Below are 72,089 nucleotides of genomic sequence, written 5' to 3' on the forward strand. Positions count from 1 at the left end.
CCTAAAATTTGATTTCAAGTCTACTGCAAAGATTTGAAATGGTTTGGAGCAAGTGAGTAATATGACTAGATTGTTGTTATCCACTCTGACTGCTGTGTGGAGAATGGAAGGAAGCAGGGCCAGCAGGGCTGCCATGGAGACTTTTGCACACTGCGTATGCACCAGGATTCCTTCAGTTCAGTTCAGTTGCTCAATCGTGTCCGACTCTGCAACCCCGTGAATCACAGCACACCAGGCCTCCCTGTCCATCACCAACTCCCGGAGTTCACTCAGACTCATGTCCATCGAGTTGGTGATGCCATCCAGCCATCTCATCCTCTGTCGTCCCCTTCTCCTCCCACCCCCAATCCCTCCCAGATTCAGGGTCTTTTCCAATGAGTCAACTCTTCACATGAGGTGGCCAAAGTATTGGAATTTCAGCTTCGGCATCAGTCCTTCCAATGAACACCCAGGACTGATCTCCTTTAGGATGGACTGGTTGGATCTCCTTGCAGTCCAAGGGACTCTCAAGAGTCTTCTCCAACACCACAGTTCAAAAGCATCAATTCTTCGGCACTCAGCTTTCTTCACAGTCCAACTTTCACATCCATACATGACTACTGGAAAAACCATAGCCTTGACTAGATGGACCTTTGTTGGCAAAGTAATATCTCTGCTTTTCAATATGCTATCTAGGTTGGTCATAACTTTCCTTCCAAGGAGTAAGCGTCTTTTAATTTCATGGCTGCAGTCACCATCTGCAGTGATTTTGGAGCCCCCCAAAATAAAGTCTGACACTGTTTCCACTGTTTCCCCATCTATTTCCCATGAAATGATGGGACCAGATGCCATGATCTTCGTTTTCTGAATGTTGAGCTTTAAGCCAACTTTTTGACTCTCCACTTTCACTTTCATCAAGAGGCTTTTTAGTTCCTCTTCACTTTCTGCCATAAGGGTGGTGTCATCTGCATATCTGAGGTTATTGAGATTTCTGCCGGCAATCTTGATTCCAGCTTGTGTTTCTTCCAGTCCAGTGTTTCTCATGATGTACTCTGCATAGAAGTTAAATAAACAGGGTGACAATATACAGCCTTGCTGAACTCCTTTTCCTATTTGGAACCAGTCTGTTGTTCCATGTCCAGTTCTAACTGTTGCTTCCTGACCTGCATACAAATTTCTCAAGAGGCAGATCAGGTGGTCTGGTATTCCCATCTCTTTCAGAATTTTCCACAGTTTATGGTGATCCACACAGTCAAAGGCTTTGGCATAGTCAATAAAGCAGAAAGAGATGCTTTTCTGGAACTCTCTTGCTTTTTCCATGATCCAGGGGATGTTGGCAATTTGATCTCTGGTTTGTTTCTCTGCCTTTTCTAAAACCAGCTTGAACATCACGAAGTTCACAGTTCACATATTGCTGAAGCCTGGCTTGGAGAATTTTGAGCATTACTTTACTAGCATGTGAGATGAGTGCAATTGTGCGGTAGTTTGAGCATTCTTTGGCATTGCCTTTCTTTGGGATTGGAATGAAAACTGACCTCTTCCAGTCCTGTGGCCACTGCTGAGTTTTCCAAATGTGCTGGCATATTGACTGCAGCACTTTCACAGCATCATCTTTCAGGATTTGGAATAGCTCAACTGGAATTCCATCATCTCCACTAGCTTTGTTCATAGTGATGCTTCCTAAGGCCCACTTGACTTCACATTCCAGGATGTCTGGCTCTAGGTCAGTGATCATACCATCGTGATTATCTGGGTCGTGAAGCTCTTTTTTGTACAGTTCTTCTGTGTATTCTTGCCATCTCTTCTTAATATCTTCTGCTTCTGTTAGGTCCATACCATTTCTGTCCTTTATCGAGCCCATCTTTGCATGAAATGTTCCTTTGGTATCTCTGATTTTCTTGAAGAGATCCCTAGTCTTTCCCATTCTGTTGTTTTCCTTTATTTCTTTGCACTGATCGCTGAAGAAGGCTTCCTTATCTCTTCTTGCTATTCTTTGGAACTCTGCATTCAAATGTTTATATCTTTTCTTTTCTCCTTTGCTTTTCGCTTCTCTTCTTTTTACAGCTATTTGTAAGGCCTCCCCAGACAGCCACTTTGCTTTTTTGCATTTCTTTTCAATGGGGATGGTCTTGATCCCTATCTCCTGTACAATGTCATGAACCTCATTCCATAGTTCATCAGGCACTCTATCTATCAGATCTAGTCCCTTAAATCTATTTCTCACTTCCACTGTATAATCATAAGGGATTTGATTTAGGTCATACCTGAATGGTCTAGTGGTTTTCCCTACTTTCTTCAATTTAAGTCTGAATTTGGCAATAAGGAGTTCATGGTCTGAGCCACAGTCAGCTCCTGGTCTTGTTTTTGCTGACTGTATAGAGCTTCTCCATCTTTGGCTGCAAAGAATATAATCAATCTGATTTTGGTGTTGACCATCTGGTGAGGTCCATGTATAGAGTCTTCTCTTGTGTTGTTGGTAGGGAAGCCCAAGAATCTATTATCTGCTAAGTAATAGGCTTACAAAGATGAAAAAAACATTGCCTCTGCTCTTGAGGAGGTATATGTCTTATTGTTCAGTTGCTAAGTCCTGTCTGATTTCTTTGCGACCCCATGGACTGCACCATGCCAGGCTCCTCTGTCCTACAATATCTCCTGGAGTCTGCTCAAACTCATATCCATTGGGTCAGTGATGCCATCCAACCATCTCATCCTCTGTGGTCCCCTTCTCCTCCTGCCCTCAATCTTTCCCAGCATCAGGGTCTTTTCCAATGAGTCGGCTCTTTGCATCAGGTGGCCAAAGTATTAGAGGTTCAGCTTCAGCATCAGTCTTTCCAATGAATATTCAGGACTGATTTCCTTTGGGGTTGATTGGTTTGATCTCCTTGCAGTCCAAGAGACTCTCAAGAGTCTCCTCCAGCACCACAATTCAAAAGCATAGTCCGGGAGAAAAATATGAATAGCCATCTAAGAACACAGGGGATGTGCAAAGGATACATGGAAGTGTGGTTAATTTTGCAGAGAGTCATCTTAAAAACTAGAAATTCCCAATCGAAATTCGATCCTATCTAGTTATTTGAAGGTACATTTGGAGTTAATTTTGAATAAATGGATTCATAGAATGCTATTAAAACAGATCACTAAAAATACGTTCACTAAAATGCATATAAGTGGAGTTTTCTTTCTTAGCACGTTATAGTCATTAGATGACATTTAATTGTGTCATCAGTAAATCTACAAAATGCATCAATCCACAGCATAAATGAAAGCACCTGAAGGAAGGAAACCTATTTGCCTTACAAGAAATATTCCAGATCAGTGAATTCTCAGAGCACTTGTGGAGTCACTGTTACATGTCAGGCCTTGTGTTGGTCATATTTTCACACATTATCTCACTAGTCTTCAGAACAATGAGTCTAACAGTTTGTGACATTGATTTTCCCAAAGAGGCAACTATGGCTATGAGAGGTGAAGAAGAGGCTTTCCCAGGGCACAGCCAAGGCTATAAGAAACCTCTTCCTACCAAACCTAAACTACACTAGAGAAATATGTTATTTAAATAAACCCTGTGGCTACTCTTTTTAGGGAAAGAATAACTTACTATGTCATTGATCACCCCCTAAGTTCCCCATTTTGTAAAGTTTGAGTTTGGATACAGCAGGTTTCCTTTAAGAAACAGCCACCTATATTTTAGAGGCCTTTCAAGAAGTAAATTGTCAGTGTCAGACTTTATTTTTCTGGGCTCCAAAATCACTGCAGATGGTGACTGCAGCCATGAAATTAAAAGACGCTTACTCCTTGGAAGGAAAGTTATGACCAACCTAGATAGCATATTCAAAAGCAGAGACATTACTTTGCCAACAAAGGTCAGTCTAGTCAAGGCTATGGTTTTTTCAGTGGTCATGTATGGATGTGAGAGTTGGACTGTGAAGAAAGCTGAGCGCTGAAGAATTGATGCTTTTGAACTGTGGTGTTGGAGAAGACTCTTGAGAGTCCCTTGGACTGCAAGGAGATCCAACCAGTCCATTCTGAAGGAGATCAGTCCTGGGATTTCTTTGGAAGGAATGATGCTGAAGCTGAAACTCCAGTACTTTGGCCACCTCATGCAAAGAGTTGACTCACTGGAAGAGTCTGATGCTGGGAGGGATTGGGGGCAGGAGGAGAAGGGGACGACAGAGGATAAGATGCCTGGATGGCATCACTGACTCGATGGACATGAGTCTGAGTGAACTCCGGGAGTTGGTAATGGACAGGGAGGCCTGACGTGCTGTGATTCATGGGGTCGCAAAGAGTCAGACACGACTGAGCGACTGATGTGATCTGATCTGATCTGACTAAAGCTACATGATTAAACAACCCAACACAACTCTTATTCATGGAAAATGGTGGTGCCACCAGTGCACAAATTATACGTTTAGTAAACGTAGTGGAAATATTCTCCTGGTTTTCAAACTAACTATGATTTGTGGAATATTGACCTTTAAAAAAGTATTTATAGCCACCTCCTAAGTTATGTCTAAGCTTTAAAAGGGCACTGTTTTTATACCTCATGAATCAGAATATTCATGTAACATCATTAAATTTTCTAACCCTTTAAAATGCTTGTTAATAATAAGTTTTAAGGGCATGAGCTATTTTCCCTCCTTTAGGCAATCAAAGAACAGTCAAAAGTAAAGTTTATGGGGTTAATAGTGAACAGCATTCACAGAGATGAACACCAGTGTGGATATTTTCCATCTCAATGATGAAGAGTTTTTTAACTGGCTATCTCAGATTGTACCTATTCTATCCATGGAATATCGTAAAGAAACAAAAGCATTTTTGAAACTAGATCAGGAGAACAAAAATACATAACAGATCTAATCAGAACTGTCTGAGAATAGAGATCAACTTGCTTTCAACTTTTTCAGGAATTTAGTGCTTTTTTCATGTACTATGGAGACAATTTAGGGTTTTAAACAATTTAGGGTTTGTTTTCTTGTTTTCAGTACACTGACCTCCAATCATCACCAACATGCTGGTCTCCTCACATGTTCCCTATTCAACATATGAGCTTCTTAGCTGGGAACAAAGCAGATTTATGAGACAAATGTAGTTAATGTTTCAAGACCTATCACTGAGAGGGGCTGTACAATGCATTCACGTGGTCATGTGTTATTGCAAAATTTATAATAGTAAGGTATTTTTCTATTATTCTTCTTATAAATCTAACCCCCTCCCCAAATTATAAATGCTTTAGGCACCACAAAGCCTGGCTCCCTCTCTGGTCAGAAAACTGTAAATGATCATTCAAGCTGTACAAAAAAAAGTACCTTATGCCTCGAAGGCCTTTTCCAAGCCAGCTATACAGAGGTCAGGTCAAACCACAAAGGACCTTCTTTTTTTGTTTGCTTGTTTCTTTCTCATTTTTAAAACTGAAGTATAGTTGATTTACAATGTGCTAGTTTCAGATGTACAGCAAAGTGATTCGTATATATATATGTAATATTTATATTCACAAAAGACCTTTTTAATCAGAATTTTAAACCTGCAAGAGAACCTTGGAAAATAACACGTAGAAGATAAAGTCTATAATGGTTCCACATTTTCTTGAACCTTCTAATAGTCCCAATATATCTTGGATTTTAAAAGCCAATGATCATATGTATCTTTGACTTCCAAATATGTTGAATTCAACTTTTATTCTAGAAGAAAACAAACTAAGACTGAAAAACATATCCCTGTTATAGAGCACATCATTTACCAGCCCATGGACTGGGCTCTGTTCTCCAAGAGCAGGGTTCTTTCCTGTGACTTACTTCACAGTGCTTTGGCATGTCTGTGGTGCTGGGGTGGATATAAGTGAAAATAAGAAACTCCACAGCTGCTGAACTTCTGGTTTTGTCAACTTCTGTTTTGAAGCAAGTAATGCTCTTTCCCGAAAGGAACTTGAGTAGTTCATGACATGAATTCCAACTTTACATAAGCAACTGAAAGGAACACAAGCATTCTTTCTGCCTTGATTTTATTGCCCTTAAACAGGAAGAGGGCTCAGGGAGGCACCATCTGACATATATTTGGATATATTCTGAGGCAAATTGTTCCTGGAGTTTTCCCACTGGCCACCAGTTGTCATTTTTTATGATACATACTCAGACTTGCAAACTCATAATTATTATTTTCCAGCTACAAATATCAGATCCTTAATGAAGGATTTAGTACCTGGCACAGGAAATCAGTCCTGAATATTAATTGGAAGGACTGATGCTGAAGCTGAAACTCTAATACTTTGGCCATCTGATGCGAAGAACTGACTCATTTGAAAAGACCCTGATGCTGGGAAAGATTGAAGGCAGGAGGAAAAGGGGACAACAGAGGATGAGATGGTTGGATGGCATCACCGACTCAATGGACATGAGTTTGAGCAAGCTCTGGGAGTTGGTGATGGACAGGGAAGCCTAGGGTGCTGCAGTCCATGGGGTCACAAAGAGTCAACACAACTGAGCAACTGAACTGAACTGAACTGAACTGACAGTACATAGAAAATATTCAATGTTTGTTGAAAGAAATGAGAGTTTGATTGCTTGATGTGAGCTCTGACTATATATCTATCAATATACATTTTCTCTCTGCGTTCATATACACACACATGTCCCTCTCAGCTGTCTATAACTATAGCTCTTTAAATGCCAACTGGCCTGGGCCCTCAGGTTTCAAACATCCCAGTTCAGATCCCAAGTCCTAGAAAATTTCTGACTGAGTGGCCCTTGTCTGAGGCTTGGCCAAGATTCTTCCAGTTCTTGGCTACATCTTGTCTCTCATCTGTAATTTCTAAATACAAAATTTTAAAATACAAAATAAAGTCACAACACAAAAAGTATAAGTCATGAGCTCATCAGGCTTTAACAGAAATACTCTGAGCATGATACGTCATCAACATGTCCAATTTCACAGTACTGCCTGTAAAATCTTGTCTTTCAGTACATTTTTCCTACTCCTGAGGTGGTAGGAAAACATTTTTCAAGAGACAAGAGCAGAGGCAAAAAAAATGTCAGCCAGATATATATCCCACCAATCACATTGCAGTGAGCTAAACATAGGGATGGACCCAATCAACCTCTTCTTCCTCATGCGGTGAGCACTCCAGCCAGAGTCCATCCTGCAGCACTTCCCTCTCTTTCAATTTATCTCCCAGAGTTTAGCCAACTACACTCAATCCTTACAGCATTTCGATAGCATACAGTGCACAAACTATGTCATCACAATTCTAAGCTTTCAAATGTGTTCAGGAACAGCAGACTGTCTCTGGCTCTGGGCACCAAATGACAGTTCTCCCTGAATCCTGAACTAGGTACTGAATTTCTGTCATTAAGTATCTGATACTTACAACCAAAAAAATATGTGTGAGATATACAAAAAATCCACACTAACAGATGGTTAATGAGAAACTTCCTTCAGGAGAGAAAGGAATACCTTTTTAGTACTGTCTTCTATGTTTATTTATATATGCTTTAGAAAGCTTTAAGGTAATAGATATGTAATTTATAGTCAAATAAAAATTATGGTATATGCCATTTCTAAATGCAAGTGGGCTATTGGCGTCTAGAAAATATTTTTGTCCATCCAACAAAGGAACTGTGCTAAGCCCTGAGAATATAGTGGTGAAAAAGACATATTCCCTGCCCTCAGGGACTTAGCTCTTTAGGGTGATGGGCAGAGAAACAAGTCATGACAGTTTACCAGTACAGGCAGAGGAGTGAATGACCCCAGGGTACTATGTGAGCATAGAGAAGTACTTAATTCAGTCTCAAGTGGCCAGGAAGGGATAGCTAAACTGAGATACGAAAAGTGATTAAGAGTTACCAGGTAAAGGAGGGAGTGAGAGTGCCATAAATGATTTAATTCAAGGACATGAAAAACCCTGATACAAGAGAGGGCTGATGTACTGAGACATGAACTGGAGAAGCTAAGCAGTTTGGGCTTTACCCAGAGGGTAATGAAAAGCCATCTAATCTGCACTTACATAATATATATGCATATATATATAATATATATGCATTTATATATATATTATATATATTTAATATATAAAATAATATAAATATATAATTGTAATATATATTTAAAATATAATATAATTTATTTTTATATAATGATATAATATATAATAATATATAATTGATATAATATCTATAATCTGCATAATATAATCTAATCAGCATTTCAGGAATATAATTCTGTCTATATTACGTGACAGAGAAATGCAGAGGAGTCTAGAGAAGCAGAGTCATCAGCAAGGGGGTTAATGCAAGAGCTCAGCTGGGAAATGAAGATAAAATGTAACAGTGGCAGTGGGGGATCAAGTGAGGTATCTAGAGAAGTGTGAAAGGGCTTCCCTCATAGCCTAGTCGGTAAAGAATCTGCCTGCAATGCAGGAGACTGGGGTTCAATTCCTGGGTCGGGAAGATCCCCTGGAGAATGAAATGGTAACCCTCTCCAGTATTCTTGCCTGGAGAATCCCATGGACAGAGGAGCCTGGCAGGCTACAGTCCATGGGGTTGCAAGAGTTGGATATGACTTAGCGACAAAAGAGAAGGAAAACAACAGCTAGTGTTTATTTAGTGCCAGGATCTGTAGCATGCACTTCACTTGCATTATCTCACTTGATCCACACAACAACCCTGCAAGGTGGTTATTGCAAAGAAAATTGAAGCCCCAGAGATTAAGTAATGTATCCAAGATCTCTCAACAAGTAGCAGGTCCTGCCTCTTCAGGTAAAAACATCAGGACAAGTTGAATAGATAGACAGGGTGAAGGAAGGGTCAGAGTCACATCTGACCCAAGGTTCCCGGTGTGGTCACCTGGGAACACAGGAAGAGAAATTTGGGGAAACATAAGGGAGTTGGGTGATGCATTCAATTTTGTACCTGCTGAGTTGGGTGTCAGATTTTCAGGGTGAATTACCAAAATAGTTGAATATAGGGGCCTGAAACTCTATATGATAAAGCTACAGATTTGATGGAGGATTATCAGTCATGGGAGAAGGAGAGATTACCCCAAGGAAGTATGTAGAATGACAATGTTACGGGAGTCCTAACTCACTCTGCTCGCTGCATAACAGGCCAGTGCATCCGAGACAAGGTGTTGAGGCAAAGAAAATGACTTTATTTGGAAAGCAGCTGAATGAGAAGATGGCAGACCAGTGCCTCAAAACAACCATCTTATGGGGTCTGGATGCCAGGTTCTTTTATAGATCAGAGATGATGGGAGGTGAGGAAGCAAAGTAAAAAGGCCATTAATCTTGCAAATATCCTAGAATAGCAAGCCTCAGTCAGGGGATGAGTTAATTTCTTCCTTCCTGCCATCCACAGGTGGACAGGGTTCTGAACAAAGCCACTTTAACAGTCAGGCAGAGGGGCAGGGTGCTTTTAACCAAGCCATTATGTATGATTATAATAACAAAAGCAGCAAAAGGTAAGACAAAGAAACAGTTCCATTATGGAGTCAGAATTGGCTTCTCTCCTGAAAAGAAGAGGCCTAAACAGATTCCCAAGAAGCACAGACATTTATGGGGCAACCAGAAGACGAGGTCTATGCAAAAACAAGAAAGAAAAGAAGAGACAAAGGAAGAAACCCAGAGAGGGTGGTGTCATGGAAGCCAAGGGAAAGAGTATTTCCAGGAGGAAGCAGTCATGCCTCACTGATGCTACAGACAGATCAAGTAAGATGCAGATCAAACACATCCACATCCATGATCAACAGTGAGGCTGTCCGTAACCTTGATGAGCATCACCAGGAAGGGTGATAAAAAAGGAGACCAGAGGGGGAGATGCCTCTTTCAGGAAGTTTGGTGGTGAGTGGGGAGAAGTGCTAAGGTGTATATTGTCTCATTTGATCCTCAACCACCTTACGACATAGGCCCTAGTATTTTACAAATAAGAAAAACAAGGCAGAGAGAGGTTAAATAGCTTTTCCAGAATTACTAGTATTACAACTAGTATGTGACAGAGGCAGGACTTGAACCCAGGCAGTCTGGCTCCTGGGCCTGTGTGATGATCATCATAATAATGTTAGAGCTACTGTTTATTGAGCATTCTTCCTCTTTCAGACTTTGGGGTATGTATGCCACACATATTATGTCATTTCATCATGACAACAGCACTGTGACATAGATACTTATTATTTTCCTCCATTCTACACATAAGGAAAATGAGGCTCAGAATTATCTCCAATGACATGTTTTCTATAGGAAAACTAGCCCTGATTTTTCCATTCTAATTTATAGAAACTATTTCTGGAACATAACATCTAATTCAAGTACTTGGATATTTACACCTGCAATGTAGATATTTCTAATTTGCCTTCCAAGCAATGTTCTTTTAAGTGGCCGATTGGTAAAGTATGTTACCTGACTAAGAAGGCAAAAGAAAAGGAAATGGGCTTTAATGGTAGAACAATGGCTAACAATAATGTTATAGTTGTATAATACTTTAATGTTTAACAAAAAACTCTAACATATAATATTTTATTTGATCCTCCCCAAAGAAGAGCTTCCTGAATATGAAAGTTCTAAGACCCTAGAATACAATATCTAAGGGAAACCCCACCTCAGGAGGCTTGCTGTTGTTATTTTATCAGGTACAAACAGCTATTGTGTCTGTGAGGGTGAAAAACAGTTCCCTCTGGAGGCAGAGGGATGGTCTAGTTTAGAGTAGACTCGAAATCATTTAAAGTCTTTGAAATCGTATGAGAACATTGAATTCATCTCCATATTCTAAGGCAGAGATTCCTAATCTTCTGGGCACTAGCGTACCTGATTTTCAATCCCACCTACCTTGGTCCTAAAGGTATTATAGGGCCTATTTTTAAAAACAGTAATTAAAATCAATTTTATTTTGAAAATGGTAAAGTCATCTAAGATTACCAGAGCTATCTAGTGTGTCACAAGACAATGGTTGGGACTTGGGCTGAAACCTCAATCCTATACCTAAAAACATTACCATCTGAATGATGAATTATGAATAAAGGTAGATTAAAATGGGATAAAATTAACTGATTCAACATACATTTACCAAGTGCCTCCCTATGTACAAGTCATTGCGCTGAGTACTGAAGTCCTCAAAGATCACTGTGGGAGCTTCCCTGGTGGTCCAGTAGTTAGGACCTCATGTTTTCACTGCTGAGGGCCTGGGTTTGACCCCTGGTCAGGGAACTAGGATCACATAAGCCACGTGGCATGGTAAAAAAATAAAGTATTATTCCCAGCTTCGTCAAAAAAAAAAAAAAAGATGGTTGTGTTAGAGTACACTAACTCGTAGAGCTGTAACAAATAATTTCCAAATCTCAGTGACTTAACACACTAAAAGGGTATTTTTCTTTTGGGAGAAGTCCAGTTTACATGTTCCTGACATCTCTCCGGGACAGCTCTCCTTCCAATGGAGATTTAGGGATCCAGGCTCTTTGCACCTCCTGCTTTCACCATCCCCTGTGGCCTCCGACTCTTCCATTGGATCCTCAGCAACTGGTTGGCAACAAGGGAAGAGAGGATAAGCAGAGAAACCCATGGGATGTTTCCAGAGTCAGACCTGAAAGTGGCACCCAGTGCTTTCACCCACGTTACACAGACCAGCACTCAGCCACCTAGCCCTGACCTGATTTTCAGGGAAGCTAGAAAATGAATCTTCCTATATATCCAATTTAAAAAATGGATTTAGTGAATACCTAGCCACTCTCTACCTCAATCACATAATCCATTGTTTACCAAACTTCAATTATTCCCAAATCACCTTTGTGATTTTTGCTATATATATATCATCTGCATTATTATTTAACTAGTGTTTTTCTAGAAGTTGACTCACTTTTTTAATAGATACGTTTATTTTAAAAGGAAACTTGGTCACTACAGAGAATGGAAAAGTAGTCTCTTTCCATAAATAGAATGTAGCCACAAAAATTAATACAATCACAAAACACTCTTAATTTAGCTAAGGACCACTTCTTGCTAGAGGCACTGAACTGAGGTTTGCTTTGCTGTTGTTCAGTCACTAAAGAGTGTCTTACTCTTTGTGACCCCGTGGACTACAGCACCCTAGGCTTCCATGCCCTTCACTATCTCCCTGAGTTTGCTCAAACTCATGTCCATTGAGTCGGTGATGCTATCTAACCATCTCATCCTCTGTCACCCCCTTCCCCTCTTGCCCTCAATCTTTCCCAGCATCAGGGTCTTTCCAATGAGATGGCTCTTCACATCAGGTGGCCAAAGCATTGGAGTTTCAGCTTCAGCATCAGTCTTTCCAAAGAATAGTCAGGGTTGATTTCTTTTAGGATGGACTGGTTTGGTCTCCTTGCAGTCCAAGGGACTCTCAAAAGTCTTCTCCAGCACCACAGTTTGAAAGCATCAATTCATTGGTGCTCAGCTGTCTTTAAGGCCCAACTCTCACAACCCTACATAACTACTTGAAAAACCACAGCTTTGACTATACAGACCTTTGTCAGTAAAGTGGTGTCTCTGCTTTTTAATATGCTGTCTAGGTTTGTCATAGCGTTTCTTCCAAGGAGCAAGCATCTTAATTTCATAGGTGCAGTCACCATCCACAATGATTTTGGAGCCCAAGAAAATAAAGTCTGTCACTGTTTCCATTGCTTCCCTATTTGCCATGAAGTGATGGGACCAGATTCCATGATCTTAGTTTTTTGAATGCTGAGTTTTAAGCCAGTTTAAAACTTCTTTCACCTTCATCAATAGGCTCTTAATTTTTCTTTGCTTTCTACCATCAGAGTGGTATCATCTACATATCTGAGGTTGTTAATATTTCTCCCGGCAATCATGATTCCAGCTTGTGATTCATCCAGCCCTGCATTTCGCAAAATATACTCTGCATATAAATTAAATAAGCAGGGTGACAGTATACAACCTGGATGTACTCTTTCCCAATTTTGAACTAGTCCATTGTCCCATGCCTGGTTCTAACTGTTGCTTCTTGACCTGCATACAGGTTTCTCGAGAGACAGGTAACATGGTCTGGTATTCTCATCTCTTGAAGACTGTTCCACAGTTTGTTGTGATCCACAAAGTCAAAGGTTATAGCATAGTCAATAAAGCAGAAGTAGATGCTTTTCTGGAATTCCCTTGCTTTTTCTATGATCTAATGGATGTTGGCAATTTTTCCTCTGGTTCCTCTGCCTGTCTAAATACAGCTTGTTCATCTGAAAGTTCTCAGTTCGCATACTATAGAAGCCTAGTTTGAAGGATTTATTACCTTGCTAGCATGTGAAATGAGTGCAATTGTACGGTAATTTGAACATTCTTTGGCATTGCCTTTCTTTGGGATTGGAATGAAAACTGACATTTTAGAGTCCTGTGGCCACTGCTGAGTTTTCCAAGTTTGCTGGGATGTTGAGTGCAGCACTTTACCAGTTTCATCTTTTAGGATTTGAAATAGCTCAGCTGGAATTCCATCACCTCCACTAGCTTTGTTCATAGTAATGCTTCCTAAGGCCCACTTGACTTCACACTCCAGGATTTCTAGCTCTAGGTGAGTGCCCACAGCATTGTGGTTATCTGGGTCATTAAGACTTTTTCGTATAGTTCTTCTGTGTATTCTTGCCACCTTTTCCTAATCTCCTCTGCTTCTGTTAGGTCCTTGCCGTTTCTGTCCTTTATTGAGCCAATACTTGCATGAAACGTTCCTTTGGTATCTCTTTCTTGAAGAGATCTCTAGTCTTTCCCATTCTATTGTTTTCCTCTATTTCTTTGCACTGATCACTGAGGAAGGCTTTCTTCTCTCTCCTTGCTATTCTTTGGAACTCTGCATTCAAATGGGTATATCTTTCCTTTTCTCCTTTGCCTTTCGCTTCTCTTCTTTTCACAGCTGTTTGTAAGGCCTCCTCAGACAGCCATTTTGCCTCCTTATATTTATTTTTCTTGGGGATGGCTTTTGTTACTGTCTCCTGTACAAAATCATGAACCTCCATCCACAGTTCTTCAGGCACTCTGCTACTAGATCTAATCCCTTCAATCTATTTGTCACTTACACTGTATAATCATAAGGGATTTGATTTAGGTCATACCTGAATGGTCTAGTGATTTTCCCTACTTTCTTAAAATAAAGACTGAATTTTGCAATTAGGAGCTCATGGTCAGCTCCAGGTCTTGTTTCTGCTGACTGTACAGAGCTTCTCCATCTTTGGCTGCAAAGAATACAATCAATTTGATTTCAGTATTGACCATCTGGTGATGTCCATGTGTAGAGTCATCTCTTATGTTGTTGGAAGAGGGTGCTTGCTATGACCAGTGTGTTCTCTTGACAACTCTCTGTTAGCCTTTGCCCTGATTCATTTTGCACACCAAGACCAAACTTACCTGTTACTCCAGGTATCTCTTGACTTTCTACTTTTGCATTCCAATCCCCTGTGATGGAATGGCAACCCACTTCAGTATTCTTGCCTGGAAAACCCCATGGACAGAGGAGCCTGGCGGGCTACAGTTCATGGGGTCACAAAAAGTCAGACATGACTGAGCCACTATAATGAAAAGGACATTTTTTTTTCTGCTGTTAGTTCTTGTAGGTCTTCATAGACCCATTCAATTTCAGCTTCTTCAGCATTAGTGATTGGGGCATAGACTCGGATTACTGTGATATTCAATGGTTTGCCTGGAAATGAACAGAGATCATTCTGTTGTTTTTCTGCACTCAAGCACTGCATTTTGGACTCTTTTGTTCACTATGAGGGCTACTCCATTTCTTCTAAGGGATTCTTGCCCACAGTAATAGATATAATGGTCATCTGAATTAAATTCATCCATTTCTGTCAATTTTAGTTCACTGATTCCTAAAATGTCAGTGTTCACTCTTGCCATCTCCTGCTTGACCACATCCAATGTACTTTGATTCATGGACCTGAGATTCCAGGTTCCTATGCCAAAGCTTTTGACTGTGTGGATCATGATAAACTGTGGAAAATTCTGAAAGAGATGGGAATACCAGACTACCTGACCTGCCTCTTGAGAAACCTGTATGCAGGTCAGGAAGCAACAGTTAGAACTGGACATGGAAAAACAGACTGGTTCCAAATAGGAAAAGTAGTACATCAAGGCTGTATATTGTCACCCTGCTTATTTAACTTACATGCAGAGTACATCATGAGAATGCTGGGCTGGAAGAAGCACAAGCTGGAATCAAGATTGCCGTGAGAAATATCAATAACCTCAGATATGCAGATGACACCACCCTTAGGGCAGAAAGTGAAGAGGAACTAAAAAGCCTCTTGATGAAAGTGAAAGAGGAGAGTGCAAAAGTTGGCTTAAAGCTCAACATTCAGAAAAGGAAGATCATGGCATCTGGTCCCATCACTTCATGGGAAATAGATGGAGAAACAGTGGAAACAGTGTCAGACTTTATTTTGGGGGGGCTCCAAAATCACTACACATGGTGATTGCAGCCATGAAATTAAAAGACGTTTACTCCTTGGAAGGAAAGTTATGACCAACCTAGACAGCATATTGAAAAGCAGAGATATCACTTTGCCAACAAAGGTCCGTCTAGTCAAGGCTATGGTTTTTTCCTGTGGTCTTGTATGGATGTGAGAGTTGGACTGTGAAGAAAGCTGAGTGCCGAAGAATTGATGCTTTTGAACTGTGGTGTTGGAGAAGACTCTTAAGAGTCCCCTGGACTGCAAGGAGATCCAACCAGTCCATTCTAAAGGAGATCAGTCCTGAATATTCATTGGAAGGACTGATGCTAAAGCTGAAACTCCAATACTTTGGCCACCTCATGCAAAGAGTTGACTCATTGGAAAAGACTCTGATGCTGGGAGGGATTGGGGGTGGGAGGAGAAGGGGACGACAGAGGATGAGATGGCTGGATGGCATCAGTGACTCGATAGACATGAGTTTGGGGAAACTCTGGGAGTTGGTGATGGACAGGGAGGCCTGGCGTGCTGCGGTTCACGGGGTCTCAAAGAGTCGGACACGACTGAGTGACTGAACTGAACTGATGCAATATTGTTCTTTACAGCATCGGACTTTACTTTACCACCAGACATATCTATAACTGAGGGTCATTTCTGCTATCACCCAGCCTCTTCATTCTTTCTGGAGCTATTTCTCTACTCTCTCCCAGTAGCATGTTGGACACGTATTGACCTAGGTGGGGGTGCTCATCCCCCAGTGTCATTTTTGCCTTTCACACAGTTCATGTTGTTCTTGAGGCAAGAATACTGGAGTTGTCTGCCATTCCCTTCTCCACTGAACCACATTTTGTCAGAACTCACCACCATGACCCGTCTGTTTTGGGTGGCTCCACATGGCATGGCTCATAGCTTCATTGTGTTACACAAGGCTGTGATCCATGTGTTCATTTTGGTTAGCTTTCTGTGATTGAGGTTTGTGCTCTCTTTGTTAAAAAGGGAGTTTAGCAAATGTTCTAAAGGAATGTGTCAACTCCATAGAAACACTTAACTTAAACTTACTTATCAGAAGGATTGAAAGAGAATAGAAACACTAAATGACTAGAATTAGTGGATAATAGTCCTAACATTATGAATATTCTTTCTTGGGAACTTTTTAAAATTTCTTTTTAATAATTGTATACTTGGTAACACAAAAATTTTTGAAATTGGACTTTCTACAACAAGACAACTGAATCCTTAGGTGAAATAACTGTGGTCTCACAGTTAATAACTGGTATGGCTAGAAGCAGAACAAAGGCCTACTGATGTTAGATTCATAAATATTTTTATGAACTACGGAGATTATCACAATACATTTTATCTCTATTTGACTCAACTGAATTCTAAAATTGGTCACATTTATGGGAATGCCAGGCCTCTATGATCATAATGTGGCAGGGAAATCATGGTCAGTTTCTTTCTCTTTTTTTTTTTTTTTTTTGCCAGAAAGCATGCTTTATTTTTAACAGTATGTTTTCCAAAAAATATAATTTTTAAAATAATAAAAGACTTTTAAAGGTGTATAGCAAGTTTAATGGTTGGCTTCTACAGAAAAGAATTACCAAAAAATAAAAAGAAATAAAAGGAACTCAGAATAGTGTTGAAATTTCTAAAAAAAGAAAAGTAATTAGAAGGGGATTACTCATAGAATCTATTAAAATGCATTATAAGTCTGTCTATGATAATTAAGACAGTGTGGTACTGGCACATGTATTGACAGTCATGTTGATTAACTAAAACATAATCCAGAAATAGATGTAAACACATATGGGAATTTCATATTTGATAAAGTTATTATTTATATCAGTGGGAAAAATATAGATTCATTAGTAAAACCTATTTGGACAACTGCATAGCCATACGAAGAATAATTATCATAATTTCATATGTGTGCTTATATATGTGCTTGTAGATATATAGAATGTCTTTCAGAAAATACATAAGAAATTGATCACAGTGGTTGCTTCAAGAAAGGAATATCAAAATAAATAAATAAATAAAATGTTTTTAAAAAAGAAAGGGATACCAAGTGGTTGACACACCATATGCTTGTATTATTATTTAATAAATAATTTAAAAAACCCAATAAATATCATGCAATAACACTGATGACTTCACATGACTAAACATCCCCAGGCAACTTAGAATTTTTTTTTCTAGTATTCTAGTATTCTAACATTTTTCTAGTATTAGTAAAGTTTTGACAATATTTTCTGTTTTTATTGTCTCTTTTGTTTACATCTGGAGACTTTATGTCTATGACTCGATTCTGAGATCATTGAGTCTCCCAAAGCAGCCTCCTCTTCTTCCTACTTGACACTCTGAAACACCGACACCTGTTTCCAGGATCAGACAGTCCTTAGGCTAGGCCTAAATGCAAATTTTAATAACATAGGAATTTTATATAGCCCTCATCCTATATTTCTCTAAACTATAAATATTGCCCAGTGACCCCAAAAAAGTATGGTTCCAGCATTTTGGAGCATCAAGAAGGCAGATGAACATTTTCTGAAAAGGTATGAACATTTTTCTATTAAAATGTTGATTTTTCAATCTCTTGGCAAGTCTATCTCAGGATAGATAATCCCTCTTGTAAGTATGGTTGCTCTAAAACACCCCAAAGGGAACAGGGGTGAAAGGAAGGGAGGAGGCAAGAAATCATCTGAATATTCTCAACTTTAGCTCATTTAGCTTTTGTAAATTGCACATTACACACCCCTAATTTATCAAAATACAGTAGCTCAACCATTTCTCTTCTTTGCCCCTTTTATCACCACACTTTCCATACTGTATCAAAACCTAACTAAATAGCTGTTGCCCCAGTGAAACTAGGACTTCTCAAAAGCAGAGACTATATGATTCATCTCTGACTACGCAAGGCTTTAACACAGCGCCTAGAATATGGTAACTGTTCTATGAATAAATGAACAAATGGATGACTGAACAAGTGCAGGATTTCTCTTCAACTGAACTGAGTCATCATAATGTATTCACAATGTAAATTTTCTCTCATCTAAACAAAATAATGCTATTCACAGAGGTAGAAAATTAGGTGTTGAATTTGTAAGAAAGACATTTGCAAGTGTAATTGGACATTGATATTTACACTCTGGATTTCCTCTGATCTTGAGATCCTGATTCTGGGCTTACTCACCTTTGGTCCAAAGGGGAACAATTCCAGGAAGGCATTTGCTACCGCCCCAGCTGCTGAGCATACAATGAAGAACCTGGTGATTCTTTACTTTCAGCGTTCAGGGGATGAGAAAAGAGAGAGACAAAAGCCAACTGGGCAGAGGTAAATGAATGAATACTAACTAACTCTCTCCACCCCAGCCAGTAGCAAGTTACCAGCTGTGCCTTTAATTTAGCCCTTTGTCTTCCCTAGAAAGGCCAAGGCCATTGTGCTTGAAAAGAAGGCTCCTCTAGAAAGCCGTTCAAAAGCAGAAAAGGAAATTACAGGGAATAGAAGAGATGATATTTATTAAGGGAAAATAGTCTTCTCAAAATGAGATGAAGGGACACTATATGAGAAGGAAAAAATACTTGAGGAAAACTGGGTCATTTGACTGCATTTTTTTCTGTAGATTAAAAACCCAGCTCAAAAGACAACTGGGATATATTTGAAAGGTTAGGATCTTGTTCTCCTATTGATAAGATTTAATAATAACCATAGAGATAGCTTGGTGAAAGAGAAAACTAAACAAGGCCTGAAGGGACGCACCCCACAGAACCAAACCCCAAGAGGAGCTGTCATAGGGTGGTAAAAACCAATGTTCAGTTAAGGTTTCCATATTTTCCTCTGGGGAGGAAAAAAGAAATTATTAATTAGTACTGGTTTGCTATTTGTTTTGAAAAAGAAGCAGTTTAAACATGAGAGACAATACATATAAGGCACTTAGCACAGTGCTTGAAACACAGCATGTGCTCAGTAGAAGTTAGCCATTTGTATTAATATTATAATATACATACTATATATTATATATACATATATAGTGTATAATACACAACACAGTATAAGGGGAACTGACTCTGATTTCAGCTGCAGTTAAAGGAGTGACCACTGGGCTGGAAATAGGCTATTATACAATTATAGTCCTGGCTCAGCCACTGTCTGTGTGACCTTGAGCAAGTCACTTCCCCTCCTGGGGACTCAGTCTCCCCATGGGTAAAAAGGGCTAAGTAAGGCATAAGGTCCTTGCAAACTCCTGGATTCTATCCAAACACCCTGCCGCCGCCGCTGCTGCTAAGTCACTTCAAATGTAAAAGTCTTCGCCTTTACTTTCCCTCTTGGAAGCCCCAAAGGCTGTAGGAAGGGTTGCCTCAGCTTGTCTGCCTTCCCAGAGCAACCTGCACAGCATTCACCCTGCAATCCTTTTAACAAAGGAAGGAGCAACCTGGGACAGCAGACCTTGGGCTGCCATTCCTCCCACAAATCGGCTATCTCAGGAAGAACAGTCGCAGATCTGTCTGAATTCCGAACAATGGCAATGGAAACAGCATTCATTGACCCTGAAGAATCTGGCTGGTGGGCCTAAGATTTCCTTTCCCCATGGAAAATGGACCCACTGGGAAGGAGGTTTCCTGTGCATATAAAGCTCTAACATGTTAGCACAGAATGTTTTGGTCTAAATGTTGCTCTCTGAAGAATGAATATGGTTGAAGCAGGAAACACCCACTCATGTGCCTCCTGGAGGAGAAGAGGGACCCACAGGGCTCTGTCCCGGCTCTGATGCTAATTTACAGGGTCACCTTGGCTGTGTTGCTTAAGCTCTCTGTAACAGTGTTCTAATTGGTACATGGAAATGATAGCTCCTCTGCCAAACTCAGAAAGAGGTTGTGAGACTGAAATGAAATAACATATGTGAAACTACTTTGAAGAGCATAACGGTTACACAAATGTATTCTCTCTCCTCGTGTCTAGAATGCATGTGTATGGCTAATCCCATTAGGAAAGGAAGGGAGCTTCCCTGAATGTAATTACTCATTATTCTTGAACTAGCATTTGGTGCACAACATCATTACGTTCTCTTTATCATTGACAATCAGATGATCACAATTTCACATAAGCATTCACAGTCATTAAAAAAAGTTTTACTGCTCAAGGATTAAAGCAAGACCATTGCCATAGTGAGAAAACTCATTTAAATCTCTGTTTAAAGCTGCTTTAAAGTAATCATGAAAAGAAACAGGCGATCTTTATTTCACAAAAGCAGCTGTAACACCAGTCAAAGTCTCACCAGGTAGTTAATGCATAGTTTTAAGCAACTTGGGATACTCTGTCCTTTATGCAAAATTTCAGTTCAAGCCAAAGCTTTATTGAGGGTCTACTATATGCCAGACACTATGATGGTATGTGGGATCAAATGGTGATAAGAAACAACCCCTGTGCTCAGAGGGGAAAGTCTGCTAGACAGGATAGTTCTAAGGCATCATGTGATCCAAGCTAAAATGCTTGTTAAGTGACAGTGAGCATCAGAGACCTGGGAGAGGCAAGATTCACCGGGGCTCCCAATGAAGCAGGCTCTTGATTAGAGACAGACCAGGATGACGCTTTGCCTCTGGAACTGGCTCTCTGGTGGTGGGGGCGGTGGGTGCATGGAGCCATCTTACCTCTGCAGAAACTCCTGGGTCTGCAGTGGCAATATTTCAGAAAGCCAGCAGATAGGGGTGTTACTCTGTGAAAACAGACCATGCTACCGACACTGAAGACTTCGTTCCAGAGCAGAAAGTTGGGAATTTTCTCTACTGAAGCCTGGGAAAATGGAGTAGTGAGAATATCCGAAGATACAAGCCTTCTTATGAATAATGCATTCACTTTGGCCACCGAGTGTGAAGAACTGACTCGATGGAAAAGATCTTGATGCTGGGAAAGATTGAAGGCAGGAGGAGAAGCAGACGACAAAGGATGAGATGGTTCGATGGCATCACTGACATGAGTTTGGGTAAGCTTTGGGAGTTGGTGATGGACAGGGAAGCCTGGCGTGCTGCAGTCGGTGGAGTTGCAAAGAGTCAGACACAAATGAGTGAATTGAAAGCATTTTAAATAACAAACTTGGCACAGTGTATCTGATTCAGAAAATCGAGTCTCATTACAAGTAGTATTAGAAGTTGAAATAAGATATTGCTTCTTATTCATTCATCCAATAACTTTTTCGCCTTATCTATTGATTGTTTCTCTCTTTAATTTCATTAATTGCTCACAGTTTAGAATGAAAAGGGGGTTTTTAGGAACGATGGTGTGTTTTAGGAAATGTCAGAAGTCTTGTGTTGCTGGAGTAAAGTAATTAAGGGGAAAAATGGCACGTGGTGTATTTGGAGAGGGCCTTTTGGGTCTCATAAAGAGTTTGAGTTTTATTATAGATACAAAATGACTCAAATATCTTAATGATCCAGATAACATGATGGTATGCTCACTCACCTAGAGCCAGACATCCTGGAGTGTGAAGTCAAGTGGGCCCTAGGAAGCATTACTGCAAACAAAGCTAGTGGAGGTGATGGAATTCCCTGAGCTATTTCAAGACCTGTTAAAGTGCTTCACCTTAAAGTGATGCTTTTAAAATGCTGCACTCAATATGCCAGCAAATTTGGAAAATTCAGCAGTGACCACAGGACTGGAATAGGTCAGTTTTCCTTTCAATCCCAAAGAAAGGCAAGGCCAAAGAATGTTGAAATTACCATAGCACATTGCACTCATCTCACACACTAGCAAAGTAATGCTCAAAATTCTCCAAGCTAGGCTTCAACAGTACATGAACTGTGAACTTCCAGATGTTCAAGCTGGATTCAGAAAAGGCAGAGGAACCAGAGATCAAATTGCCAACATCCGTTGGATCATAGAAAATGCAAGAGAGTTCCAGAAAAACATCTATTTCTGCTTTATTGACTATGCCAAAGCCTTTGACTGTGTGGATCACAATAAACTATGGAAAATTCTGAAAGAGATGGGAATACCAGACCACCTGACCTGCCTCTTGAGAAACCCGTATGAAGGTCAAGAAGCAATAGTTAGAACTGGACATGGAACAATGGACTGGTTCCAAATTGGGAAAGGAGTATGTCAAGGCTGTATATTGTCATCCTGCTTATTTAACTTATATGCAGAGTACATCATGTGAAATGCCAGGCTGGCTGAAGCACAAGCTGGAATCAAGACTTCCAGGAGAAACATCAATAACCTCAGATACGCAGATGACACCACGCTTATGGCAGAAAGCAAAGAGGAACTAAAGAGCCTCTTGATGAAAGTGAAAGAGAAGAATGAAAAAATTGGCTTAAAGCTCAACATTCAGAAGACGAAGATCACGGCATCTGGTCCCATCACTTCATGGCAAATAGACAGGGAAACAAGGGAAACAGTGACAGATTTTATTTCCTTGGGCTCCAAAATCACTGCAGATGGTGACTGAAGCCATGAAATTAAAAGACATTTGCTCCTTGGAAGAAAAGCTATGACAAACCTAGACAGCCTATTAAAAAGCAGAGACATTACTTTGCCAACAAAAGTCTGTCTAGTCAAAGCTATGGTTTTTCCAGTGGTCATGTATGGATGTAAGAGTTGGACCATAAAGAAGGCTGAGCGCCAAAGAATTGATGCTTTTGAACTGTGGTGCTGGAGAAGACTCTTGAGACTCCCGTGGACAGCAAGGAGATCCAACCAGTCCATCCTAAAGGAAATCAGTCCTGAATATTCATTGGAAAGACTGGTGCTGAATCTGAATCTCCAATACTTTGGCCACCTTATGCGAAGAACTGACTCACTGGAAAAGACCCTGATACTGGGGAAGACTGAGGGCAGGAGGAGAAGGGGACGACAGAGGATGAGATGGTTGGATGGCATCACTGACTCGATGGACATGAGTTTGAGCAAGCTCTGGGAGTTGGTGATGGACAGGGAAGCCTGGCGTGCTGCAGTCCATGGGTTCGCAAAGAGTTGGACACGAGTGAGCAACTGAACTGACTGATTTTTGGTTGCCCTGGGTCTTCGCTGTTGCAGGTAGACTTTCTCTAGTTACAGTGAGTGGGGGCCACTGTTGGTTGCAGAGCCAGGCTTCAGTAGTTGCAGCACATGGGCTTGACAGCTGCATCGCTCCGGCTCAGTAGCGTAGCACGTCGGCTTAGTTGCCCCACTGCATGCGGGATCTTCCCAGAGCAGGAAATGAACCTGTGATTCCTGCATTGCCAGACAGACCCCGTCCACTGTACCACCAGAGAAGTCCTCTGGTTTAATATTTTAAAATTAAACTTTATTTTGGAATAATTTTAGATTCACAGGAAAGTTACAAAGATTGTACAAAGTTTCTATACTCTTCATCCAATATTCCCCATTGTTAACATCTTAAAATACCATGGTATATTTGTCAGAACTAATAAATTCACACTGGTACACAAATGTTAACTAACCCCAAGACTCTATTTGGATTTCACCAGTTTTCCCATTAATGTTCTTTTGCTATTCTAGGACCTAACCCAGGATACCACATTGCATGTAGTCAACATGTCTGCCCTGTTTTTCCTGGTCTGTGATAATTTCTCAGCCTTTCATTTTTCATGACCTTACCGATTTTGAAGACTACTGGTCAGTTCAGTTCAGTTCAGTTCAGTCGCTCAGTCATGTACGACTCTTTGTGACCCCATGAATTGCAGCACGCCAGGCCTCCCTGTCCACCACCAACTCCCAGAGTCCACCCAACCTATGTCCATTGAATCAGTGATGCCATCCAACCATCTCATCCTCTGTCATCCCCTTTTCAAGGTACTCTGTATTCTGTAGTACACCCCCCAGTCTGGATTTGTCTGATATTTTTCTCTTACGGCTAAGTGATAGGTGTTTGGAAAGATTGCCACAGAGATGATGTGCTCTGTTCATCCCATCATATTATAGCTTATGGTGAACTGTGTCGGATTTGTGACCTCCGAAGAAGATTTAGCTTTGGGACCAGGGACCAGGGTTGATCACTCAAGAGCTTTCATGCAGCAGAGTTTTATTAAAATAAGAAAAGGGACAGAGAAAGTTTCTGACACAGACATCAGAAGGGGGCCGGAGAGTGCCCTCCTCGCTGGTCTTATCAAGGCCTTATATGCTTTTACCAGACCCACTCCCACAACATACATCTTAAGACAACAAGATTAGTCAGAAGGTTCTTGTTAAGGAGAAACATGTCCTTGAGCAAGATATATTGTTATATTGACTAAGACAAAGCAATGTAGAAAAAAAAAAAAACATTTGTCCTTTTCTTCTTGAGAGCCTCAGACCCCTTTCTCCTTCTCGAGGGCTCTGGACCCCTTTCTCCTCCTCGGGGACCCTGGACTTCTTATCAACCTACCTAGGAATTGACTCTCTCAATATCAAGAGTACCTGATATCCACGTGATATTACTGTTAATATTAACCTTCATCACTTTGTTAAGGTGCTGTCTGCCGGGTTTCTCCAATATAAAGTTATTATTTTCCTTTTCCATACTTCGTCCTTTGGAAGCAAGTCACTAAGTCTAGCCCCTCCTCAAGGAGATGGGGAAAGGGAATCAAGCTTCACCTCCTGGATGAGGAAGCATCTACATATATTATTGAAATTCTTCTGTAAGGAACATGTGTTGATTGATTGATTTTCCAATCATTTATATCACTTGAGAGCCATGGGTATTTATTTTATACTTTGAGTTATCCAAATGCTAAACTATTTATTTTATTGTTGAAATTATTCCAGGTTTGACCGTTGGGACCTTTCTCAGGTGAGCTCCTATATTCCTTTGATTTACCCCCATCCATTTTTTTCCTTAAAAAAAAATATTTTCTTACTCTGCGGCACTGTCAGCTGCTCTATGCTCATCTTGCAGATTTCCTTTTCAGTCCTAGAATCAGCCATTTCTCCAAGAAGCCTGGTTCCTTTTATTGAAAAATAGTATTAGAAACCAAGATCTATGTACTGGATGTTCTGTTAGTAGGGTTTCATTGCTCCCAGGCCCTCTCAGCTGACATAGCTAGGAAATATATGATATATGTGTAGTAACCCACATATATACACATCAATAATTATTTATCTATCTGTATCTATAGTAAACCAAATATGACTTCATCCTGATATCTCCAACCCTATGGTTCAGTACCTGAGGGTTCACTGAAGCACATTTTAAAAAGATTGCTCTTAGACACAGATGTATAGAACAGTCTTTTGGACTCTGTGGGAGAGGGCGAGGGTGGGATGATTTGGGAGAATGGCACTGAAACATGTGTAATATCATATGGTAAACAAATAGCCAGTCCAGGTTCGATGCAGGATACAAGATTCTTGGGGCTGGTGCACTGGGATGACCCAGAGGGATGGGATGGGGAGGGAGGTGGGAGGGGGGTTTAGGATGGGGAACACGTGTACACCTGTGGTGGATGCATGTTGATGTATGGCAAAACCAATACAATATTGTAAAGTAATTAGCCTCGAATTAAAATAAATAAATTTAAATTAAAAAAAAAACCAACCATGCCAAATATCAGGGCCACACTCGCCGTCTGTGATGGCCCACACTCTGTCTGTGGAGTGTGCTTCTCTCCGAATCTGAATAAATCCACTTCTTATCTTTAAAAAAAAAAATAAATAAAAAGATTGCTCTTAAAATATTTTATAAAAGAACAACAATGGAAAATAATAACTCGAGCTGCTCCAAGAGTGGAGGCAGTGGGACCAGCTTGGACTGTTGCCATTGTCTAAGCAGGAGGAGATGTAGGCTTCAATTAGGACAGTGGCAAATGAGAAGGTGAGGAGTACACTGATTCCAGGCAGATGTTGAAGATATCCTGGCAGGGTGTGATGGTAGTTCAGATATGGAGTGAGGGTAGGGGAATTAGGGAAATCGCCTGGATTTGGGGGTCTGAGAAACTACATGCCTGAGTTGAGGAAGGCTGAGGGAAGAGCAGGTTTGCAGGGGAGAGAACAGAGATCAAAAGTTCTGCCTTTCCTTTGTGAAGTTTGAGATATCCTTTAGAATCCCAAGTGGAGATGTCAAATAAGCAGACATGCATTGGAGCATGGAGCTCAAAGCTGTGATCTGGGCTGCAGATATCAATTTGGGCATTATCAGCATTTAGACAGTAATTTAAGCCAGGGGCTGGATGGGAGAAACTAGGGAGAAAGTGAGGGTGATGACAGAGGACCAAAGAAAGGACCAGGGCTAAATCCCAAGACACCTGAGTTTAAACCAAGGAGAAGCCATCAAAGGCAATTTCACTTCTCTATTGCAGTTCAAGATTCACAGTGTTTCTCATCTGAGACATGCATTTCCTCACTGCTCAAGAGAGTCAACTGACAAGCAGGGGGATATCTATTTTTAGTATTTGTTACTTATTTATTTGGCTGTGCCAGGTCTTAGTTGCAGCATGCGGGATCTTTATAAAAAGCAGAACAGTGAGTGTGAAGACCCCAGAGGAGAAGGACCTTAGCATGGTGGAAGAACAGATTATAGTGGTCTGGGGAACATGGAAGGAGCCCTGAGTACTTGTGTTCTCTTCTTACTGGGCATACAGCCAGACTCCATCTCCCAGCCTCCTGTGCCATATATGAGGGCGTATGAATGAGTTCTGGCCAGTGGAACGTGAGCAGAGGTAAACTCCCCCCATTTCCAGGACTGGCCTATGAAACCCATGAAACCCTGCCACAGTGATTCTTTTTTTTCTTCTTTCACCTCCTTGCTGGCTGCAAAAGAACCAACAAACAATTACCAGTCCCTTGAAGACTTCAGAGGCACAAAATGGAAGGCATCTGGTCCATGAGTACATGGAGAGACGCCCAGAGTGAGAACTGGAGGGTGATCAGTTCTGCACTAGTACTTCCTACGTGAACACTGGGAACACAGTGTGGGCTGAGGGCAAAAGGAAAGAAAGGGCTGATTTTTCCTAAAACAACCTTTCCACCATCTATCCTATTCCCTACAGTCCACATTCCCCAGTGTATTCCATGAGGCCCCCTTTGACACATGTGAGTTTCTTCGTTTTGTAGGCTTGGTGATAGGGGTGGAGAAGACAGGTCCTGTGCTTCTTCTGGATCCCTCACAAGGCCTAGGAGAATGTTCAACACATTGCAGGTATTCAACACATGCTTGATTACCCACATCAAGCTCTTCTGAGACAGGGTCTCACTTGCTGCCCTTATAGGTGAAGGTGCCTATCTTGAAAGCCATTAAACCAGGTGTTGTGACGATGCGCGGGTTCCATCCCTGGGTCAGAAAGATCCCCTGCAGGAGGAAATGGCAACCCACTGCAGTATTCTTGCCAGGAAAATCCCATGGACAGAGGAGCCTGGCGGCTGCAGTCCATAAAATACAACTGAACAACTCAGCACACACACTGTGACCATGCAGCTTGCACAGAGAAGCCACAACAAATGTTCTTGCCATGGCACCGACTCCCTGCTGGGAGGAGGAGGCTGTATTTACCCAGCACGCTCTTTCTAGAAGCTTCAGAATAAGAGCCTCTGCCATTACTGAGACAACCAAAGCCTCCAGCTCACAGCAAACCTCAGAAAACAAGTATCACAGAACTCCCACTTCTGAGATGTCTTAAAAGCTGGCTGACTTGGCTCCCAGCTCTGCATCTGACACAGCACCTGTTCTCCTTAGCTGTGATCTGGTTTGAATTCCCCTTTCCATCATTCCAAATTGGGCATTTTGAGCCCTGAACCTCTGGGCAAAGTGGCAAGTTCCTGTCCAACCCTGGTTGCCGAGAACTCAGCCTCTCTTAACACACTCAGACATCTCAGCCGTGGAAACTAATCAGGCCTCAAACAGCTGAGCCACGGCTCAGGGAGCAGTGCAAATTTTGTCAAGAATCAACTCCATCCTGATAACTAAGGGATCAAGAAAATATTCAGAAGATATCAATGTAGGTTGGTTTGATTTCTGAGGCAAGTGGCCCTCATTCCAGAAACAGAGAGCCTCTGGAGTTGGCATTTATGAGGGCAAGAAGAGGAATGGGCTGGGGACACTCACTCCACCCTGCCATTAACCTGCCTCTCAGAGGGGCAGCAGCAGTGGCTGGGGCTTCACCTCTAAATCAGCATGTTTATCCCAGATGGTGCTGTCAGTGTGGGGAACGTGGGCTCTAGTAACCAACAATCGGGGTTGGCTTTTTTGCTCAGAAGACATTTCTCACTCTGGAGTTTGGGCCTGAGCCCAGAATGAAATTATTCCCATCTCCCAGACAGAGGAGCCAGTGGGCTACAGTCCATGGGGTCACAAAAGAGTCGGACACGACTGAAGCAACTTAGCACATCTACCTTTCTATCCCTTTCCCTGTGTTCTTCCATATGCTTTCTATGCTTGCCTACCATTTGGATTTTCCCCAGTCCTTTCACCGTTTTTTATTCACAACCACTATTCCCATAATGGGATACAGTTTGCATTTGTTAAGTTTCAACTCAAGTACTGTACTAAGTTTGAGGTAGATAGATAGATAGATACTCTTTTATAACAACCTTGCGAGCTAGTTATTATCACTCTTATTTTCAATATGAGGAAACTGAGGGTCAGATAAAAGCAAGGCCTGGCCTGGGGTCAAATCATAGAGCTGGGATTTATGTCCACTTCTGCTGCTGCTGCTGCTAAGTCGCTTCAGTCGTGTCCAACTCTGTGCGACCCCAAAAACGGCAGCCCACCAGGCTCCCACGTCCCTGGGATTCTCTAGGCAAGAACACTGGAGCGGGTTGCCATTTCCTTCTCCAATGCATGAAAGTGAAAAGTGAAAGTGAAGTCGCTCAGTCGTGTGTGACTCTTTGCGACCCCATGGACTGTAGCCTACCAGGCTCCCCCACCCATGGGATTTTCCAGGCAAGAGTACTGGAGTGGGGTGCCATTGCCTTCTAGTTGGCTTTAAAGCTCTTGTCCTTTGCAGTATGACTACATCATGTTCCCAAGGACATCGCACGCAGACAGTAGTGTTGTTGAAAGCTTCCCTGCTCCAATGCTTCCATCAATATCAAAAGGAGAGATTACTTCCACAATGCACCTGTGTGATCCTCTCCTGGGGAATGAAATAGCAAGTGCCTATTGAAAAGCTACTTTTTGCCAGTGTTCAGCTAAGACCAAGGCTCAGCAAAATGATTCCAGAATATTACTGTGCAGAGTCAATTGAGACTTCAGTTGCCAGAAAAATAGAAGGTACCCAGGAACAGGCTATTCAGAATAGCGTAGTGGACAAGTGCACAGGCCAGGCTCAGGAATCAGACTACCTGTTTTCATCATCTGCACCACTCAGCAGCTGTGGGAGGCTAAACAAGTTATTAAGTCCAGATGCTCACATCTGTAAAAGATATCTAATACCTATTGAGCCCCTCTATGTGCCAGGCATTGTTCTAAGTACTTTGCATATATTAAATCATTCACTATTCACATTAACTCTATAAAGTAGGTGACTTTTTATTACTTCTTTAATGGATAGGTTACATCTATCCACTTTATAGATGAGAAAATGGAGGCATAGAGAACTTAGGTAAATTGCCCAGATCTACTGGGCTGGATGACAGCACCACTGGGTTCAAAGTGGGGAGTCCTCTTCCAGACCTTGTACTCCTCAACATTACTGTCCTTAGGATAATAATACCTACCTCATAGGTATTATGGGTTTGGACAAGAGGTAAGCCTCAGTATTATGAAGATCCAAGCCATACAAATCATCCTAGCCATTCTGATAATGGTTCTCCACCTCCATCTGATCTAAGCATTGATCTTCCTGCTTTTCTGGTTGGGGTGGCAAAATGTATTGTATTTCCAATGCTAGCTTTCTCTCCAGAAAGAAGATGGAGCAAAAGGACTTAGGACAGTCTTACAGCAGCTTTATTTCTCCGCCAGAGTATGGAACACATTTGTAGGTAATTATTCGTATAATTCTGGAGAAGGAAATGGCAACATTTGTATAATTAATTATGTGTTTATTATCGTCTCTCCCCCTAAATCAGACTGCAAACTCCTTGAGGGCAAGAGCCATTTTCCACCACTATATCTCTAGGCCTGGCACAGAACCTAGCCTGAGGCATGAATGTTTGTAGAGTGGATGAGTGATTGATGCTGCTGCCCTAGGGCTATAGAAAACAATTAGGATTGCATTTCCTCTCTTAATGCTGGGAAAGGCCAGAGAAGGTGCAATTCCTAGGTACAGCCAAAAGGTGGCAGAGTCAGTCTGTAAACAATCACTTCCCAGCATCCAGAGGAGAAAATGACTCTGGCTGCTGGGTAGTTGTCAGAGATTGATAGATCATCTCTTTTGCCCCCACATTGTTTAGCACAGGGCACTGCATATTGTACATGCTCAAAAATACTTGCTGAAAGGAGACAATTCTCCTTTCAGCAAGGATTTTTATTCGTTTATCTTTCTTCAATTAGAGCTGCTTTTCAAGAAATATTTATTGAGTGCCTACTATGTAGTGAAGCTATAAGGATGAGTAAGGAAGATCAAGTTTCTGCCCTCTTAGAGTTTACATCTAGCAGAGAGGAGATGAGTAAAGAGACAAATAAATACAAAGTGCTATGGGGCAGAGCTGCCTGTCCTGATCCAGGATGGTCAGGAGAGCTCTTTGGAAGTATCATGAATCTGAATTTAAAGTATCATTAATTAAATTAAAGTTAATAAATAAAGTATCATTAAAGCTAAGAAGTAATTATATATTTATGCACCCATATGAGTACACATCCTTAAGAAAGAGACAATTCCTTGGTTATATAAATAGAGAGAATGTCAAACATATATAAGTTTAGGAAATTCCACCATTGGCCTTTTTCAAATTCACAACCTAAACTAAATGTAACTATTTTTAACAGAAGACATTTGTTGAAAAGAAATTACAAATACAGGTCAAATCCCAAGATGCACACGGACTTCCCTGAATTCTCATCTAGCATTTCTTATATGTGTCCAGGGCTTTTCACTTCATACAGTGTTGGCTTATCTGATTCACACTACAGATCTGTGAGGTAGGAAAAGCAAACATCACGAGCTGCGTTTTGGAGGGCTAGTGTTTTACAGGGTGAAATGGAAGTTCAGGGAAGTTACATGACTTGCTCAAATCCCACTGCTCTGAGAGGCAGAGCCGGACTATACCATGCTCCACTGACCCTCAGTCGCATGGTCTGTCTGTGTATTATAATGACGTGCTAGTGCAAAGACATAAAGTGGAAACTTCTGCAGGTACCTTACATTGGCATCAGACCTTCATTTCTGTGTCTTCTCCTTCATGTTCAGGGAGACTTTACATAAGAAAGAACTTAGGAATCTTCTAAATTTCTCCTATGATAACAGAGTTTAAAGCCCTCCTGGAGTAAACTTCAGAACTATATTTTCCAAGAAACTCGTCCCTAGACAGTCAAATTTATTTGCACGCAGTAGTAAATGGTAATTCTTTAAAAAAAGAATTTGGCAACATTTTTCTACATTTGCTTTACTTCTTCATGAATATCTGTATGTATTATGTTTTGCCTGAACCATGGTAAGATTGAATAGCAGCAATTAATAACCCTTTACCACCCCCAAACCTCAGCATATATCTACTAAAAATAAGGAATTTTTTCATGTAGCAACAATAAAATGATCAAATTCAAGACCTTTACCACTGATAAAATACCTAACATATATCCCAAATTATAATTTCAACAGTTCTTCCAATTAAGGCCTTTATAGCAATTAATTTTCCGATCCAGGCTCATACATTGCATTTAGTTGTCCTGTCCCTTTAACTTCCTGGAATAGTTCCTCATCCTTTCTTTATATTTCATCACATTGTCATTTTGAAGAGTACAAGTAAGTGGTATTGTAGAGTGGCTGTCAGTTGGGTTCTGTCTAATGTTTCCATATGACTGTATTCAAGTGATGCATTTTAATCAGGAAGACCACAGAAGTGATGCTGTGCCTTTCTCAGTGCATCACAGCAGGAAACACATGCTATCAGTTTGTCCCATTTTTTTGGTGGATGTTCACTTTAATTACTTCATTAAGGTGGTGTCTATCATATTTCTCCACCATAGTTATACCTTTCTTCCCTTTATAATTAATAAGTAATCTTTGGGGAAATAACTCATTCTCTTCAACAAACTTGCACCCAATGATTTTAGCTTCTTGCCTAAATCAATTATTACCATGTTAATTGCAAAACACTGATTTCAAACTCTATTATTCCCACTATATTTATTAGTGAGCATTTTATTGTGAAGAAGCATTTTTCCCTCTCTCCTTTTTTAATGTACTGATTCATTATTTTTTGCTTTTAGTTTTCAGTATCAGTTTGGACTTGTGGATTCTACTCTATTCAATATGTTAAATCTGTTACTTTCATGATTCATTTTGGTGGTAAAATTGTCCACAATTAGGTTGTAGATGCCCTTAAAGCCAGCCCCTATATCCTTTTGACATGTCCCATGAATGTTTCATCATTGTGTTACTGTTTTGCATAATGAGATGCTCCCAGTTTCCGTAGCCTTATGGAAACCAGCCATTTCACCAAAAGGCTCTGGTTCCTTTTATTGGTGAATGGTATTTAGAAACCAAGTACTTGGCACTAATTGTGCTTATTGCTACTGGGGTGTTACTACTTTTAGGTACTTTCAGTGAACACAGTTAGGGATGACTTCATACTGATACCTCTAAATCCAACCAACGCCACAGGGCTCTTACTCTTTTTCCCGCACTGCAAAGCTGTATCTTCCTTCTGCCAACAGTGACAGCCCTAGTTCTCAACATTAATATAATCACTCATTTGCTCAATCCTACACACACAAAATAGTTTGGGAATTGCTACACTGACATTACTACCATCAACAAACCCAAGAAAAGTTCAAAATGTGCTTAAGTTTTTTTTATCTTTAGACTGAGGGTATATGGTCAAAAGTTACTTGGATTATTTTTTTTTCTGTGTTGGTTATGTTATCAATTTGGGATCTGGTTAGTTCATTTGTATTCAATTTTAGTGTTTTTCTAATTCTTACTGATTTAATTTACTTTTTGAATGCATAAAATATTAACATGATTTAAAAAATCAAAACTATACCAAAAAGGTACACTCAGGTCTCTGAAAATGTTTTGATATTTCCATTTCTATTATGTGCACCTTCTTGTTGCAAGGACTGCTTACTTGAATCTCTTCCTTTTTTTCTTAATTAGACTTGCTGAAGGTTCAGGAGTTTTTGTTTGGTTGGTTAACTGGTTTGTTGGTCTTTTTAAAGAATTAGTCTTTGGTTTTATTAGTCAGATCACTTTTGTTTATTTTCCATTTTAGTAATGCTTGTATCTTTCTTAATTCCTTCCATCTACTTTCCTTGGGTATGTGTTACTGTTTTTCTCCAAGCATCTTGAGTTACTTATTCCATTAATTTTCAGGTTTTCTTCTTTTAAAAGCACTTTTCTTCTGTCCTCTTTAAGCCACCCATGAAAGATTTTAATATGGAGTTCCTCTGAAAAGTGAAAGTGTTAGTTGCTAAGTCGTGTCCAACTTTTTGGGACCCCATGGACTGTAGCCCACCAGGCTCCTCTGTCCACGGAATTCTCCAGGCAAGAATACTGGGGTGGGTTGCCATTCCCTTCTCCAAGGGATCTTCCTGACTCAGGGATCAAACCCGGGTCTCCCACACTGCAGACAAATTCCTTACTATATGAGCCACCAGGGAAGCCCTTGTAGTTCCTTTAGTTTCATTCAATTCCAAAAGTTGTTTATCTTCTGTTTTTCCCAAGTCTTCAAACTTTCTTTATCATCTAATTTTCAGTTCAGTTCAGTAGCTCAGTCGTGTCTGACTCCTTGCGACCCCATGAATCGCAGCACGCCACGCCTCCCTGTCCATCACCAACTCCTGGAGTTCACTCAGACTCACATCCAGCAAGTCACTGATGCCATCCAGCCATCTCATCCTCTGTCGTCCCCTTCTCTTCCTGCCCCCAATCCCTCCCAGCATCAGAGTCTTTTCCAATGAGTCAACTCTTCGCATGAGGTGGCCAAAGTACTGGAGTTTCAGCTTTAGCATCATTCCTTCCAAAGAAATCCCAGGGCTAATCTCCTTCAGAATGGACTGATTGGATCTCCTTGCAGTCCAAGGGACTCTCAAGAGTCTTCTCCAACACCACAGTTCAAAAGCATCAATTCTTCAGTGCTCAGACTTCTTCACACTCCAACTCTCAACATCCATACATGACCACTGGAAAAACCATGGTCTGACTAGATGGACCTTTGTTGGCAAAGTAATGTCTCTGCTTTTGAATATGCTATCTAGGTTGGTCATAACTTTCCTTCCAAGGAGTAAGCGTCTTTTAATTTCATGGCTGCAGTCACCATGTGTAGTGATTTTGGAGCCCAGAAAAATAAAGTCTGACACTGTTTCCCCATCTATTTCCCATGAAGTGATGGGACCAGATGCCATGATCTTCGTTTTCTGAATGTTGAGCTTTAAGCCAACTTTTTGACTCTCCTCTTTCACTTTCATCAAGAGGCTTTTTAGTTCCTCTTCACTTTCTGCCATAAGGGTGGTGTCATCTGCATATCTGGGGTTATTGAGATTTCTCCCGGCAATCTTGATTCCAGCTTGTGTTTCTTCCAGTTCAGCATTTCTCATGATGTACTCTGCATAGAAGTTAAATAAGCAGGATGACAATATACAGCCTTGACGTACTCCTTTTCCTATTTGGAACCAGTCTGTTGTTCTATGTCCAGTTCTAACTGTTGCTTCCTGACCTGCATACAGATTTCTCAAGAGGCAGGTCAGGTGGTCTGGTATTCCCATCTCTTGAAGAATTTTCCACAGTTTATTGTGATCCACACAAAGGCTTTGACATAGTCAATAAAGCAGAAATAGATGTTTTTCTGGAACTCTCTTGCTTTTTCCATGATTCAGCGGATGTGGGCAATTTGATCTCTGGTTCCTCTGCCTTTTCTAAAACCAGCTTGAACATCAGGAAGTTCATGGTTCATGTATTGCTGAAGCCTGGCTTGGAGAATTTTGAGCATTACTTTACTAGCATGTGAGATGAGTGCAATTGTGTGGTAGTTTGAGCATTCTTTGGCATTGCCTTTCTTTGGGATTGGAATGAAAACTGACCTCTTCCAGTCCTGTGGCCACTGCTGAGTTTTCCAAATGTGCTGGCATATTGAGTGCAGCACTTTCACAGCATCATCTTTCAGGATTTGGAATAGCTCAACTGGAATTACATCACCTCCACCGGCTTTGTTCGTAGTGATGCTTTCTAAGGCCCACTTGACTTCACATTCCAGGATGTCTGGCTCTAGGTCAGTGATCACACCATCGTGATTATCTGGGTCGTGAAGATCTTTTTTGTACAGTTCTTCTGTGTATTCTTGCCACCTCTTCTAATATCTTCTGCTTCTGTTAGGTCCATACCATTTCTGTCCTTTATTGTGCCCATCTTTGCATGAAATGTTCCCTTGGTATCTCTAATTTTCTTGAAGAGATCTCTAGTCTTTCCCATTCTGTTGTTTTCCTCTATTTCTTTGCATTGATCACTGAAGAAGGCTTTCTTATCTCTCCTTGCTATTCTTTGGAACTCTGCATTCAGATGCTTATAGCTTTCCTTTTCTCCTTTGCTTTTTGCTTCTCTTCTTTTCACAGCTATTTGTAAGGCCTCCCCAGACAGCCATTTTGCTTTTTTGCATTTCTTTTCCATGGGGATGGTCTTGATCCCTGTCTCCTGTACAATGTCACGAACCTCATTCCATAGTTCATCAGGCACTCCATCTATCAGATCTAGGCCCTTAAATCTATTTCTCACTTCCACTGTATAATCATAAGGGATTTGATTTAGGTCATTCCTGAATGGTCTAGTGTTTTTCCCTACTTTCTTCAATTTAAGTCTGAATTTGGCAATAAGGAGTTCACGATCTGAGCCACAGTCAGCTCCTGGTCTTGTTTTTGTTGACTGTATAGAGCTTCTCCATCTTCGGCTGCAATGAATATAATCAATCTGATTTCGGTGTTGACCATCTGGTGATGTCCATGTATAGAGTCTTCTCTTGTGTTGTTGGAAGAGGGTGTTGGTTATGACCAGTGCATTTTCTTGGCAAAACTCTATTAGTCTTTGCCCTGCTTCATTCTGTGTTCCAAGGCCAAATTTGCCTGTTACCCCAGGTGTTTCTTGAATTCCTACTTTTGCATTCCAGTCTCCTATAATGAAAAGGACATCTTTTTTGGGTGTTAGTTCTAAAAGGTCTTGTAGGTCTTCATAGAACTGTTCAACTTCAGCTTCTTCAGCGTTACTGGTTGGGGCATAGACTTGGATCACTGTGATATTGAATGATTTGCCTTGGAAACAGACAGAGATCATTCTGTCGTTTTTGAGATTGCATCCAAGTACTGCATTTCAGACTCTTTTGTTGACCATGATGGCTACTCCATTTCTTCTGAGGGATTCCTGCTGGCAGTAGTAGATATAACTACTACTGGCCTCGGGCATGGGGGCATGGGGTAGCTCCTCCCAGCTGCCGCCCCTGACCTCTAATTATCTAATTCTTTCACATTTATTGGAAGTATTGATATGTTTGAACTCATGCCTCCCATATCATGTTCCTCTTTATCACGACTTTCATTTCTTTTTTCTTTCATTTCTTTTCCTCTTCTACTTTTTTTTAGTATAGCAATCAAAAAACTTTTAGTTGCAAAAAACAAGAAATTCACTATAGCTAGTTTAAAACCATAACAAATGAATTTATTTAAGTATTTCAGATAGATCACAGAATCTCTGGGAAAGTAAGAGAAATAAGCTTAGAGTCAACATAGTAACAACATTCAAATCACACTGCAGAAGTCCTTCAGTGGAGACCTTTCTGTTGCTGCTGCTGAGCTCTGAGTACTCAGTTCACTCAACATTTACCATACTACCTCTGGCAAACTGGATGGATGTATCTACCACAGTCCTGCCTAGAATGTCTGCATAGTGCCTCCTTCTCCTTCTGATTCAAAAAGTGTCATGTGGGTGCATTTGACTGAATCAAGGTCACCTGTCTGTGCCCTGGCTGCAAGGGATGCTGGGAAAGCATCTTTGTGACTTCTGCATTAAAAGGCTCAGACTTGAGGTGAGGTAATTTCCCACATAGGAAGACTACTCAAAGGTACTGGACATCCAAAAAGAATGATGAATGTCTACTACAGTTGCACTGATTGATTTTCTTTTTTCCATTTTTTACCCTCTGAAGTGAAGTGAAATGAAAATCACTTAGTCGTGTCTGACTCTTTGTGACCCCATGGACTATATTGCTGCTGCTGCTGCTGCTGCTGCGTTGCTTTAGTCATGTCCGACTCTGTGCGACCCTGTAGAAGGCAGCCCACCAGGCTTCCCGTCCCTGGGATTCTCCAGGCAAGAGCACTGGAGTGGGTTGCCATTTCCTTCTCCAATGCATGAAAGTGAGAAGTGAAAGAGAAGTCGCTCAGTCGTGTCCGACTCTTTGCGACCCCATGGACTGCAGCCTACCAGGCTCCTCCGTCCATGGGATTTTCTAGGCAACAGTACTGGAGTGGGGTGCCATTGCCTTCTCCGATGGACTATAGAGTTCATGGAATTCTCCAGGCCAGAATACTGGAGTAGCCTTTCCCTTCTCCAGGTGATCTTCCCAACCCAGGGATCAAACCCAGGTCTCCCGCATTGCAGGTGGATTCTTTACCAGCTGAGTTTACCCTCTAGTGGTTTTGAAAATAAGCATCCTATTTTTATCTCTCTAATAGTTACCTTAAAATTTTAAACTCTCAAGTTTATGCTATTCTAAAAACATTTGAATTAATAAGCCTCTATATCCTTTCTCTAAATAAGGGAAGAAGTCCACAATATTTATTATAATTTCATTCACCAGCACTTGATCTTTAGCATGCTACCACTAACCTCTCTGTCCTCATTGTCCCCTTGCCTTTTCTCAAAGTGTGATAACTGGAGATTTAATCCCAGATTCCTATGAGTTGCTTTTGCCATAGGCATTCACAATTATTTAGACTTAACTCAATTTTTTGCCTTTTTGTTGTTGTTGTTGTTCAGCAATGCTTCCTGCAATCATGTGATGGAGCCAGGTTGCACTGACTCACAAGAACCAATTTGTTACCAATTCTTTCAATTCTGTATTCAGTGACATCATGTTGGTAGTTTGATGTCAGCCATCATGGGAAAATGTATACCACATAAATCAGCAAACACTACAAATCAGGGCTTTCCCCCCAGGGAATCAGTTGTTAAACATTTATCAACACACCACTGGTTTCTTGTATGTCACGTCTTTCTCTTTATTGTATTACTTTTTAACTGTAGCACACTCTTGAGTATTTCAGAGAGGGTCTATGAATGATAAATCTTGTAAGTATGTATTTGCCCTCATACTTGAATGCCAGTTTGCCTAATAATAGGACTTATTGAGGAGACTGCTAATTGCCTAAGTGAAGTCCAGTTTTCCCTTTTTCCTTAGGAACTAAACCTCAATTTTCAGCATAGTACACTGCTTCTTGCAGTAAATACTATATTTGTCACTCATTTTTTTTTAGCCAAGTGTGGCTACAAGATCAGGAGCTGGCCAATGACATAATACTAAATGCTGAGTGGAACTTCTAGGAAGCCTCCTTAAAGAGACCTGTCAAAATTGAGAGGTCTTCCTCTACTCTCTCTCCTGCTTCTTTCATCTGGTTGTTTGGAACATGGATAAGATGGCTGGAGCCCCAGTAGCTACAATGGACTGTGAGGTAAACTGTAGATAGAAGCTATACCTTGAGAATGGTATAATCTGATTGTAGATTAAACATTGTAACAAGCTCTTATTCTTCCTATTGCTCAGCTCTGCTCTAAATGGATATTTAGTATTCACAGAGTACCAAAATTCTGGATCTCAGCTTCCAAATTATTATCTAGTGCTCTATCTCTGTGAGTCCCTTGGGGACAGAGAAAATAGCAGTTGCTGAGTTAATACTTTACATTAAAGTCACTGGTAAAGATTTTTATTAAAGAATCAATTAATTGAAATGATACATATTCATTTCATCCTCCTCTAAATAACTTCAGGTTTGGAGTTTGATGATGTGAACTGATAAACAGTTATCAATAAAAACCAAATAAGCATTAATCAGTCTAGCAGAGGAATTGATGTTTTCTTTCAAAAGGGTCATATATTGAATATTTATGGTTTTGCAGGCCATATAGCCTCTGCCTGCAATTCCTCTGCCACTGTAGGGTAAAAAGCAGCCATATGAAATACATAAATGAATGGATGTGTCATTTGCTTTAAAGTAAATAAAACTTTACTTAAGAACACTAACATTTGAATTTCATATAATTGTCAAGGGTCATGAAATACTCTTCCTTTTATTTGTTTTAATTATTTAAAAAATGTAAAAACTATTCTAGCTAATCTGGCCATATAAAATTAGGTAGCAGGCTGGTTTTAATCTGCCGGCCATAGTCTGCTGACCTCTGTTCTAGCTATTATTTTCAGTGCCTGTTTTAGCCAGACAAACCCTGCAGTGTTTATAGCTCTTCCTCTTTCACCTAAATTTCATCATCAACTAATGGATATTTGGGAAGAGATCACAGGTGTTCCCTTTCTGTTGCTTCCTTTCTACTTAGCCTCATTTAGGCCTATTTGCATACATATTGGAAGCTTATAGACTGGCCCCAGCATTGTTGCTTTACTTTGACTGTTCTTAGTCATGATTTTATTTTTAACTTAACAATGATATAAGCTACACACACGCACACACACACACACACACACACACACACACACACACGGAAGTTAAGAGAGATATCGAGGTAACTATCTTTCTTTATTACTATGAAAAATTGGAATTGGCTTGGTCCATTAACTTTTTGAATTTTGGTACTCCAGACAAGGAATAAAGTCTGTCTTTAGACAAGAAAGGCAAGCAGTATGTCCTAATCCCGAAAGTATAAGTTTTAGAGTCAAAAAGGATTAGAATATTCATTCATGCAGATCATTCCATCCGATGGAACTTAGCTAGTTCTCATGTTGTGCTTCAGACAGAAATATTTCTCTTTAGAATATGAGTCCTGGCATTTGCAGACTGAGAATTCTAATCCTTCATTACACTAATTCCCTTAGACACTTGGGTTTTACTTTTCTAGCTTTACTTTTCTGAAATAAGGCCAGCCAATTTAATGATAAATAATAATAATAAGGGATCCAACTTCCCTAGCCAGTGTTGTTAAGGAAATGAGGAGAAAGTGTGTCAGTTTCACCAAAATATTTGCCAACGCATGTTGTTCCTTTGCACCTCATATCATATTTGCATAAGAATAAATGATCTGATGTCAATTGTCTTTATTGTCTAAACAACAAGGCATTTGTAAAGGGTTCAGCCTTATTCTTTCCTTGACACATCCTTCAGTTCAGTTCAGTTCAGTCGCTCAGTCGTGTCCAACTCTTTGCAACCCCATGAATCGCAGCACGCCAGGCCTCCCTGTCCATCACCAACTCCCGGAGTTCACTGAGACTCACGTCCATCGAGTCAGTGATGCCATCCAGCCATCTCATCCTCTGTCGTTCCCTTCTCCTCCTGCCCCCAATCCCTCCCAGCATCAGAGTCTTTTCCAATGAGTCAACTCTTCGCATGAGGTGGCCAAAGTACTGGAGTTTCAGCTTTAGCATTATTCCTTCCAAAGAAATCCCAGGGCTGATTTCCTTCAGAATGGATTGGTTGGATCTCCCTGCAGTCCAAGGGACTCTCAAGAGTCTTCTCCAACACCACAGTTCAAAAGCATCAATTCTTCGGCACTCAGCCTTCTTCACAGTCCAACTCTCTCATCCATACATGACCAATGGAAAAACCATAGCCTTGACTAGATGGACCTTTGTTGGCAAAGTAATGTCTCTGCTTTTGAATATGCTGTCATTCTTAGTAGAACAGAATTAAGGTAAATCTGCGGAGAAAGCAGATGCAGTTGCTTCAGGCTGGGCAACGTTACTGAGGTCACCATGAATGCTAGCGTCTGGTCCTCCAGCTTAACAAATTCAGAAACTTGATTTTTATGGCATTCACACTGTGGTGATCAGGCTTCAGGGGACTGACTCATGCTAACCAAATTTACAGGCGACTAACTGATTAAACAGGAAGCCAACTGATTAATTTAAACTGAAAAATAGAACTGCCAGCTAGCCAGTGCATTCTCTGCCAGAAGAAAAGACAACTTGAAAAATCAAATTGAAGTCCAAAGGTTGAAGAGTAAGAAATCAGGACAAGAGTTACTAGATGGAGTCAAAGTATATTCACCATGCTATGGCAGCCTGCTGAGTTCTGCTTCTCTAATGGAGTGACAGACCTTTCCAGCAGATCCCAGGATTTATGTTGATTGACTAGGGATCCCTCTCTTATGGCTACTGCTGGAGAGTGACTATGAGTTACAGCACTCCTTTGTCAAGTCTCTAAGAAAACTATGTGATATGAAACATAGCTCAGGACACACAGCCATTATTCTGCTGCCACCATCCAATGGGCCAAATATTAATATTTCCACATCAAAGTCCGCTCCCCTTTCACTCAACTGTCTTTCCTATAATCTTAGTCTCTTCTCTGAAAATTTCCTTCCCCTTCTAGCTGTAATTGAAATGCAGCTCTCCCCTGAGAATGTCCTTTCCTCCATTGCCTTCTTAGGTGATGGTTTTCTTTTTCTACCAAACCCTCCTCCATATGACTGGATCTGGAGGGGCACAGGTGTCCATCCTGTTTTCTATTGCCATTTCCAGACAATTCTCCTTCCCTCCAGCAAAACACCTTAATTTTGAATCTCATGTCATCAGACCAAACTACTTACTTGGTGCAGTCATCCAGAGGCCCCTGATTCCTTGAATATTTTAGCTCTTGGCACACTGTCACTCTCTCCAGTGCTGCATCTGCCTTAATTCCTGGTGATTTCAATAATGCACACAGATAATGCTACCTGCAGCCTGAACTCTCCATTTCTTGGCCTCCTCTTCTCCAGGGACCTTGCCCTCCCCTACCACTTCAGCCACTAACTCTCATGACCTAACCCTAGAACTAGTCATTATCAGTAATGACACTGCCTCCATGATCTGAACTGTATGCACCCCACTATCTCATCACTGCTTATTTTTCCACTCCTTCCCTCTAGTATCCCATCTCCATCAATCCTTCGATCCAATCAAGACATTAAATTCATTAATCTTCTCACCTTTTCACTATTTCTTATCCCCTCTTTCACTTCCTTTAGTATACAACTTAGATTCTATGGCCAATCACTGTAATTTCTCTCTTGCATATCTATACCCATGACTCCCTTGCCCTTGTGCTGCTTCACCACACCCATTTGGCAAAGTCTCCACTCTATTATAATCAGATTTTCTGCCTCCTCTAAACCTGCATCTATGCAGCTAAACATGCCTGGGGGAAACATACCAAATGCCTACTGGTTTCACTTTAATTTCATGACCACCATCCTCAAGTGGTCCTTTAAAGCTGCTTAATAATTTTATTCCATTTGCTCATTCATTTATTCTCCAACTCTTCTATTCAAATAATACCTTCATTTCTTCCCTAATTCCGAGCACCTCTCTCATCCTTCTCAGCTGATGACCTTCTTTATTTCACTAGAAATTAGAAGCAATCAGATGAGAAGTTGTTTCCCATCCTTCCGCCACCAGTTGACCTCCACCTGTACATACACACCCCCATTACTATAGATGAACTCTCTGTGCTCCGAGCTAAGACCAATTCCCTCACTTGTGTACTCAACCCCTCATTCCATTTCACCTACTTAAAGTCCGATTCCACCAATTCACTTCTCTCTCTGCTACATCATCAATTTTTTCATCATTACTGGGTCCACACATTAGAATACAATAACATGTTATTTCTCCCATCTTAAAAAAATGCTTTTTAATTTTATATTGTCCTCCAATTATTACTACTACCCATTTTTTCCAATTCCTCCCCCCAATTCTCTCTCTTTTTTAAATTTATTTATTTTTTATTATTATTTTTTTTATTCAATTTTAATTTAAAAACAATTATGCATGTGTTCCCCATCCTGAACCCTCCTCCCTCCTCCCTCCCCATACCATCCCTCTGGGTCGTCCCAGTGCACCAGCCCCAAGCATCCAGCATCATGCATTGAACCTGGACTGGCATCTCATTTCATACATGACATTTCACATGTTTCAATGCCATTCTCCCAAATCTTCCCACCCTCTCCCTCTCCCACAGAGTCCATAAGCCTGTTCTATACATCAGTGTCTCTTTTGCTGTCTCGTATACAGGGTTATCGTTACCATCTTTCTAAATTCCATATATATGCGTTAGTATACTGTATTGGTGTTTGTCCTTCTGGCTTACTTCACTCTGTATAATAGGCTCCAGTTTCATCCACCTCATTAGAACTGATTCAAATGTATTCTTTTTAATGGCTGAGTAATACTCCATTGTGTATATGTACCACAGCTTTCTTATCCATTCATCTGCTGATGGACATCTAGGTTGTTTCCATGTCCTGGCTATTATAAACAGTGCTGCGATGAACATTGGGGTACACGTGTCTCTTTCCCTTCTGGTTTCCTCGGTGTGTATGCCCAGCAGTGGGATTGCTGGATCATAGGGCAGTTCTATTTCCAGTTTTTTAAGGAATCTCCACACTGTTCTCCATAGTGGCTGTACTAGTTTGCATTCCCACCAACAGTGTAAGAGGGTTCCCTTTTCTCCACACCCTCTCCAGCATTTATTATTTGTAGACTTTCGGATCGCAGCCATTCTGACTGGTGTGAAATGGTATCTCATAGTGGTTTTGATTTGCATTTCTCTGATAATGAGTGATGTTGAGCATCTTTTCATGTGTTTGTTAGCCATCTGTATGTCTTCTTTGGAGAAATGTCTATTTAGATTTTTGGCCCATTTTTTGATTGGGTCATTTATTTTTCTAGAGTTGAGCTGTAGGAGTTGCTTGTATATTTTTGAGATTAGTTGTTTGTCGGTTGCTTCATTTGCTATTATTTTCTCCCATTCTGAAGGCTGTCTTTTCACCTTGCTAATAGTTTCCTTTGATGTACAGAAGCTTTTAAGTTTAATTAGGTCCCATTTGTTTATTTTTGCTTTTATTTCCAATATTCTGGGAGGTGGGTCATAGAGGATCCTGCTGTGATGTATGTCAGAGAGTGTTTTGCCTATGTTCTCCTCTAGGAGTTTTATAGTTTCTGGTCTTACATTGAGATCTTTAATCCATTTTGAGTTTATTTTTGTATATGGTGTTAGAAAGTGTTCTAGTTTCATTCTTTTACAAGTGGTTGACCAGATTTCCCAGCACCACTTGTTAAAGAGATTGTCTTTAATCCATTGTATATTCTTGCCTCCTTTGTCAAAGATAAGGTGTCCATATGTGCGTGGATTTATCTCTGGGCTTTCTATTTTGTTCCATTGATCTATATTTCTGTTTTTGTGCCAGTACCATACTGTCTTGATAACTGTGGCTTTGTAGTAGAGCCTGAAGTCAGGTAGGTTGATTCCTCCAGTTCCATTTTTCTTTCTCAAGATCGCTTTGGCTATTCGAGGTTTTTTGTATTTCCATACAAATTGTGAAATTATTTGTTCTAGGTCTGTGAAGAATACTGTTGGTAGCTTGATAGGGATTGCATTGAATCTATAAATTGCTTTGGGTAGTATACTCATTTTCACTATATTGATTCTTCCAATCCATGAACATGGTATATTTCTCCATCTATTAGTGTCCTCTTTGATTTCTTTCACCAGTGTTTTATAGTTTTCTATATATAGGTCTTTAGTTTCTTTAGGTAGATATATTCCTAAGTATTTTATTCTTTTCATTGCAATGGTGAATGGAATTGTTTCCTTAATTTCTCTTTCTGTTTTCTCATTATTAGTGTATAGGAATGCAAGGGATTTCTGTGTGTTGATTTTATATCCTGCAACTTTACTATAATCATTGATTAGTTCTAGTAATTTTCTGGTGGAGTCTTTAGGGTTTTCTATGTAGAGGATCATGTCATCTGCAAATAGTGAGAGTTTTACTTCTTCTTTTCCAATTTGGATTCCTTTTATTTCTTTTTCTGCTCTGATTGCTGTGGCCAAAACTTCCAAAACTATGCTGAATAGTAATGGTGAAAGTGGGCACCCTTGTCTTGTTCCTGACTTTAGAGGAAATGCTTTCAATTTTTCACCATTGAGGATAATGTTTGCTGTGGGTTTGTCATATATAGCTTTTATTATGTTGAGGTATGTTCCTTCTATTCCTGCTTTCTGGAGAGTTTTTATCATAAATGGGTGCTGAATTTTGTCAAAGGCTTTCTCTGCATCTATTGAGATAATCATATGGTTTTTATTTTTCAATTTGTTAATATGGTGTATTACATTGATTGATTTGCGGATATTGAAGAATCCTTGCATCCCTGGGATAAAGCCCACTTGGTCATGGTGTATGATCTTTTTAATGTGTTGTTGGATTCTGATTGCTAGAATTTTGTTTAGGATTTTTGCATCTATGTTCATCAGTGATATTGGCCTGTAGTTTTCTTTTTTTGTGGGATCTTTGTCAGGTTTTGGTATTAGGGTGATGGTGGCCTCATAGAATGAGTTTGGAAGTTTACCTTCCTCTGCAATTTTCTGGAAGAGTTTGAGCAGGATAGGTGTTAGCTCTTCTCTAAATTTTTGGTAGAATTCAGCTGTGAAGCCGTCTGGACCTGGGCTTTTGTTTGCTGGAAGATTTTTGATTACAGTTTCAATTTCCGTGCTTGTGATGGGTCTGTTAAAGTTTTCTATTTCTTCCTGGTCGAGTTTTGGAAAGTTGTACTTTTCTAAAAATTTGTCCATTTCTTCCTCGTTGTCCATTTTATTGGCATATAATTGTTGATAATAGTCTCTTATGATCCTTTGTATGTCTGTGTTGTCTGTTGTGATCTCTCCATTTTCATTTCTAATTTTATTGATTTGATTTTTCTCCCTTTGTTTCTTGATGAGTCTGGCTAATGGTTTATCAATTTTATTTATCCTTTCAAATAACCAGCTTTTGGCTTTGTTGATTTTTGCTATGGTCTCTTTTGTTTCTTTTGCATTTATTTCTGCTCTAATTTTTAAGATTTCTTTCCTTCTACTAACCCTGGGGTTCTTCATTTCTTCCTTTTCTAGTTGCTTTAGGTGTAGAGTTAGGTTATTTATTTGACTTTTTTCTTGTTTCTTGAGGTGTGCCTGTATTGCTATGAACTTTCCCCTTAGGACTGCTTTTACTGTGTCCCACAGGTTTTGGGTTGTTGTGTTTTCATTTTCATTAGTTTCTATGCAAATTTTGATTTCTTTTTTGATTTCTTCTGTGATTTGTTGGTTATTCAGCAGGGTGTTGTTCATCCTCCATATGTTGGAATTTTTAATAGTTTTTCTCCTGTAATTGAGATCTAATCTTACTGCATTGTGGTCAGAAAAGATGCTTGGAATGATTTCTATTTTTTTGAATTTACCAAGGCTAGCTTTATGGCCCAGGATGTGATCTATCCTGGAGAAGGTTCCATGTGCGCTTGAGAAAAAGGTGAAGTTCATTGTTTTGGGATGAAATGTCCTATAGATATCAATTAGGTCTAACTGGTCTATTGTATCGTTTAAAGTTTGTGTTTCCTTGTTAATTTTCTGTTTAGTTGATCTATCCATAGGTGTGAGTGGGGTATTAAAGTCTCCCACTATTATTGTGTTATTGTTAATTTCTCCTTTCATACTTGTTAGCATTTTTCTTACATACTGTGGTGCTCCCGTGTTGGGTGCATATATATTTATAATTGTTATATCTTCTTCTTGGATTGATCCTTTGATCATTATGTAGTGACCTTCTTTGTCTCTTTTCACAGCCTTTGTTTTAAAGTCTATTTTATCTGATATGAGTATTGCTACTCCTGCTTTCTTTTGGTCCCTATTTGCATGGAAAATCTTTTTCCAGCCCTTCACTTTCAGTCTGTATGTGTCCCCTGTTTTGAGGTGGGTCTCCTGTAGACAACATATGTAGGGGTCTTGTTTTTGTATCCATTCAGCCAGTCTTTGTCTTTTGGTTGGGGCATTCAACCCATTTACATTTAAGGTAATTACTGATAAGTATGATCCCGTTGCCATTTACTTTATTGTTTGGGGTTCGAATTTATACACCATTTTTGTGTTTCCTGTCTAGAGAATATCCTTTAGTATTTGTTGGAGAGCTGGTTTGGTGGTGCAGAATTCTCTCAGCTTTTGCTTGTCTGAGAAGCTTTTGATTTCTCCTTCATACTTGAATGAAATCCTTGCTGGGTACAATAATCTGGGCTGTAGGTTATTTTTTTTCATCATTTTAAGTATGTCTTGCCATTCCCTCCTGGCTTGAAGAGTTTCTATTGAAAGATCAGCTGTTATCCTTATGGGAATCCCCTTGTGTGTTATTTGTTGTTTTTCCCTTGCTGCTTTTAATATTTGTTCTTTGTGTTTGATCTTTGTTAATTTGATTAATATGTGTCTTGGGGTGTTTCGCCTTGGGTTTATCCTGTTTGGGATTCTCTGGGTTTCTTGGACTTGGGTGATTATTTCCTTCCCCAGTTTAGGGAAGTTTTCAACTATTATCTCCTCAAGTATTTTCTCATGGTCTTTCTTTTTGTCTTCTTCTTCTGGAACCCCTATGATTCGAATGTTGTAGCATTTAATATTGTCCTGGAGGTCTCTGAGATTGTCCTCATTTCTTTTAATTCGTTTTTCTTTTATTCTCTCTGATTCATTTATTTCTACCATTCTATCTTCTAATTCACTAATCCTATCTTCTGCCTCTGTTATTCTACTATTTGTTGCCTCCAGAGTGTTTTTAATTTCATTTATTGCATTATTCATTATATATTGACTCTTTTTTATTTCTTCTAGGTCCTTGTTAAACCTTTCTTGCATCTTCTCAATCCTTGTCTCCAGGCTATTTATCTGTGATTCCATTTTAATTTCAAGATTTTGGATCAATTTCACTATCATTATTCGGAATTCTTTATCAGGTAGATTCCCTATCTCTTCCTCTTTTGTTTGGTTTGGTGTGTATTTATCCTGTTCCTTTATCTGCTGGCTATTCCCCTGTCTCTTCATCTTGTTTAAATTGCTGAGTTTGGGGTGTCCTTTCTGTATTCTGGCGGTTTGTGGAGTTCTCTTTATTGTGGCTTTTCCTCGCTGTGTGTGGGTTTGTACAGGTGGCTTGTCAAGGTTTCCTGGTTAGGGAAGCTTGTGTCGGTGTTCTGATGGGTGGAGCTGTATTTCTTCTCTTTGTTCAGTCGCGCTGTGGGGAGGGAGGGAGGGATGCTGCAAACAAATAACACTGGCGTGCGCTCGCAGTGCCTCAGCCACACTGGGTCTGCCCCCGCTCACGGCGCGTGTAGCCTCCCTGCCCACACTGCTCGGGCTCTAGGTTGTTCCGCCGGGAACAATCCGAGGCTGGCCCTGGGTTGCATGTACCTCCCAGGTCCAAGCCGCTCAGGTTCAGGCACTCGGGTAGTCCTCAGAGGCGCAGACTCAGTTGGGCCTGAGTTTTGTGCTCTTCCCAGGTCCGAGCAGCTCAAGTGATGAGGTGTTTGGCGAGCGCCAATGCTGCGACTTATCGCCTCCCCGCCACCCGGTTATCTGGGTGTAAAACCGGCGCACCTTCTCAGGCAGATGTTAACCGTCCAGACCCCCAAAAAGTTTTAGTTAGCAAAGAAGCCTGCTTACAGTTTTATAGATAATGTCTCTCTGGGGCTGCGATTGCCCCCTTCCGGCTCTGGCTGCCTGTCACTGGAGGGGGAAGGTCTGCAGCCGGCTATCTCTGTTCAATTCTTTGTTCCGTGCGCGGGCCTGGCGGTGTCTTAGGTTGGGGCTGGCTTTTCGTGTGGTAGATATCCCACAGTCTGGTTTGCTAGCCCAAATTATTTCGCTCAGATAGTGCTCAGGGTATTCAGGCCAGATTCTTACTCTAAGCGATGCAGCCCGCGCTGCGCCTCCCTGCCCAGCCCCCGCTTGCTAATGGCGCATGCAGGCGTCTGCGCTGCTTCTCCGCTGGGGGAGTTACCGTAGGACTCGCAATCTTCGAGTTTTAATTGTTTATTTATTTTTTCTTCCTGTTATGTTGCCCTCTGTGCTTCCAAAGCTCGGCACAGATTCGGCAGTGAGAAGGTTTCCTGGTGTTTGGAAACTTCTCTCTTTTTAAGACTCCCTTCCCGGGACGGAACTCCGTCCCTCCCTCTTTTGTCTCTTTTCTTGTCTTTTATATTTTTTCCTACCTCCTTTCGAAGAGTTGGATTGCTTTTCTGGGTGCCTGATGTCCTCTGCCAGCATTCAGAAGTTGTTTTGTGGAATTTACTCGACGTTTAAATGCTCTTTTGATGAATTTGTGGGGGAGAAAGTGTTCTCCCCATCCTACTCCTCCGCCATCTTGGCTCCTCCCTCCCAATTCTCTCTTAAACCCATTGCAATCAGACTTTCATCTCCATGACTTCACTAAACTTGTCACTGTTATCAAGGACCTCTGCCTTGATGATTCCAGTGGTCACCTCTGTCCTCATTGTATCTGATTTACCAGAAGCATTTGACTCTGAGTACCACTTCCTCCTGAAAATATTTGCTGTGTTTGGTCTCCAGGACTCCATATTCTCCTGGCCCTCTTCCACCTCACTGGCAATCATTCCTTGGGCCCTTTATTCTTTCTCTACACTCATATCCTTGGGCTTCCCTGGTGGCCCAGGACTTAACGACTAAACAACACTCACTTCCTTAGTGATCTCACCCAGCCTCATGACTTAAAATGCCATCTACACACTGACATCTCGCAAAATTAGATCTTCAGCCTCGATCCGTTCCCTGAATTTCAGACTCATGTAACCAATTTCCTATACTTCAGAGCTCCACTGAGATAAATGACATCTCAAGATTAACATGTACGAAATCAAACTCTAGGCATACCTACTCCACACATGTCTGTTGCTGAAGCTTGCTCCTTCTATGGTCTTACTATGTCAGTAAATGGCTTCTCCACTCTTCCAGTTTGCTCAGGCCTCAAACCTTGGTATCTCCTTCAATTCCTCCCTTTCTCAAATGTGTGTGCTCAGTCGATCAGTTGTGTCTGACTCTTTGCGACCCCATGGACTGTAGCCCATCAGGCTCCTCTGTCCATGAGATTCTCCAGGCAAGAATACTAGAGTGAGTTGCCATTTCCTCCTCCAGGGGATCTTTCTGACTCAGGGATCAAGTACACGTCTCCTGCATCTCCTGCATTGGCAGATGAATTCTTTACCACTGAGCCACCTGGGAAGCTCCCCTTTCTCAAATACTCACATCCATTTATGAGTATACTCTGTTGACTCGCCTCCAAAATATAACTAGAATCTAACCTCTTCTCAGTATCTCCCTTATTACCACCATGATCTAAACCACTGTTATCTCTTGCCTGGATTATTGCAATAGCTTCCTAACTGGTTTTCCTGCAACCTTTACCCCATTACAGTTTGTTTTCAACACAGCATACAGAGTCAATTTGGAAAATCTGAAAACTCAGATCATGTCTCTCCGCTCAAAACTTCCCCAAAGCTTCCCATCACCCTCAAAGTCAAAGCCAATGTGCTTGCAATGGCTTATAAGACTACATAATCTCATTCACTCTATTCCAACAGTCCTGGCTTCCTTGTTCTTTTGTACAACTTACAGTCAGCTCCTACCTTAGGGGCTTTGCCCCAACTATTTTCTCTGCCTAAAGTGGTCTTATCCCAGGGATCCCCAAGGCTCACTCACTCTTCTCATTCAGGCTTTACATACATGAGACACTAATTTAAATTGCTCTACACACAGAGAATTCTCTATCTTCTTCCCTGCTTCTTAAAAAATATTTACTAACCGCTTTCTTTTTCTGGACTGCATTTACTATCATCATACAAGCCATATATTCCACCTGTTTGTTCTGTTTACTGTCTGTTCCCCATCACCACCGTCTCTACTAGAATAAAAGCTACATGAGGTCAGGGGATTTTGTCTGCTTAATTCACTTCTGTATCCCCAGAGCCTAGAAAGACCCTTAGATCATAGAAAGAACTTAAGAAATATGTTTAAGGCAGGGAGAAAGAAAAGAACGCTTAAAGTGCAAAGGATATCAGTCTATTTTGTCTCCATGGGAAATTTTTAAATGAATTAAATCAGTTTCTTGGAAATAGGTACATATTTTGTCATAGAAATAATAGTATATAAGATTGTAATTAAAAGTAATAGCTCTCTAAATGCAATATCGTATCCTATATTGGATCTTGAAACACCAGAAGGACATTAGTGGCAATCCTAATAAGGTCTGCAGTTTAGGTAATAGTAATATACTAATATTTGTTTCTTAATTGTGACAAATGTGCCATGGTGATGTAAGATGCTAACATTAGGAGAAAAATGGGTACGGGGATTCGAGAACCCACTGTATTGCCTTCATATTTTTTTCTGCAAATTTAAATTTATTTAAAAAATGTTTTCAGTTTATTATGTATGTATGTTAGGAAAGATAATGAGCCCCCCACACTTCTACATCCTTACCCTCGGAAACTGTGAATATATTAGATAACATGGAAAAGGGGAATTAGGTTGCAGATGGAATTAAGATTGCTAATAAACTGCCCTTTGTTTGTGGGGACAGTAGCCTGGATTATCCATGTAAGCCCAATACAATCAGAAGAGTCCTCAAAAGTGGAAGAGCAGAAAAGAGAAAGAGGAAGGTTTACTATGAAAGAATGCCCCCAAGAAATACAACACTGCTAGCTATGAAGATGGAGGGAGGAGCTAAGAATACAGGAAGCCTTTGGAAGCTGAAAAAGGCAGGTGAACAGATTCTGCTAGAGAGAGAATCAGAAGGGAATATAGCCCTGCTGACACTTTGATTTTAGCCCACTGAGACCCAGATCAGACTCCTAACCTACAGAAATTGTCAGATAAAAAATGTGTGTTGTCTTAAGAGGTCGTTCGTTATGGTAGGAATAGGAAACTGAATATACATGATCTACAGGCATAACTACAATCCAGAAAGGTAGGCATCATCCCCATTTTATAGAGTAGAAAACTGAGCTTCACAAAAACTAAGGTCACAGAGCTGAGACTCAAACCAAGTTCTGACTTCTAACTTATGCTCTACTATCAATATGCTGCGTCTCTAGTTAGGGTCACAAAACCACAGGCCCACAAAACCATAGGCCACTCATTGGATGGCTGAAATATTGTATGTCCAAAACTTTTTATTTTAAATTGAAATACAAAAGTGGTTATGGAGCTACTTTATATTTTAAACATCAAAAAGTATATTTTAAAAGGGCATATATAGATACTTTTATTTTTTTATTGTTATTATTTTTTTTTTACTGTATAATATTGTATTGGTTTTGCCATACATCAACATGCATCTGCCACGGGTGTACATGTGTTCCCCATCCTGAACCCCCCTCCCACCTCCCTCCCCGTACCATCCCTCTGGGTCATCCCAGTGCACCAGCCCCAAGATTCCTGTAACAACAACCCTGTATACGAGGCAGCAAAAGAGACACAGATGTATAGAACAGTCTTTTGGACTCTGTGGGGGGGGGGGGATGATTTGGGAGAATGGCATTAAAACATGTATAATATCATATAAGAAATGAATCACCAGTCCAGGTTCGATGTAGATACTTTTAAAAATGCATATGTACCAGTTCTCTACCATTTTCTAATATCAACAAATGAAATGCTGTATACTTGCAGAAGTAGTGCTTGTTTTTCTTGAAGACTGCTTAAAAGTAAGTCAGATGTAATTAAGAAAAATAAGGAGGCAGATGAGACTTCTGTGGAGAGGCTGAAGGTGAGTTTGGGCCATTTCCCAGGGCTTCAGAGATTATGCACTGCTTTTTTTTTTATGTCTAATTTTACTTCAAAGCTTATGGATATGGACACATCACTAGTGCTGCTCTTACCTAGCCTTGATCAAGATTGTTTTCAGCTCACAAAAGAACATTGCTTTCACTCAGAAACAACAAAAAATTGCCCCAAGCCTCAAAGCAAAATTTGATAATTTTGTTTACTCTCTCCTAGGTCCTGGGTTTCTCAGTGTGTCTTTGTCTGGAGCTCTATGTTTTTCTGTCTCCACTCAGGATAAGGGTATATGTGTTTGGATTTGAAAAAGTAGTTTCTTCTCCATTAACTCAGTTTGATTTTGCTAGTCTCAAAAACCCTTTGAGGTAGGCAAAACAGGTATTACTATTCACACTTTATACATAAGTAAATCAAACTCAGAGAGATGGAGCTGGGATGCAAACCCAAGAAAGTCTGAGTCAAAGTTGCATTCACTTTCCACCACAGCCTGTGACTTCATCCCCAAGTGTGGAGCCATGCACCACTAGAACCTAGGCTGAGGAAGAGCTGAAAATGAGGAGATGCTGTCTCCAATGGGGGGAAATTTTGAGGAAGGGAAACCAGGAGAACAATGATGCTGTTGCTCTTATAGGGAGGGAGCGATAGAGGGAGAAGAGAAAGATGACACTTATGGGATCAGGGGATGAGTGCATGAGTCAAACATCTTTGCTACTGATGGATGGTAGATGGGGAAGGTGGGGACCCAAGGCCTGGGAAGGAAAAGAGACTCACAGTTGGCAGCATCAGAGGGGAAAGAGGAAGGTAGGGAAGCCAGTCAGAAGTAATGGATGTTCATAATTTAGGATTCATCTGTAAGGGATGTTTGAAGGAAATGGCAACCCACTCCAGTATTCTTGCCTGGAGAATCCCATGGACAGAGGAGCCTGGTGGGCTACAGTCCATGGGGTCACAAAGAGTCGGATATGACTGAGCAACTAACACACTATAATTATAAGCTGGGGCTAGATTCTCTGAGGAACTCCTGAAGCAAACGACATTCAAACTCTGTCAACTGCGAATGGGATTCTAACAGATCTCCCTAGTTTTACTTTCTCGCCCATCCTTGCTATCAATTGCAGTCCAAAGGTAGTTCCCTTAGCATTGGGAAGCAAGGGCCTTTAGGTTTGGAGCCCATATTTACCCTTCAGTCTCAGCCACCCGAAGGCTGACTCAGAGGGGTCTCTGGATTATGTTTGCTGGGATTCCTGATCCAAACATGGTTCACCTCTTGGTTGGATCTCCTTGCAGTCCAAGAGACTCAAGAGTCTTCTCCAACACCACAGTTCAAAAGCATCAATTCTTCAGCACTCAGCTTTCTTTATAGTCCAACTCTCACATCCACACATGACCACTGGAAAAACCATAGCCTTGACTAGATGGACCTCTGTTGGCACAGTAATAAAGTTTAGTCATCAGCTTTCCTGGTAGCAAGAAGCTCATATTTTTCTAGACCTTATTGTATTTTCTAAACAAACATCAGCACATCTTCAACTGTATATTTTAGTTACTATTGTCTACTCAACTGAGATTTCCCTTTCATCTACAGTATTACTGAAGGAGTGCTTACAGCATCAGGAGCATGATATATGATCTCTTTATTCCTACCTTTATAAAATCTTGTCTGAGAAAAACAAGTCATCATCCTTCTGTAAAACACTTAGCATAATGCTTGGTGATTATCATTATTTCTCAATAACATTTCTTCAATTTCACATCACCATGCCCAAATCCATAGATTAATTTAGGGTATTTGTTTCCTGATTATATGTATAAATACCTAAACCTCAAATCATGAGGCACTTCTCATAAAGTTTCCTGTAAACAATTAGCCCTATCATGGCATGAAGGTTCTCATTACTTAAATCCCAGAGCTCTTCCCTTTTCTCTTCATCGTCCTTTGTTGTACACTGCAGGCCCCATCTGACTTGGAAGACCTCTAGTTCTCTGCATATCACCTAGACATTTCTGACTGTATTTGTCAAACACTTAATGATTTTGGTTTCAAAACAGACATAGAGAATAGATTTATGGACATGGAGAGAGGGGAGGAGAGGGTGAGGTGTATGGAAAGAGTAACATGGAAACTTACATTACCATGTGTAAAATAGATAGCCAACGGGAATTTGCTGTATGGCTCAGGAAGCTCAAACAGGGGCTCTGTATCAACCTAGAGGGGTGGGATGGGGAGCGAGATGGGAGGGAGTTCCAAAAGGGAGGGGATATATGTATACCTATGGCTGATTCATGTTGAGGTTTGACAGAAAACAACGAAATTCTGTAAAACAATTATCCTTCAATTAAAAATGAATTAGTTAAAAAAATGTTTAAATTTAATTTAATGAATTACAAGAACCATGTAGAACTGCTTCAGTTACCTGAAGGTGGAACTTCCAGCAGCGCTGACCATCGAGAATATGGCTTTAAACCCAGAAAGAAACAAAAAAGGTCCAGGACCACTGAGGCCCATACCCAGGGAAAAGCCTCCTTCCAGCCCTATGGATCAGAATGGGTGTCAAGTATGAGATTTGTTTCACAAAAGTGATGGCCAGATTTATGTGTCAACTTGGCTAGGCCACAATCCCCAGGTTTGTGGGGTTTGCTGAGAAAGAAGAAATTCTTTGAAGGTACCCTGAGAAAGAGGAAATTCTGCTTGCAGACTATACTGTCAGCTCCTGCTGCCCCAGAGTCTCCAGCCTGCCCTTCCTGGTGGCCTGCCCTCCACATTTTACACCTGCCTAGCCAGTCTCCATAATCATGTAAGTCAATTCATATTATTTATTTCAGATATATAAAATACATGTTTTATGTATATAACATATAAACACACACATACATTCATTCAAAAATACACTAAAATGGAGACAATGAGGGGGAATGTTTGAAGCTGACATACCAATAAGTGAAAGTGAAAGTTGCTCAGTCTTGTCTGACTCTTCGCAACCTCATGGACTATACAGTCCATGGAATTCTCCAGGCCAGAATACTGGAATGGGTAGCCCTTCCCTTCTCCAGGGGATCTTTCCAAGCCAGGGGTCGAAACCAGGTCTCCTGCACGGCATGTGGATTCTTTACCAGCTGAGCCACCAGGGAAGCCCAGTTAATACTAAGAGAGAAGATGCCAGAATCACCAAATCATCATGAAAAAGGTTGATTTATATTCTACATAATAAAAACATAAATATGGGATACAGTGCTTAAAGGAGGTTTCAGAATTCTGTCTGGGTTGACTATCAAAAATATGCCTTCCATATTAAATGAAAGCCCAAGTTAAAAACCTGGGAATCATTTTGAACTTTGTAGACTAAATAAATTATTTTGTTCTTTTTCTAAGAAATGGTATGCCATTGAAGGATTTTGTGCAAGGGGTAACATGATCAGATTTGTGTATCAATGTGATCATTCTGCCTTCTGGGTGGATATCGAAACAGAGGGAGATAACATGGAAGTGGAGAGACCAATTAAGAAACTTTCAAGCACAGAGACTATATTCATATCTTACAATAAACCATAATGGAAAAGAATATTTTAAGAAAGAATGTACATATATATGTATGTATATACATATTCATATGTAATATACATATAATATATATTCATATCACACACATATATATAACTGAATCACTTTGCTGTACAGCAGAAATTAACACATTGTAAATCAACTACACTTCATTAAAAATATTGGTTAAATATTTTTATTTAAATTAAGTAGAAAAATAAATTCTATTCAACCCCCCAATTTTTAAAAATTAAATCTTAAAAACTTTAAAAAGTAAAAATCACTCAAAGGAAAAAAAAACTTGCAAATGGCTCAGACCAGGTGAGAAAAGATAGTGGCTGGGACTAGGGTTGTGGCAATGGCAGTAGAGAGAAGTGGGCAGATATGGCGATATTTTGCAGGTTGAATTGGTGGCTGGGACTTCCTGAGGGACTGGATATGAGGGTGAATGAGTGAGATGTGTCATTGATGACTGCTAGGTTTCTGGCTAATGGAACAAGACAGATGAAGGTGTCATCAGTTGAGACTCACCAGGTGAGACAGAGAACACTGGAAGAAGGCCAGGGTTGGTTGAAGGGGATGATAGAGAGAGAGAGAGAAAAGCATAAGTTCTTTTGAAGATCTGTTTCATTTGAAATTTCTGGAAACCACCTAAGGACAGATGTCATGCTGGCAGCTAGATGTATAGGTCTCAGAGCAAAGTTCTGGTCTGTAGATACAAACATGTGAGTCATCTGCCTATGGGTGGTAATTGAAGCAGAGGCTGTAAATGAAATTACCTAAAGAGAGAGTCTAAAGTAAGAAGAGATGAATAGGCTAGAATTGAGCACGGAGGAGCTTCAATGTTTAACAGCTGGATACATATGCCTGCTCATGATATAGGCTCAATAAATGTTTATTGAACTACTCTTATGAAAAAGGTTCTGATGCACCCGTTGTTGATGACTGAACCTACAGAGATCCCAAACACATATCTTTAAATGCTAGAGTGGAATCTGGCCTGGAATAGCCTCCATCCACTTGGCACCAATCCAGGCTTTCCCACGGAGATCTGGAAGAATGCCAAGTGGTACTGAGCTTCATTCACACTACATCTGTTTCTCTCTTGATTTCTTCTTCAGCTCAAGATACAATCCACACAGACTAGTTTACTCATGTACTTTCTTTGTGCTGTGCTGTGCTGTGCTTAGTCGCTCAATCCTGTCCAACTCTTTGCAACCCCATGGACTGTAGCCTGCCAGGCTCCTCTGTCCATGAAGATTCTCCAGGCCAGAATACTGGAGTGGGTTGCCATGCCCTCCTCCAGGGGATCTTCCCAGCCCAGGGATTGAACCCAGTTCTCCCTCATTGCAGGTGGATTTTTTACCATCTGAGCCACCAGGGAAGGGTGTAAAGTACTTTCTTTACACCCTTCCAAACTCTACCTTCTACCAAATGGAATTAGATAGCTAGAGTCCTGGTATTATGATTTAAAATAACTTTAGTTTTTTAAAAGAAAGACACACAATATACATTTTATAAAACCCATGCTGGCATTTTATAAAATTACTTTGACCACATATCCATGACTTAATCAAATATCTATTGAATGCCTACTCTTTGCACAGCCCTGTGTAGAACAGGAGAAACTCAAAAGATAAGATCTCTACCTTTAAAGAAATTTCAGCCTATTTAGAGACAAAAGTAACACTCAAGACACAAGTGAAGAAAGAAAAAAGACCATATGAATCAAGCATATGTGTCAAAGCAGAGAGCACTAAGGTCTATCAGAGTCCAGAGCAAAGAGCTCTAATTTACACTCACAGAGAAAGGCATCAGAGAGACTTGATGGAGTTATGCTGCTCTCACAGTACCACTGTTCTTGCTCATAGGAGGAACTGGATGGGAACCATATTTGACAAACATCTCTCTAGGGGAGAAGGTTGCACAACCACCTGCAGAAACCAATTCAATCTCATAATAGAATTTGAACTTCTTTTAAATGATTTAGGCCACTTGAGAGTTTTACAAGTCAGTTCTCAAATTAATTTAGCATTTATCTTCCAGACAGGCTATTACAGCTAACAATAAACTCCCGTTAAAGGAATTCAGATGAATGTGGTTGAAGAAAGGAGTTCTTCATTTCTCACCCCTCCTTGACTTTCCTGCAGCAGTTGACACCATTGACCTGCTCCCTACCGTACCCAGCACAGCACTCTTCTGGTTCCCTTCTGACTTCTCTGACTGCTCAGCTTCTAGCCAAGGATCAGGCACATAGTAGTCATTCAATAAATATTTCTGGATGATTAAATGCTTCCTAATCTCTTCTCCACTGACTCTTCTGTTTTCATCCAAGTGTCCATTGCTGCCTGTCTTCTCTTCTACTATATCTGCTCCTCAAGAGTGATCCTGACTATTCCCACAGCTTCACCTGTCACCTGTACACTGATAACATCCAAATTGCCTATCTCTTTTCTCTAAGCCCCATCTTTCAACTGCCTGTAGGAACTCTCCCAGGTACATTGCAGGGATTTCAAGTCAATACATCCAAAGCTGAACTCATCTTTCTCCTTAAAGTCATATTCATTCCTGTTAAGAATGTAGGTTTACAGTCCCACTAGCCCTTCTGCCACTAGGGCTAAAACCTTCAAAAGCATCTTCAATGTGCCCGCCTCCCCTGCTTGGCAGGCCCTATCAGTTTTCCCTCCACGTTATCTCAGGCATCTGTCTCCTCTTCACCATCCTCACTGCCCGGTGCCTCCATTGTTTATTGTCTGGATTCTTGTCATTACTACCACACTGACATTCCCTACAACAATTCATCTCTCTAATTTATTTTTCACACTGTTATCAAAATATAACTGAAATCATGTCTTTCTCCAAAAATCATTATTTATATAAATCACTTTTTGACTTCTATAGTTCTTTCATAAACTGTGTATCAGAAAAGAATGATTTTGGATGCAGGTAAAAGAAACCCCAAGTAACTTGGACAAATAGAGGGTTATTTTTCTCACATAAGAATAAGTCCAGAGGTAACTGGCTGCTGGCATTCATTTGCTGGTGCCATCAAGGGCTCAGACTCTCTTCTGATAGTTCTGCACTGCCATCCATCCTCAACATGCTGCTTTTTATCTTCATTGATGCCAATAATTCAGCTACAAGATGACTATTAGAGCCTCAGGTATTGTGTCTGCATTCAAAGCAGAAACTAGAGTGAAACAGACAGCATTAGCAATGTCTGTATATTTTCTTCAGGAAAGAAAAATGCTGCTAGATGCCCCTCAGCAGCCTTTTGTCTATGTATCATTAGCCATAAGAATATTACTTTCAGGTGGCCACCTTGAGCTCTAAGGGAGACTAACCATGTATTTGGTTTTTCAAGCTCTGTTTCAGATGCAGGCAAGAGAGTCTGGGGTTGAGAACAGATGTTGGATTATTCAGCTCACAGTGTCTGCCAAGTTCCCCTTTCATTTGATCAATACATTGCATGCATGCATGCTAAGTCGCTTCAGTGGTGTCCAACTCTTTGCTACGCTGTGGACTGTAGCCCTCCAGGCTCCTCTGTTCGTGGGATTCTCCAGGCAAGAACACTGGAGTGGATTGCCATTTCCTTTTCCAGGAGATCTTCCCAACCCGGGGATCAAACCGGGGTCTACCACATTGTAGGCAGATCCTTTACCACCTGAGCCACCAGGGAAGCTCCCAAAAAACACCCTGAGGCTTTGTTTATTGAATTGAATTCTTATTCATACCTCAAGATCCAGATTAAAATTCTGCCTTAGAGCTGAGGCATTCTTTAATTGCATCAGTCATTATTCATTCTTTCTGCCAGAAGCCCCAAGGTCTATTATAGCCCTTTCCTGTACTCCATCATGATAGTTACTTCCTTTCCCATCTGCCTCCATCATAAACCCCTTGAAGGCTCCTGAGTCCTAGTTATCTCCATATGCATACCCCGAGCACCTAGTAAAGCATAAGCCACAGAAAACTGGGCCAGTATGCATTTTTTTAGAACAGCTTTATTGAGATGTAATTCACATATCATGCAATTCACCCATTTAAGGTGTGTAACTCAATGGTTTTTAGTATATTCACAGAGTTGTGCAACAATCATCATAGTTTTAAAATGTCTCCACTACCTCAAAAAGGAATCTCATACCCTGTAACTATCACCCCATAATTCCTCATTGCCCCCCACCCCCGTCCCGGCCTTAAGTGGCCACTAATCTACTTTCTACCTCTAGTGATTTGCCTATTCTAGATATTTCATATAAATAGAATCATATATGTGATGTTTTGTGCCTGACTTTTGCACTTAACATGTCTTTGTTATCGAGTCCAAGCTCACTCTGCTTGCTGCAAGACAGGTCAATGAATCCAAGACAAAGTGTGGGGACAAGGAAGGGACAGTATTCAGGAGCTGGCTGACCAAGAAGATGGCAGGCTAGTGGCTCAAAATAACCATCTTTCTGGGGCCTGCATGTTGGGTTCTTTTATGGATCAGAGATGGGGGAGGTGAGGAAACAAAGTAAACAGACTACTCAATTCTTGCAAATGTCCCCTTGAATGGCAAGCCTCAGGCAGGGGGATGTGTTAGTTCCGTTTCCTTACAGTCCTTCCAGGTGGGCAGCTCAGATTATCTCATGAGGCAGACCATTATGTATGCCAAAATAACAAAAGTAGCAGGATGAAGTCTTAAAGTCTAAGACTTAAAGATGACTCTTAAAGTCACAGAAGCAGATCCAAAATAAATTCAAAATTAACCCTTCCCAGTTACATTTTCAAGGTTCATCCATGTTATAACACAAAGCAGTACTCTATTCCTTTTTATGACCAAATAATATTCCATTATATGGATATACTATATTATTTTATCCATTCATCAGCTGATGGACATTTGGGTTGTTTCCACTGTGAGCAATGCTGTTGTTAACAATGGTGTAGAACTAATTGTTTGATACCTTGCTTTCAATCATTCTGGGTATATTCCCAAAAGTGGAATTACTGGGTCATATGGTAACTCTATGTTTAACTATTTGAGGAACCGCCAGCCTGTTTTTTATAAAAACTGCATCATTTTACTTTCTCACCAAAAATGTATGAGGACTACAATTTCTCCACATTCTTGCTAATGCTTGTAACTGTCTGACTTTTTCGTTACAGCCATCTTAATGAGTGTGAAGTAGAATCCCATTGCAGTACTTATTTTCTATCCCCAAATGACTAATGACACTCAAATGATGTTGAGCATCATTTCCTATGCTCATTAGGAACTTATATAGTACCTTTGGGGAAATATCTATTCAAATTCTTTGTGTATTTTTTTATAATTCAAAAAGACATGCACCCCAATGTTTATTCCAGCACTGTTTACCATAGCCAGGACATGAAAACAACCTAGATGTCCATCTACATATGAATAGTACATATCTGCAATTGAATATTACTCGACCACAAAAAGGAATGAATTTGAATCAGTTCTAATGAGGTGGATGAACCTAAACCCTGTTATACAAAGTAAAGTAAGTCAGATAGAGAAAAACAAATATTGTATATTAACACATGTATATGGAATCTAGAAAAATAGTATTGATGAACCTATTTACAGAGAAGAAATGGAGAGTGGAAGTAGAGAATGGACTGGTAGACACAGCAGGGAAAGGAAAGAGTAGGACAAATTAAGAAACTAGCATTGACATGTAGTGTAAAAGAGACAGTTACTGGGAAGTTGCTATATAACACAGGGAGCCCAGCCTGGCACTCTGTGATGATCTAGAGGGATGGGATGGGAGGGTACAGACATAAGAGGAAGAGGATATATGTATAATTATGACTGATTCATGTTGGTGTATGGCAGAGACCACCACAACATTGTAAAGCAATTATACTCCAATAAAAAATATAATTAAATTAAAAATCTTTTATTATTGAATTAAAAATCTCTTTTATTATTGAACTGTAAGAGCACTTTGTGTATTCTAGATACAGTTCCCTTATCAGATGTAGGATTTGCAAATGTAGGCCAGGAAACCTTTTAAAATAAAGGAATTCCAAAATTTCTATTTAAATGTTTAGATGTTCCTTGCAAAAGCTAACATTCCAGCAAACTTTGTTTTAAACTTCTCATAAAATTGGAGCTGAAACGCCAGGGGGAAAACTTGACCACTGAATGTAAGCAAAGCATAGTCAAAAATGCTACAAATCTTCTAAACAGGTTTATTTACATTCTGATAAAATATAGCAGAATATCAACAACCCCAAATATTATCTGTTCCCCTAAATTAGTTGCAAAATGGAAAGAGTAAAACAGAAATAGAAGGAAACCTCTAGTCATGGACTTCCCAGCCCCTTCTGACCACACAGAGCATTCCCACTCCAGGAAGAGCCAATCTTATACAGTCTTAGCAGTTTGGCAAGTTTTTCATCAGCCTCAAGGTACCATAAGACTTCCATAGACTTTCATCTAAGTCCTAACACTTTCTCTTATTTTCTTTGTCACTCACTGGCCTTTTTCCAGAAATACCTGATCAATAGCATGTGATTATTTCAACAATGTGATTGAAGGGAAGAAGGTAGTTGCACATAAAACCAAACACTGAATTCCCCAGGCCATGTTACAGCTTTGAGGGCATGACCACATAGATGTTGACACAGGCAGCCAGTGAGGGTCTCAGGATCATGAAGAAGACAGGAGACTGTACTTATACTAATTGTTATATTCAGTTTTTCATTCAGTTAATAATTGATATAGTTTCCCAATAAGTGTATTTTGCTACAGATATGTTATCCTGATGTTTCTAGTTCTATAGCTGGATACTCCAATCAGTAGGGGGATTCCAGCATTCTGCTGCTGCTGCTGCTAAGTTGCTTCAGTCGTGTCCGACTCTGTGGGACCCCATAGACGCCAGCCCACCAGGCTCCCCCGTCCCTGGGATTCTCCAGGCAAGAACACCAGAGTGGGTTGCCATTTCCTTCTCCAATGCATGAAAGTGAAAAGTGAAAGTGAAGTCGCTCAGTTGTGTCTCACCCTCAGCGACCCCATGGACTGCAGCCTTCCAGGCTCCTCCATCCATGGGATTTTCCAGGCAAGAGTACTGGAGTGGGGTGCCATTGCCTTCTCCGTCCAGCATTCTAGGTCACAGCAACAGTTAAGGATGAGACAACTGACTTAATTCAATACACTTGGAGGACTTCCTGTCTTGGGGGAAATGTGTGAATGTTTAGTGTGTTCCTTTCAGCTTTGTAATCCTCTTCCAGGAGAGTGGAAAGAAGCCAGAATCAATAGTCATAAAACCTCAGTTTCAACCATGGCTCAGTGTGAGCTCAGTCCTACCTATGCTGTTACTGGCAAGTCTCTGTGCCTCAATTTTCATATCTTTAAAATGAAAATGATGACTATACTTGATTAAATTGAATTGTGTAGTGGAGGAAATCCCTGGAGAAGGAAATGGCAACCCACTCCAGTATTCTTGCCTGGGAAATCCCATGGACAGAGGAGCCTGGTGGGCTACAGTCCATGGGGTCACAAAGAATCAGAGATGACTGAGCGACTAAACAAAAACAAGTGGAGGAAATACAGGCACACCTCATTTTATTTCATTCCACTTTACTGCACTTCACAGATACTGCATTTGTTACAAGTTGAAGGTTTGTGGCAACGCTGCACTGTTAGGTAACTATTGTTCAGTTACTCAGTCATGTCTGACTCTTTGTGACCCCATGGACTGCAGCATATCAGGCTTCCCTGTCCTTCATTATCACCCAGAGTTTGCTCAAACTCACATCCATTCAGTCAGTGATGCCATCCAACCATCTCATCCTCTGTAGTCCCCTTCTCCTCCTGCCCTCAATCTTTCCCAGCACAGGGTCTTTTCCAATGAGTCAGCTCTTTGCATCAGGTGGCCAAATTATTGGAGTATCAGCATCAGTCTTTCCAATGAATATTCAGGGTTGATTTCCTTTAGGATGGACTGGTTTGATCTCCTTGCAGTCCAAGGGACTCTCAAGAGTTTTCTCCAACACCACAGTTCAAAAGCATCAATTCTTAGGCTCTCAGCCTTCTTTATGGTCCAACTCTCACATCCATACATGACCACTTGAATAACCATAGCTTTGACTATATGGACCTTTGTTGGCAAAGTGATGCCTCAGTTTTTAATATGCAGTCTAGATTTGTTATAGCTTTTCTTCCAGGGAGCAAGTGTCTTTTAATTTTGTGTTTGCAGTCACTGTTCACAGTGATTTTGGAGCCCAAGAAAAAAATCTGCCACTGTTTCCATTTCCCCCCCATCTATTTGCTACGTATAAAACCTAACTGAAAGAATATGTTGTATTTAGGAAAAAGTGAATAGTTTACTTGCAGGAGAGGCGGGTGAAAGCACAAGTGGAGAAGATTAGAAACAAGGCTCCAATAGAGAGCCTAATTATAAGCTTAGAGCGCCATGCTAAGGAGTTTAAATATGATCTTGTCAAAACTGAGAAGTTTTATGCAGAAGGGTACTGACTCCTATCTGTGTTGTTCAGAAAGATCACTCTTACAGCAGTATGGGGAATGGGAGAAGAAAGAGAGACCAATAACAGTTACGAGCAGGTGGGAAGCGATTTGTTGATCTCATACAAACTTAAGATAGTGGTAGTTAGTGTAGAGAAAAGACAAATGTGGGTGGTATTTAGGAAGAATGGAGAGTGCTTGATGTGTGATTCAATATGGGGGGATGTGCAAGGGGAGGAGTAAAGGACCCTAACTTAGACAAGTGGATGAATTATGGAATCATTAACAAGAGAGGGGATAAAAAAGGCTTGAGAGCACATAATTTTGTTTGGGATATGTTGAGCTCCAAGTGCTCACAGCCCATCCATCTAGAGAAGCCTAGAAAAGTCAAATAGGTATTTACAGCTTGAAGAGAAGGGGCAAGAAGAGATCTGGACTGGATTTAATTATAGGTATCTAGAGATGGTTCAGTTCAGTTCAGTTCAGTTCAGTCGCTCAGTTGTGTCCGACTCTTTGCAACCCCATGAATCACAGCACGCCAGGCCTCCCTGTCCATCACCAACTCCCGGAGTTCACTCAAACTCACGTCCATCGAGTCGGTGATGCCATCCAGCCATCTCATCTTCTGTCGTCCCCTTCTCCTCCTGCCCCCAATCCCTCCCAGCATCAGAGTCTTTTCCAATGAGTCAACTCTTCGCATGAGGTAGCCAAAGTACTGGAGTTTCAGCTTTAGCATCATTCTTTCCAAAGAACACCCAGGACCGATCTCCTTTAGAATGGACTGGTTGGATCTCCTTGCAGTCCAAGGGACTCTCAAGAGTCCTCTCCAACTAGAGATGGTAACCGAAGCATAATACCAACTGAGGGAACTTAAGGAGAGAATGCAGAGTGAGAAAATGGTGCCAGTAGTAAGCCCTGAGCAACAGGAGTTTCCAAGGAGCAGAGGAGGGGAACACACAGAGGAGACTGACACAGGGTGACCAGGAAGGATGTTCAGTAGAGAAGATTTTAAGAAGCAGGGAACATTCAAAAGAACCAAATAGCTATCCACCCATGAGTGTGGGTAGGATAAGAATGAAGAACAGATTATTGGGGTTAACAATTAAATAGTGTCTGGTCACGGCCAGGTCTAAGGCAATTTCAGCTGATGGAGAGAGAGAGCTGAAAAGTGACCGGAAGGCAATTATGAAGATACAGCAATGGTGAAATACTCTTAGAAAGCTTGATGAAAGGACTGAGCAGGGAACTGGTTGCAAGAATAAAATGAGTCCAAGTGAGATAATGCATATGAAAGTTCTATAAAACAAATTCACAGGACAGTTATTCCGATAGGCAAGGGCTGTTCTCCAAAAAAGAAAAAAGGCACTCCCACCAGCAAGTCAATGAGTCATTAGGTAAAGGAAATGGAGTTCCTGTTATTATTCCTGTTTTCATGGAAATGGCAGCACTGTCCATTCATATATGTTTTCAGAGATCTCATTAAGAAATTACTCCCTTGGTTTGATTGGGCAGTTTCCTTTGATACCCAGAGTGGAAGTGGGCAGCAAGGCATTGCATCAAGCAAAAGGCCACAACCTTGCCACTGCCAAAGTTCTACCTATATAAAGACCAATCAAGGGGTTTTGAGGAGAAGGCAATGGCACCCCACTCCAGTACTCTTGCCTGGAAAATCCCATGGGCGGAGGAGCCTGGTAGGCTGCAGTCCATGGGGTCGAGAAGAGTCGGACATGGGACACGACTGAGTGACTTCACTTTCACTTTTCACTTTCATGCATTGGAGAAGGAAATGGCAACCCACTCCAGTGTTCTTGCCTGGAGAATCCCAGGGACGGGGGAGCCTGGTGGGCTGCCGTCTATGGGGTCCCACAGAGTCGGACACGACTGAAGTGACTTAGCAGCAGTAGCAGCAAGGGGTTTTGATGACTTTTGAGCTGAATTGATCCTGATTTGGTATTGTGTTGACCAAGCCTGGGTCTCCCAATCAACCACAAAGTCCTTATATTAAACCACACATCACACACACTTTAGTAGTGAGAGAGAGAAAAGAGAGATAGTACAACCCAGCCTGAGGATTCTCAGGGAGAAAGCTTATAGGGAGAAACAGGGAGGGAGGGAAAAGAGAGAGAGAGAAAGAGAAACTCCTTTGTTATTGCATAAAAATATCAGGCTCTGGGAAACAATATTCAATATCTTTAAATAAACCATAATGGAAAAGAATATGGGAAAGAATATGAAAAATAATATATATACTTCAATTTAAAAATTAAATTTAAAAATATCAGGCGATGGGCAAGTGGGAATATTCATAGAGGGAAAATTATGACCCATGACACTGGTTTTCTGCTCTTCTAGCATCCTCTGAAATAAGGAAGAAGAATCACTTTGACAACAACAATAATTTTTTTATATATAACTGACAAAATCCCTTCACATCCATTCTGTCATTTGATCCTAACAATCCAACAAGGTAGGTCGCGCAGTGATTAGAGTCCCCTTTTGCAGCTGCAGAAACTAAAGTGCAGGAGGCTCCAAGTTATTTCTCAACATGGCACAGACAGTAAGTAGCAGAGCCAGGGCTCTGCCCCAGATCTCCTGCTTCTGAGTCCAGCTCTCATTCTGCTAACTATATAGCCAGTCTAAACAAACAGCAGCCAAACAATTCTGTGGCCCTAATGGCACCATGGATACAACACTAAGAAGGTAGAAACAGGTGCTCAAGGATATTTGGGGACATGTATATAAAGTCAGGTTTTTGTTCCTTAGAGTTAACTTTTTCTTCTTGAACTGCAGATCACTGACTTAAATTCTTGGTGCATCATGTAAAGATTCTTGTTTGAGTAAGACAGAGAATCTTGCCCATACTGTGCCCGTCTCTGATTTTCTGAACAATACTCCTCACTTTGTTAAATCTTCCTAGATTTCTTACTCATCTACCCCCACCCCCCACATTCAGCTGAGAAAAGCCACCGCACCTGTGAATCCCACATTTTGAAATTTGAATGACAATTTGGATTTATTTCCATGTCTATTATTACTGTCGGGATATAAGATGAGGTAAAATGGACACATTAGAGAAATGAATTCAGCATAATGAAGGTCATTTTCAATTGTGACTGCCCATTATACTACTCTTTGGCTGGCACTACAGATGCCATGCAATAGATTTTTTTTTCTGATATCAAGTTAGCTTCTTGGCAGGCTAAGGCAGCTCATTAGTAATCTTGGATCTCATTCTATATTTGCGATTCAACACTAGATGTTGGATAGTAGGTGAACTAGGCTTTGTGCCATTAAAATCCACAATGACATTTCCATACAAATCCTGATTATTGAGAGGGGAGTGCCCCTTCTTAAGATGCAAGTCTGTTTTACCCTGAATTAGTAACCCTAGTGTAGGGTTAGCTGGGACTGGACATAGGGAAAAATGGGGCAGAATATGGAAGAGACAGAGGAGGAGGAGGAAGAGGAGCCAAAACTATTTTAGTTTAAGAGTAACAGTTGCAAAGACCATTTTAAAAATAACCTAAAACAAGCTACAGAGTAGTTTTGAGGGTATTCCTACAAAAGTCTGGAGTGGCATTGTTTCATGCGTGTGTACAGGAATGGTAATCAATTTCCTTTTGCTTGCAGGTGTGTGTGTGTGTGCATGCTAAGTCATGTCCAACTCTGCAACCCAATGCACTATAGCCCACGAGGCTTCTCTGCCATGGGATTCTCTAGGCGAGAATACGGGAGTGGGTTGCCATTTCCTCCCCAGGGGATCTTCCAACCCAGGGATCAAACCCGGGTCTGCAGTGTCTCCTGCACTGGCAGGCAGATTCTTTACAACTGAGTCACCTGGGAAATAAACATTTTGCTTAGTTTATGTCCTAAGATTCTTTTTAAAATAATCTAAGTTTTTATTTTCCAGGAGTTGATTCCTACAACGTGAAGCAAATTAGAAGTTCCAAGAGGTTCTTCCTCTGACAACTAGTCTCCTTACTTCTAGTCTTTTCCTCATCCATGCATCACACACATTTCCACAGTGATCTTCCCAAGAACACATTGAACCATAGCGTATTCTGGTTAAATGCTTCAGTGGTTCAACAAGTCACTCCCACACACCCTACCCTTTAGCCACCAAATTATAAGCCATTCTGAACATACACTCTCAGTGAGTAGTACATCTATTAATCTGTATTCTTTGAGTCTGCCATAACAGAAACTCAACTCGGACAAGTTTAGACCAAAAAAAGGAAAATTACTGAAAGGATACTTGGATAAAGCTGAGGGAAGGGCAGGGATGCAGCTGCCCTTTATCTCAGAGATAAATGAACCCAGGCAAACACCATCTCTCTCAATCTCTCTCTCTCTCTCACTTCCATTTCTGTCCTGTCTCTCACCCCAGCTTCTGCTAAACTTTAGCCTCATTGTCTTTCATTGCTTATGAGCATCCTTTATATGATGAAAACTATAACCAGGAGCACCTCTTGACTTTTATCTGTTACTACATCCACCAACAGATACTAAATCTATCAATCTTAGTTTAAAATACCTTAGGGAAGAATTCCATCTGCCCAGCTGAGAGACTTAATACAATCTTGTGGTTGGAGAGAGAACAGGCAATTTCCAGGAAAAGGGAAGGTTGTTGTACAGAGATGCCATAAATGCCCACTATGTTCTATCTGCTCCTGGGCCTTGTCCTCATCTTTGTTTATTGTTCTCCTTTGTTCTATTTTGGCCTATATCCTCCTTTCATTTCTTGAAACTTCTGTAGAACATGTTAGTAACAACCATCAGATTGCTTTTTTATTTGACTATTTCACAAGTTTATTACTTTATATGCTAGTGACATGGTAAGGGACAGAGACATACCTTATAACTCTTTGAAGCCCTGCCACTGCTTCTACAGCTGCTCTAATATACAGGAAGCTCATGTGCTTCCTGAGTTGAACTGAACATTTGTTAGATTTCTATTGCAGAGAACCTTAGATCAGAAATAATTCATCTACCCACTCCTAGCTTTAGCCACTCAATAGAGAGAATGGCATTTTATTTCATTTCATCCATTCATGCATCCATCCATTCATTGGAAAACATTTTATGAATTATTACCCTATTTCAGTCTTGGTGTTAAGTGCTGAGGATACAGAAATTAATTAGATAACGCATCTGCCTGGAGGGTACAATCTGGCTAGCAAACAGACATGAAGACAAATAAATCATCACCATACCAGGTGATGAGTGTGTAATGAGAGTACAGAGTGCTGTAGGAGCCCAGAGGAGGTGATTATAGGTGGATCTCTGGTGTTGGCATTAGAACTCCAAAGAAGCAACTTCATATCTAATTGATTGGAGCCCACATAAGATCACTCATCTTTGACAGTTTCCTTACAAGGTTGTGCGGCTCCCAAACAAGTGAAAGAAACCAAGAGAAGTAATTTTCTCTGTTCCAAATTCTTTTCTCAGGGGTAGGATTCCGTGTTCTGACTTTTTTTTTCTTATCTGCTTCTTGTGGAAACTTCTCACTCTCCCCTTGCACCAGCAGTCAACCGCCTTAGGAGAGCGTGACATGATTGTTCCTCCTTGCACAACCTTGTCTAATGGAGCAAGACAGCCAGGAAATCAGGCATTCGAGTGAGGGGATCTTACAACCAGGACCTTCTGCCAAATTATTCCTCTTCTGATGATCTTCTGTTTTAAATTTTACTGGTTATTGTTGTGGATGATGGGTAGACACTCAGAATATTTCCTCTGTAAAACTACTATGGAGAGGTAAAACTGTACTCTAATATGCAGGTGTGACTTGACTGAGATGTCAGATAGATTTCGCTTCACGGATATTGTAAGGAATCTGACCAGGGAAGAAGCTATCTGGAAGATCAATCCGGCAGTTTGGAGTGCAGCTGCCCTTTCCATGGTCCTGATTTGTAACCAGTAGTTTTGTAAATTCCAGTCCGCTGGAGACTCTGGCCAGGCAAACCCTCTTTACTTACCAACTACTAAACATGCAGGAAGCTACACTTTGAAGGTTTCAAATGTGATGGGACAGCAGCCAGGGCAGCAATGGAGGGAGAACAGAGGAGAACCAAGCAGCCTTCATCGCAGGTCCAGAGAAACAAGGAGGGTCTCTACTAACCATCTGGCATTTTTAGACGTTTATTTTCTTGCCACAGATGTTGCTTCAGAATCCAGCCACACCTTCACCATGCCAACACTCCCACACAGCTGTTCTTGGGAACTGGACAAACAAATCACACTAACGATGTGCCCAGCTGCAATCTTAACTCTCAGTAGGCATGAAACCACATCCAGGGAATTACTTGATACTCTGCTTGGGGCATTCCTGCCCCACTTAAGATACCAGGAGAGGTACCACCACTGGTGCTAGAGCAAGCAAGGCAAGGTTTGGCCCTGAGCATGGCAGCCGACTGCAACATTCACAGGGCGCTGCATCAAGCACCTCACCTGCTCACTAGTGTTTACTAATGAGAACCAAATATGTGAATCCAACAGAGCCCTTATGTTTACCCTGAGTGGCCTGTCAGTACACACAGGAAATAAAACTGCCATTATGCTGTATTTGCTGTCACAGTGGTTTGGCACCCAAACATTTAAAATTTCACTAGATCAATGAAATTTTCCTTGTCATAGACCTCAGCTCTTAGGGAAGATCACTTCTGGATACTTTATCAATAGACTCTTGGGGTGTTTATTTCCTCTTATTTAAGGCAGATCTTGGAGACTTAGTTTGCTAAGTTCTTACTCCAGAATCCTTCTGCTCTTCCCATTTTCTGATACATGTAACTTATTCCTCACTTTTTTAAGGGTTACTTTGATGTAACTCTTGTATTAAATAACTTCTTCAACAGAGTCCAGGCTACTGTTGGGCAGAGGAAATGGGAAA

Source organism: Bos grunniens, chromosome X (assembly GCF_055505025.1).
Source record: "Bos grunniens cultivar Pamir isolate PY7600 chromosome X, Bosgru_T2T1.0, whole genome shotgun sequence".
NCBI classification, from domain to species: Eukaryota; Metazoa; Chordata; class Mammalia; order Artiodactyla; family Bovidae; genus Bos; species Bos grunniens.